The sequence below is a fragment of the Dysidea avara genome, chromosome 2, assembly GCF_963678975.1.
Source record: "Dysidea avara chromosome 2, odDysAvar1.4, whole genome shotgun sequence".
In the NCBI taxonomy this organism is placed as follows: Eukaryota; Metazoa; Porifera; class Demospongiae; order Dictyoceratida; family Dysideidae; genus Dysidea; species Dysidea avara.
Window position 1 is genome coordinate 2,508,288 of NC_089273.1, and position 56,623 is coordinate 2,564,910.

Here is a 56,623-nt window from a genome sequence, read left to right on the forward strand (position 1 = left end):
GGATATGTGTGGAAGACCCCTTTTTGCAAATCTGGTCACTTATTATGTCACTATGTAGCACTTACTCTTACTCTCACATGGCCAGACCTCTATTTTAGTGCAGTGGATATCAATTAAAAGTGCCCACACTGAAATGTTGCACTTTATATCAAAATTACCATGTTTGCATCAGTGACCAAATAAATGTTTTGTTTTGTTTATCCTATAGGTACTTCATTTATATTGTTATTGTGAATATCACATGTGTACACATTGATTATGTCTATGTGTGTGATGTGTTCTTTGAACTACTTTTGTTACTTTATATATACTTCTTTATTTCATGTTCACTTCATCAAATTTTATGGATGCATAGGTGGTAAGTTATCATAAGTAACCTTGATTCAATTAATAATGTTATTACTGTATGTGCATAACATGTGTACGCATTGATTATGTCTATGTGTGTGATGTGTTCTTTGAACTACTTTTGTTACTTTATATATACTTCTTTATTTCATGTTGATTTCATCAAATTTGATGGATGCATAGCTTGTAAGTTATCACAAGTAATCTTGATTCAATTAATAATGTTATTACTGTATGTGCATAACATGTGTACACATTGATTATGTCTATGTGTGTGATGTGTTCTTTGAGCTACTTTTGTTACTTTATATATACTTCTTTATTTCATGTTCATTTCATCAAATTTGATGGATGCATAGCGTGTAAGTTATCATAAGTAATCTTGATACAATTAACAATGTTATTACTGTATGTGCATAACATGTGTACACATTGATGATGATGTGTTTATTGTACAGCTTTGTGAAATGTGTGACTTGTAATCGTGTCAGTTGTATTATGTACTTAATACAGTACATGACTATTTACTGGTGATAAATTTAAAAGATCATAATGTTTCTGACTGTAAGTGTTGCCTGTTTTACGGCATAAACCACATGCACACACACATCAGATTCTTTCTGGTGTCAAACTGTATTTTTAGTGTAAACATGATCCTCATGCTGTAAGTAAGTTCATTCTTGAAACAACACTCATAAGACTTATTTTATTATCAATTGTGTAACTTGTATAAATTGTGTTGTTGTGAGCCTTAAGTTTAGCGTAATATTGATTTGGAAAGCATTCTTTTGAGTATAATAAGGTTGATTTTTGAGCATTACTCAAAATTATAACTTAAGCATAATTGGCTCAAGCCTGCTGGTGATTCCCAGGAGGCTCAAGTTTCCACCTTGCAGGACTCAGATAAGTGATAGCCTGGATACGTTTTCATGCCAGGTGGTTTGTATAAACTACAGGTACACAAAAAAATGTTAGAATTTTCAACTAGAGTAGGGACCATAGCACATCAATAAAGAGTACCGAATCAAGCTGGAGTAGTGCACAATATTAAATCACAGTAAAACAATAAGAAGTGCTATATCCCTACTGTGCATTTCCACTGTGAAATCTTGAGCACAGTAGGGATATAACACTTTTTAATGTTTTACTGTGATTTAATATCATGCACTACTCCAGCTTGTTTCAGTACTTTATCAATGTGCCTGACTGACTGATGTCTTCAGACAAGAATAACTTAAGGCTACGGGCTTGATTTTTCACTGCTCGATGTTGCTTTGGCCTGAGAGATTCCGTTTGACATACCACAGTACAGGGTGTATGTACTATGCATTCTTCATTGACTTACCAGTGTTCTCCTTTGTGTCCCATTTATCTTTGCTGACAGCAAAAGGCTAGGCAAAAGGTGTCGATTTAGCAGTAACGCATGATGGCTTCCATTCGTAACAGAAATCATTCGTATTTTTCATAGTGGCTACTTTGATTGCAGAGGTGCTTTTTGAACTGTTCTTGATTCGTAATGCTGTGTAACAGGTTGAACATAGCTGACTATGAAGCATAAAGGTTTCAGACGATATATAATTGGTAGCTGGGACATGCAGTGCCATTTCTGTATTTTGATGCAGCATGCATGGGTTCACCAGTTATAATAATATTATGTTACAAAAAAGAGTACACAAAAAATTGAAATTTTAAACTAGAGCAGGGACCATAGTAGTGATGTGCTATAATATCGATAGTGTAATAATCGTATCACAGAGGTTCATTATCGTGATATGATAATAGCTTGTGGTTATCGTGATCACCAATATTAGACATTCTTACCTCGCTGGAATTACTCTAACTATTAAAGCATTCGTTGATTACTCAATTATGTATGTATTCTCTGAGATTGCACTTTGCTGTATTTTGGTATGACATATATGCATAGAAAATAATTATTGGATCTTCTATCGTGATAATTATTGTATCGTGATGCAATTATCATGATTAGTTGATATAGTTGTACTCAGTCAGTCAGTAGAAAATTCTGTTTATAATTTTTTTACAAAAATTCCGTAGCAACTTGTTGAAAGTGTTTGGGTCGATCTGAAGGCTTGCTTGGGCTTAGTTTTACCTAACCAATACTGCCCCATCATCATCAGGGAAATGTAAAGCTGGTTTTTGGGTGATGTTTTTTCATGGCCCATGCCCACACCTACTGTACTATACAGTATTATTGTAGTTCCCTTTTTACACAAAACCTGAAGAGTATATGCAGTGGAGTATTGGTCATGTTTATTACAATCTAAACCAAAACAACTAAGCTGTAAAAAAACAGTGTGGCCCCAAGGTGAAAAAAGATGTGAAATCCAAGGTGGTGGCCAAGAAATGGCTATGATGGTAGGTTAATGGCAAAAATTTTAATTACGGCAATTCAGGTGAATCTGTTCTTGTACAATTGCTGTTGCTCAGCATTAAAATCACTAGGTTCTGCATCTGTGTCCACAGGCACATCATTGTATGTGCTAGAAATCTTAGTAGCAGGTGATCCTTCATCATTGCTGCAGGTGGCTTGCCTTCCACTGCTGTATTACTACTTCCTGATTGTAAGGATGGAACTTTTATAGCTGAAGAATTGAAAGGATATACTCCAGAAGACCATAAACCCACCATGATAATAGCAGGTATAACAGACTGCAACCAAGCCTTTGAAAAAAGTGAATTAAAATTAAACTTGGTAATTACTCTTCCGGGATTACATTGGAGAAACTCATGGCATACTGTTCTCCATTGTGACTTTAATGGTGCAAATACTGTGCAATCCAAAGGCTGTGCCTTGTGTGTAGTGTGCAGTGGCAAGCACAACATTATTTTCTGTTTAGATCTTGCGAGACGGACAACTTCAGGTTGGTGATGGGTGTTACACCAATCTAATAGCAACAATATTGTTGGGCACCTACTGCATGCTTGATAAAGTGGTCACTCACCTTAGACTCTAAAAAATCTGTATTTATCCACTCCTTATCACTGCAAGGCTGCAACCATAGCTGGTGCCTGGAATTTCCACACTTGTCGAAGCATGGGATACTTTCTTTGCATCAAGCAACACTGTTGGTGGTAACACTTGTCCTGCATCACTCGCACATGCAACAACTGTGATTTGACCTTTTCTCCCTGTAGATCTATATCGCACCTTCTTAGTCCCTGTCTTTGTAACAACATTTGGTGCCTTTGGGTCTATAGGGATGCCAGTTTCATCAACGTTGTAGATCTGAGCAGATGAATTTAACAATAATTTTCTCTTAAAGTGGTTTCCAACAAATGGTAATAATGATTTATAAACGTTGACTATATCCATTTGTGTATTGGCTGTATTGTCCCCTCGCCTTAGTGACAAGTCGCCTTACCTTTTACTGAATTTTGCCCACCATCCTGGACTGATCTTATCTTTCCTGAGTGTACCTTTTTCCTAGGAACAGATTCTACTATGTAAGTTCATAATTTCAATCCTATAACCAACAGCAGCAGAATCTTTCAGAAACTCTGCCAACTCCTTCTCTTCCCCATTATTTAATTACTGTTTTAGCCCTGACTTAGTACCATGTGTGACTCCATCTCTAAGTCTGTCTTTCAGTGTTTTTTTTAGGAACCACAAATTGAAGAGTGTTGCCACAAGAAGCACTCTAGTGAAGGTATTTCAGTATCTTTTCCATTCCACATGCTCAAAATTATTGTTTGTTTACTTTTTTGTAATGTTATTATAACAGGTGAACCTGCGTATATAGCATCATAAGAAAGAATGGTGCCTGAGTTAATGTCTTCCACTGAATGTGTCCCAACTATCAAGTACTGACCAGAAAGTGAAGTGGCCATTACACTGCTTTCAGCTATGCTCAGCCTGTTATACAGTGTAGGAGTGCCTCTGCAATCAATCCAGTCAACACAAAAAATATAAATGATTCATACACCACAATTACCAATTAACTGATGTGGCCATTATGCTTTTCTTTCAGCTATGCTCAGCTCATTACACAATGTTACAAGCAAAGAACAGTAGGAGAAGTGCCTCTGCAATCAATCCAGTCTGTATGGAAATATGGATGATTCCTGTTACAAACATAGGAAAACCATTGTCCAATACCTTGGGCTGTAATGGTACACAAAGGAGGACAAAGTATAAAGTCCATGATGTGTGCATTGTATGTACTGCAGTATTCCAAATGACACCTGTAAGGCTGAAGAGTAGTGCTGTGCGATTTGCCTGAAATGGTGTATCTGTATCTAACAGCTGTGTAGTCACGATACGATATCGACATGCGATACAGTGCATCCTTTGTACAAAGAAGCCAAGTTTAATTATGTGTGTGGGCGGCCGATAAATTTTTATTGTTTAGTAACAACCATTACACCATTGCACAATATAACAAGCTTACGGAGACTAGGAAACAAGTAAATAACCCAGCTACACTCTTAAATTAGGCATTCCAGTATCCGAGATTTTTAAATAAAAAAATTCTCCGTATATTCCCCAATAGAACCCTGGCACAAAATAACAACTTGTAAGATTGCTCTGTAGTCCAAGCTCCAATGAGGATGAAAATCGCTGTGGGGTTTGTCCACACGCTGATCATCAAAAAAAAATCTTAGTTTTATCGTGCGCGTCACATATAAGTAAGTTTTGTGCTGTTTTGTAATCTTTTCAAGCCATTCAATGTATGTAGAATACTTTAAATTTTTTAAAAACCTACTGTTGGGTGGAAGGTAGTCACTGGTGCTTACTTTAAAGTGCGTAGTTACTTCACTCGGGTTAGCAATTTTCAGCTCCAGAGCAATTTTCTGGTGGCTGTGCCATCAGCTCGAAAGTATAAACCACTTCAAAGTCGGCATAAAAATGCCATAATTGAAACCACAACTCCACCTTAGGTATTGTTGCATCATTGCGGCACCTCCACTTTAGTTGTTTACCTTTATAAGTTATTAACTTGATATTTTTACTTACTTGACATAGCCACTTGCCTATGGGTATACATTAGTGGTGTGCGATATCAGGATTTTCATTTCGATACGATATCGATACGATAATAGGGTAAATATCGAATTTCGATTCGATTTTCGATAATTTTTAATTGTGGGTGGAGTAGTTGCGTGGGCGACCGATATTTATAAATATGCTTCAAATACATTTTACACTCTAAAGCTATTGCATAGAACTAATAATAAGCCTATAAAACTGGTAGACAAGCTTTTAAAGTGGCTAGATTGTACAGAACCAACCTTCATTTCAAGCGTGATTGCACAATCACACACTAAATCCTGTTAATTTATGGAAATATTCGATATTTCGATAATTATCGAAACATTCTTCGATATTTTGATAATATAGAAATCTGCTAAAGTGGTATAGAAATCGAGACGATAACAATATTAGCAAATTATCGCGATATTGATATTTATTCGATATATCGCACGCCACTAGTATACATCATTGTATTGAGAAGTGTGCAGTAGGTGAAACATATTTGCTCACCACTAGATACGAAGATCGCTGGGATCCGATATGATCTGAAGTTACTCTCATGACATGTACAAACTTGCAGCTAGAAGCAACTGCAATTTCAATGTAGTCTAGATTGCTAGATGGCTTACTGATTCAATTGTACCATTTTCCCCTTTAAAATGTATGGGGAGCCCTGGAGAAAAAGAATGTACCTTTTTTCAGTTTTTAAGCACTGTGCATGCCAAAATAGCTAATTCCAACCCAACAAACTATATATTTCTGAGATCAACAATCAATACTCTATCTATTGAGTATATAAAAAGCCCATTTATCCAAAATTTAAAAATCGGGCTGGAATGCCTACTTTAAATTGAAGAAAGCCAGACCTTCATATTTCCGTAATTGCGCAATCAAAATATCGATACGTGTACGTGTGTATCGGTATCGTGATACAGCTGGAGCATCGCGATATTCCAATATATCGATAAGTAGCGCACATCAGTACTGAAGAGATGTCAAACAATGAAAGTCAAGCCTGTATATATCCTTAGCCTTTATCGAGTTATGCTTTTCTGAAGGAATTAGTTAATCAGTCAGTCAGTCAGGTAGTAGAAAATTTCATTAAATATTAAAATTCATAGCAACATTTTTGAAGCACTTCAGGTCATACTGAGGGTACTTTTGGACTTGGTTATACCTAACCAATACTTCCAAAGTGTCATGAAGGTATTGTGAGGCTGGTTTTAGGGTGATATATTTGGCTAAAAAAGCCCAAACATTCATGATCCATAATATATAATACTACTGTACTCTATGATATACCATTGTAGCCAAATAGCATTTTAATAATTGCACATATAGACCATGACACACCACTTGATATATTGTATATATAACAATTAAGGGTACACATAAAATATGACATTGTTACAACATTGTAGTTTAAGGAGAAGGTGTTGAGTAAAATATTGCATGCTCAACTATACTGGCTGTTTTATATCTCATAGACATTAGCACTATTTTAGCCATGTTGTCTATCTATTTAGACAAGTGGTGTGTTTTACTGTATCATGTATGTACAAACTATGTGGAAAGTATCATGCTTTTATCCCACAGCACACAAAAGGCCTTACAACCCTTAGCTATTATGACAATTTTTGGAAAATTGTGTTGTGATGAAAGCTTAAAATTTGACACAGTATTAAGAAACGCTCTCTGAAAGATTTGGGCCAATTTTTATATCTACGTATAAGGCTACTTCTCTACTAAAAATTGTCCTTTTCTGTTTTATTTCTCTTTAATTTCAATTAAATGGTTGATGTCTGCCACAGAATTGAAGAGAAACAAAATGGTTTTTGTTTGAAGTCAATAGTATATTTTATTCTAAAAGGCTTTGCATGCTACAGTGGAACCTCAAACCTCTTGGGACCAGGGGTGATCCATAGGCCTGAAAAGTCCACATCTGTGAAATTGTGTGTAAATAACCATAAACAACATTGGTAACTATATCAAATAGTTTAGTGTTGTGAACTGGTAGAAAAATTAAAGCATTGCTTTACCCCAGATACCCTGCATCTCATACGTGTTAAGCAATGTTTGCATCATAAAATGAAACGTAAAATGAAAGGAAACAACTCTGAAACAAATAGATGTAAATTAGTAAATTGATTCATTCAAACTCTAAACAGGACACCGTGGACTACAATTCTGCACTTTCTAATACATATTCAGCAAATTCTAGGAAGGTCTGGGATTTTGTGAATTCAGTCAAATGATGTTGTCAATCTTCTCCCCCACTTAACTCCTCAGGGAACTGTATTTCAAATGATATTGAGAAGGCAACAATTTTTAATGAGTACTTTAACTCTGTGTTTAAAACTGTACCAGCTTGCAATTTCTGCATGAGTCTGTACAGTGTAATGAAATGCTTATTGATTAATAAATCTATACAATTCACATCAGAGAATGTTTTTGAAGAACTTAGCAATCTACAACATGATAAACCCTGTGGTCCAGATAATCTACTGGTTAAATTGTTAATAGTCACAACTAAATTCATCTCCTTACCTATATCTCATCTATTGCAATGGTCACTGTCCTCTGGTACCCTGCGTAGGGACTGGGTGGCTGCCAACATTGTGCCTGTTCACGAAAAGGGGGATAAACACCTTCCATCAAACTATCACCCAATCAGTCTTACTTCAATTGTTGTGAAAGTTATGGAAATAATTATTCATTGTCAACTTATATGTGCTTTAGAATCTAAACATCTTATTAGTGATTCCCAACATGGCTTTCGCCATAAATGCTCAACTGTCACTCTTTTGTTTTCAGTAATTAATGACTGGGAATTTTTGCCTTGAAGGATGGAACTCAGTTCACTGTGTATTGTTAGATCTAGTGGAGGTATTTGACTCATTGTCGCCTATTGTTTAAGCTTGAATGTCTTGGGAAATCTATTCTTTATTTAACTCATTTCTAACTAATCGCTATCAAAGAGCTGTTGTTAATAGTAGCTTCTCATATGGCTTCCTGTTTGTTCAGGTGTCCCTCAAGGCTCTGTTCTTGGGCCCCTGTTATTTTTACTTTATATTGTCGAAATCCATCATAATATGTGACTGTCTCTGGGAAAACCGGTCTTATCGCCCATTTAAAAGTATCGAGAAACGTCGGTTTTAAATATTCTGTGTGTTGTAGCTGGCCAATGGTGGTAGCTACGCATACCAAATTTTCACACGTTTCACAACAATTTCTTACCTTCCTGATCATCCACTGAAGAATTAGTCAACAGCTAAGTTTCCCGCCATTTTAGATAGTTTTTAAACCGAGGTTGTCTGTATCAGGCGAGCTCCAGAAGGGTGGGAGGCGAGCTCCAGAAGGGTGGGAGGCGAGCTCCAGAAGGGTGGGAGGCGAGCTCCAGAAGGGTGGGAGGCGGGGGCCCTGGAAGGCAGGCAAGATGGTGTTCACAAATTGAAAAGGGACGTGCTGGGATGAATTAGGCCAAGTTATAGGCCATTCAGGGCTCAGAACTGGCTAAAATGAAAGGAAATTTACAGCACAGGTCATTGTCCAACACCACAGAGCTGTACAGCCACACACAGCCATCTCCTGGTTGGCCAGGGCTCCATCAAGACCCCAGACCACTCGTACGGCTCGCCACTGTGCTCTAGAAAAGCAGCCAGCAAAAGCAGACCACTTTACTCTGGTTGACTGTGGCAGTGAAACTTGATAGTGCATTCATTAAGCTTTGTGTTTGTGTGAAAAAATCAAACTTCCTGTCTTAGGCGATAAGAACGGTTTTCGTAGATCCAGTCACATATTATTTCTAATAGTACTGTTAAGTTATTTGCTAATGACATCACCCTATACAAGCAAATTGTTACAACTCATGATGAAGCCTTACATCAAGGAGACTTGACCAAAATGGGCCTGTGAAAACAGGGCATGTGGGCACATGATTTTTTCCTAATTTTTCACACTTCCTTGACTCATAACGTTTTACACCATTATGCTATGGCAATGAAATTTTTAGCCATTAGTAAGCATTTAATTGGCTTTATGATGCAAGTTTCAGAATGCAAATATTCTGTTACAATACTGAGATATGACCTGTAGTGTGACAAGTTGTAGTTTGTGCCCACATGCACTGTATTTGCAGGCCCGATCACATATTAATATATCAGTGGTCATGTTGTGGCAACTCAAGTTGAATTCACAGAAATGTGAGAGTATTTGTATATCTTTTAAGTTATCCCCACCGACTTGTTAATACCATCTTAATGACCAACCGATTCCATCTAAATCAGCAGCATGGTACTTCGGGATTAAGTCTCATTAATGGAGTGATCATGTTAAACACATATCAGCAGGCTTGAGTAAAGTGTGCTCAAAAGTTTGCCCAAAATGCTTTCAGGAATTTCCCAATTTTCACTCATTATGCTATTTCAGTGTTCCTATTATGCTTGCATTAGTTAGCCACATTTGTTACAATTATCTTGGAACATTTTAATCAGTGAATGCTCTAAGAGTATTTCACTATAAAGTTACTGTTCTATTAGAGAGTATCAATCTAAGGAGCTATGTACAATGCATTTGAGTGCTCTATTGTAGTTTGCAGTTTCCACGGACTGCTCTATTAGGGAGTATCAATCTATTTTCATGAAATTAAGCTCCATAGTTTGAAATATTCGCCTAATATTCCAGCATTATGCTAGCATAGCACTCCAGCCTATCATGCTGGCATATTTTATGCAGGCCTACATATCAGTAATAGCCTCCCATTCAATCAACATTTTAAGACGCACTCTTTTTGCAAGTCCATCTACTGTTAACGCTGCTGCCTACAATTGCCTTGTTAGGCCCTTATTGGAATACGCTGCACATGTGTGGTATTTATATTCTGCTGGAGACACTGCTCAACTGGAAGAAATTCAGCAAAGACCTGCATGCTGGTTGTGTGGTAGCAAATGGAATCCTCATACCCGTAATTGGTCCAAATCTTCCACTTCTTGTCTACAGGACTTAATATGATGGTCTTCACTACATACCCATCGGTCATACCTTGCTATAGCTCAAGTACATGACATTCTACATAACAGGGTCTCCATCCCATTTAATTCACCTTTTAAGTTCTCTATCAATTGTACTATATAGATTTTATTCATTGTCACTTGCCATATCATCTTCCACCATCAATGCATATCGTTATTCATTTTTTAATAAATTCTCCATTCCTTTGGAACTTAGCATATATAGGGACCCGCCGATTATGCTGGCGTAATTTTGAGCATAATAGGTACCTAAAAGCATTGAGCATAATGCCAGCATAATAGGTTAAATATTTGTATGATAGTATAAATTCTTGCTGGAAAAATGACAATTGCAAAATAAGATCGATATACTCTAATAGAGCAATCAGTAACTCTAATAGAACAATCATCAAACTGACTGTTCTATTAGAGTATATCGATCTTTTCTCTTACATGCAGCAAGAATTTATTATTTGTGTTCCAGCCACTCATTTTTTTCTTTCAATGCAGTGTTAAACTAATAGCAAAGCATATGAACTAAGGCATGAACATTGAGTGAGCATAAAAATATTGAGCATAATCGAGCATAATAGGTAAATATTGAACATTAATTTAAGCATAATAGGTGAATTTTTTAGCAGTGCAGCATAGCATAATAAGTAAAATTATGAGCATAATCGGTGGGTCCCTAAGCATATACCTGCAGAAAATTTTCAAACCAGTCCCTTTCTGGTTCCTACTTCATCGTTTTCTGTTTAACTAACTGACCTCGTATATTTTGTCTTGTTCTTGTATAGATATTTTTGTGTGTCATGTTCTGCTGTTGTAAGTTTATTTATGGTTGTTTTTGTACTTGTACTTTTATGTATGTCTCTGTAAGGAGAGCATGTTTGTAGACTTTGCCTTTTGTGAGTGTTAAGTTTCCATATTCAACAAACCCTGCATACGATATGATAACAAATTGTGCCCCAGTCAGACAACAATTATTGTGGTACCCCAAACATGGGTACTATCTCTTGAGTAGGAAGCTTAGCAATCCTCTGATCTGGAGTGGTAAAGACTATTGGCCACTTTTTAAAAAATTCTGGAACACAATAGCATATCTATTGCCATTAGCTGTTAGTGGCAATTCATCAATATCTGCTCCAATAATTTGGAAAGGATGGTCCATAGGTATAGACTACATTTTGAGATTTTGGTCCATCACTTTGCATGTTGCCCAGGCAGGTTTGGTATGCCTAATATAGCTTTAGTAATAGCATGGTGTGTTATCTGGCCACAGTATGTCAGAGTAATTTCCCATAGCACTGCTAGCATCTCCAAGTTTGTTATAGAATAATTGAATTCAGCTGCATGCAGAGACAGAGCAGGCAACTGGTTGTATTTTCTTATCTTCTTGATACAGTGATAGTATTGCTCCAAAACCCTGCTTGCTAGTGTCAGTTTCTAATGTAAAATCCTTGTTTAAATCAGGACAAACTAGTACAGGTGCTGTTAATGACTTACTTCACAAACATTCAAATACTATACTTCACAATCAGCAGTCCAATTAATCAATGCTCGTTTTATAGTGGATAAGCAATCTTAGCGTAATCCTTGATATAACACTGATAGTGAGATGTAAGTTTCAAGAACTGTCATAAATGCCTAACATTATCAGGTGTAGGGAAAGAACTTTACAGCATCCAGGTTCCAGTAGTTTAATCCAGCTTGTGTAACCAGATGACCCAAATGATTATTCTACTTCTTCACAAACAAAGTTGCGTTTGTGTGTACTGAGCTTCAAGCCTGCATCCTTAATCAAACAAACACAGTTCTCAAGTGAACAACATTGAAATGACTCTGAAAATATTATCACAACATCCAAATAATCAGATCCAATTTTTTTTACTATAACCAGACTGTAATCCATATAATACTCTCAGCATACAATGTTGGAACACTGCAAGTCCATTCATCACCCCATAATATATCACATTTGAACCGGTAAAATCATTGGGTGATGAATTCAGTCTTCTCCTGGCTGTATTTGTGACCCTTAATCTGCTAATAACCAGTGGCGAGATGTAAAGTTGTAAAATACTTGGATCTTAAGAGATCATTAATCTTTGGTAAAGGGAATACATCGGGCTTGGTTATAAAATTTGGTAAACACAAAATTGAAGTGTTTCATCCCTTTTTTAACAGGACTCTAAGATGGTTTTGTCACCCTAATTCTTAGCATCTTTTCCAATTTGTCAGCCACTTTCTTCCTAACGGTGAAGGGTACTCTCCTAGCAAGTTGCTTCCTTGGGGCTCAGGGGAAATGGAAAACTCAACTGCCACTGTGGATCATAATCTAACAGAAAAAACAAGACAACCCACCTTTTCTTCTGTTGAAAGACAAACTGCAAAGGAACTACAGAAGAATCTGCTGTGGAGGAAGATCCTCCTTGTGAAGAAACTTACAATGGAAAGGATAACATCTCACAAGTGTGTCTAATCAAAACTGTATGCATACCAGCTAATACTAGTGCCTGTACAAACTTCACATGCACAGGGAACAGTGCTTTTATAGCATTATATTTATTTGACCTTATTCTAGAGTCTCTTGCTAGGACCAATCCCACCTCTGTATTCTTGCTTCCTGCCAGTGGGAAAATGTTTCCTCCACTTGAATCAAAAGCTGAAGCAGTACAACTTCTGTGTGCAGCTTGCATATCAAGGTGATAGTCAACTATACCCAAACTATGAAATACTGCATCAGATAACAGCAGTTGGTCAGGTGCTACTAACTTAATGTACATAGTACCACACAATATTTTCTTACCAAAAGTAATATTCACATCTATGGCCTGGACCATTCTTGGTACCCCTGACAATTCTGTCTGCTGGTTATTAAGAAAAAGGCTGATATCAGGGGCGGATCCAGACTTATGGAAAGGGGGGTCAAAAATGAACTGAGGCACTATATTGTCTCTGATTTGATAGTGTGAGACCAAAAAAAAATGGTCACAGCCAGCTGACAATAGTTGCCCACCTCACCAACCACGCATTTATAGCTAATAAAGTACATAAAAATCCTTAAATAGCTCACTACACACTGTTCTAATACTCTGACTGCTTTATTAGAGTGACTGCTCTATTAGAATATGTGACTGGATTTTGGAAAAACGATCCAAATCGCACATTAGAAGTTTCGAGATAAACGGTTTTAAAGAATTCAAGCCAGCATAACTCTCCAAGGATAGCAAGCACGCGTATGAAATTTACACAAAAGATGCATCAATCGGTTACCTTTCAAGCCAGTTCCAGTACTTGTAGCTGCTTGTACAGTTTCCCGCCAAATAAGATAGAAAATCTGAGCAGTTGGACGAGCGAAGTAGTATCACGAGTGCTCACAAAGGGGTGGAGGCTGGGGGGTGGCGGGGAGGGCAAAAGTTAGACCTCAAAATGGAGGCAGACCACGATTGGAGTCCAGACACCAGATTACAGGGCTGTGCTGGCTCCTTAGTGGCTGATATGTAGCAAAATCAGCAGAGAACACGTCTGGTCAACATTATAAGGCTGTCCACCAGTAAACCACTGACTCTTGCCAAGCCAGGTCCTTCACAAGGCCTGAAACCGCCATTTGAGCACTCCACACCACCCAGAAAAGGCGTGTGTAATAACCAGCCTCGTGTAGTTTGAGTAGTGCTGAGGGTCAAAACTTGTAGTACGATAGTGTAGCTATCCACTGGTGGTGTTAGTTTGATTTTGCCTGATGTGCGATTTGGATCGGTTCTGTAAAATCTGGTCACATATTTCGATCTTGGTTTACTAAAATTTTTTGGAGGGGGGGTCGAGAGCCCCCTTTAACCCCCCCCCCCCCCTGTATCCGCCCCTGGCTGATATAGTGTCAGAATGACTCGATATAATTATTTACTGGCTTTCTTGGTAGATAATTGGCAAAAGCCAGTGCAACAGCCAAAAGCTAGTGCAGTACTAATGTGTACTGTTCTTGGTAAGATCACAGACACTTGGCCTTATTCAAGAACTTAACCTAGCTACATATAGCTAGAAAGGTATAATGTGGATTGCCATAGCAGGTGTTTATATTATTTGTTCTATGGTGAGTGCTGTACATGAACACTTGCTTGAAGATCTTGGAAACAACACTGCAAAAAAGTCATATGATTGTGATCTGATCTACACAATTATAGTAAAACTAGATATAGTAGATGCATAGAAAGTTGATGTAGCTATGTTAATTTTGTTGTAAAACAGATGGACCAGTCCGCACTATAATTTGTAACATTTGTTCAGTCTTGTCTACAATTTGGATAAACCATGCATGCATCATGAAATTCACTGGACAATTCTAAATGGTTAGTATAGTAGCTAGCTCAACGAATTATTATACTGGACTCAATATTTATCAGAACCAGTGTTTTTTTAAACAGCACACATGCATGCACATCAGTGGCATCAATCACTTCTGATCTGTTAACAGTTGTCATGTCCATGCGTCCCACTGTCATTACATGATTGCGTTAACCACTTCTACATACACTCAGGACTGGACAAACCAGCAATAGCTATAATAGCTACATGTAAGATGTTTATTCCATTTAGTGATTTAGCCACTAAAAAAAATCTGACAGTGGCGGAATGGATCATCCAGTATTAACTTCACCAAATTATGGCCATGGTGATTTGTGTGTGTGAGTGCGTGCGTGCGTGCGTGCGTGTCTGTGTATGTGATTATTGCAATCATGTCTTACATGGTTGCTATTATATATGTACGTGTGTTGTAGCTGTATGTGTACAGTTATTAAGTTAACTTGCCTATAAAGCATTGCCAGTGTTCATTGTAATATCTGTATACAGAAGTGTCATTTGTGACTAGATTTACCTTTTTCACACACAACATTTAATCCATTTTTGGAACTTTGAAGCTTTGTAACTTTTTGATCATTTCATATAAATGCGTGAAATTTTCCATGACTGTGGCTACAGTATCTGTGATAAAAAAAGTAAGTTAATCAGTATAAGGAGTCAAGTGTTACATCATTTTGTTTTCTGGAGTGTAAAATGTGTGGAAAAGGTAATCTGGACACATTTCTAAGGTGTCATTTTCCCAGATAGCTGATCTGCAAGAGCTGGCCACAATAGACCAAAGATTCATATAACACTATATGTGACTGGGCCTGTGAAAATAGGGTATGTGGGCACATGATTTTTGCCTACTTTTTCAAACTTTCATCACTCATAACTTTAATACCATTATGCTATGGCAATGAAATTATCAGCTCTTAGTGAGCATTTAATTGGCTTTATGATGCAAGTTACAGAATGCAAATATTCTGTTCCAGTACTAAGATGTGACTTGTAGTGTGACAGGGTGTAGTCTGTGCCCACATGCCCTGTTTTCGCAGGCCTGGTCACATATGCATTGTAGTAAGCAATTCATACCAGAACTCTTTTTCTCACTACAAATTTGAGCATATGTAGGTGAGCCATTCACATTGGTTAGCCTAGTAGTCTAGCATATCCAGAGTGAAATCATGGACAGTACTTCGACCAGCAGCCGATACCTTCCATGTGTAACAACACACAGAGTAACAAAATTTCTCAGGAGCATCAGGCATCGTGGGCTCATGGTAACATGAGAAATTCCCTGTTAAACGTCTCCATTTTCAGCCCACCCTTCGTGCAGTTGTTAATCAAGCTTCTATAGAACACTGAAAGATATAATTCTCTTCCACTTGGACCATGACTTCTCTGTTGATCGCCAGAAGAATACTTTAAATATGATAAACTGAGCAAACTATTACATGGTGCACCAGTGCAATGGTTCACCAAAATAATGGATGCATAGGCAAAACTTAAAATTATGTAATCTGGATCACATGTTGAAAATGCTTTATACCCATGGCTGAACATATGTATCATACTATGTGGCTTAATATAAGGTATTATTCTTGTTCAGAAATTCTGAAAACAACCTTTGTAATTGGTTACAAGGTTACACGTGCTCATACACCCTGTAATTATTTTTTGTTCGCATTTTTGTAACGTTATTATGACTGATGAACCCATGAATACTGCATCTTAAGAAAGAATGGTGCCTGAGCTTGAACATGCTCCAACTACCAATTTCTGACCAGAAAGTGAAGTGGCCATTATACTTCATTTTCAGCTATGCTCAACCTGTTACACTGTACTACTAATAAAAAACAGTAGAAGTGCCTCTGCAATCAATCCAGTCTGCATGGAAAATATGGATGATTCCTATTACAAATATTGGGAAGCCATCATCCTACCGTTAATTGATGCCTTGCACTGTCAGTGAAAAGAAATGGGACACAAAGGAGGATAACAGTAAGTCCATGATAATATTATGTGCATTGTATGTACTGCAGTATACCAAAAGGCATATGTTAAGCTGAAGAGAAACTGATCAATGAAAAATCAATCCATTATCAAGGTACGCTTGTATCAAGGCATTAATTAGTCAGGAAGGCAGGCAGGTAGGCAGGCAGCATATAGAGAATTCCACTATATATATATTATAATATTAAATGTAGCAACATTTTAAAAGCACATCAGTAGTACTGAAGGCACTTTTGGTTTGCTATACCTAGCCAATACTGCCAAAGCACCATGAATGTATTGTGAGGCTGGTTATAGGGTGATGTTTTTGGCCAGAATAGCCCTAATACAGTACTACCGTACTCTATGATACCATTATTGCCAAAGAGCCTTTTAATATCTGCACGTATCGATCACCAGTAAGCACGGTTGAATGCCAGTTCCTTGTACTACCAAACCATGACACACGAACATAATCCTTAATATAATAATTATTGTCAGTGGCGTAGCTACCATTGAGGTAACTGAGGCAGCTGCCTCGGTAAAATGCTCAACAGTTCAGGATGAGCAGGCCTGAGTTTTGGCACCCTGAATTTTCTACTCAAACATTATAAAACAACATAACTGTACCACACTTAATAGAATCTATGGCTGTAGTACTAAGCAGGGCTGGAGCCCACCGTGACAAGGTCTGGCATTGGTTGGACCACTTTTCAGCTACTCGAATTTGTATGAAAAGATTGAGATACTCTAATACAGCAAGTCATCGTAATATACTCTAATAGAGCATTCAGTACAGATTATAGCCACTGTTCTCATTACACTGCTTGGGCTATATCATCTACATTTATGTTAAATGTCTTTAATTACTTTTCAAAAGTTCTAATGAGTCAACTGTAGGGCATTACATTGAGCTAATTGATCATGCATATCATGCATTAGTAGTTACAATCAAAACATAGCCTCCACATGCCAAGTCAAAGCATATTATTTAAAAATTTTCTTTAAGGGAGCATACACCCAGACTCCTTAGCTTGAAATGCTTAGCACATGCAATTGAAAGCAATAATCTCTGATTTAAATATCACATCAGATCAATAAAAGTATCTGACCACTCAAAATATCTAGTCAGTTATTTTTTTTGTGTGTTGAGTACAATTAAACTAGTCTAATAATTGAAGCATGGTAGCATTAACCATTACTTATATAACATGTAGTCTTCTGAAACAGTTTCTTCCATCCAACCAGAGAGTCAACCTGCAAATGCTGTACCACACATGCTTGAAAGTGTTTGTGAAGCAGTCGAGTCAGAAGCAGACCTTCTCAATTAGGGTAATGCATAAACTTTGCCTCGGTAAATTTTTTTCCTGGCTACGCCACTGATTGTATATATAGCAATTAAGGGAAAACATAAAATGTTGCATTGTTACAACATTATAGTTTAAGATAAGAAAAATATTACATGCTTGACTATACTGACTATTTTATATCTCATAGGCAGTAGCACTATTTTAGCCATGTGGTCTATCTTATTTAGACAAGTAGTGTGTTTTACTGTATAATGTACGTACTACTTACATCTCTAGAAGTTTATTTGTATAGAGAGGTGGTATCTTATCATAGGTGGCCAGTATAAAACAGGTTCCACTGTTCAATTGTGAATGGTATCAAATATCTTACTCAGCATCTAATAATTATACAATCTGTAGTGTGTATAAAAATATCAATCTGGGAAGCATCTAATAATTATGTTGGAAATACAATCTGTAATATGTATAAGTACTAAAGTATGTACATGTGTAGGCAAGTGAAAATAGGGCTATTTTTGCTCTAACAAATGTCTATGTCAAACTTTACCCATGTATGTTTAGATGAGAGAGATGAAAAAATGACTGTTTTAAAACAGTAAACTTGGTTGAAAGTTCACCAAAGGTCAACCCTGAGGTGGCTCCCTATCATAAATTAACCTTTATTTTGCATACAAACTGCGGTACTGCTCAAATGCAACATCGTCTCCCAAGAGTGTGACTGTGTGAGTGATTAAAAAGTTCGAGTAATTAGCATGGCCCCCGTTTTGCTTGTGAGTACTCATCCTGTTTTATTTGGGATGATAACTCACCAGTGAATTCAACACAGGTGCCACTCCCTTTAATTACCAATTTTTTAGCACTAAAATGAGCTGATTGAGAAACTAATGTGTTCAATTAATGGCCTGCCTCTTGTAATGTCATCTCTAACACTACAATGGATGGAGTTTTGTTCCCAGTCAACCCAGTGTGTTGTGTTGCATACTATAATCCCCATGACATGAAACCATTAGAGGATGTAGAATGCATGCAGCAACTTTGTCATGTAATTATGATGGAAGATAAGTCATTTTACATAATTCCATTAGTCATTATGCTTATATGTCAGTGCTTTTATGGTTTTCTGATTGTAGAGGCAAGAGATGCATGGAGCATTTAAACTGTGTTATGTTGATGTCATGTTGTCTGCAGTAACATTACTAATGTAACAAGGTGTAGGAAACTAATTGTATTTGCATGTATCTGGCTCAGCTCTGACTGTGTACGGTGCTGAGATCTAAGAAGGGATACACTGCTAGTAATCCCATTCAAAACTCCAAGCGTGAGCTTCTAGCAATCTGGGGGACAGAGATGTGAGATAATTAGGAGAATCTTTAAGACCAGACATTAAAATTAATAATTGCAACGACCAACCTATGTATATTATGTTAGAATAGCTGACTGCTGTATTAGAGTTATTCCATTGACTGTTGTACCAATCAACACTATCTTCAGTCAAATTTAATACTTGTAATTTGTCATTCTTTCATGAGTACTAGTGCCTGCCTTCAGCATATACAGCAATTGATTTTGATCAACATGTTGTAAAGCTACAAACAGACTATCACACTGACTGGGCAAAACTCAAGGTGTTAAAAAGTGGTCCATAACAGAATAATCATAGAAAAAAGATAATAATGAAAGTGTGACATGAAACTTGGTACTTGTATGGAATAGTGTGGGAATGTGGTATGGACTTTGGAAATCCTATAGAAATAGCATGGAAATGTGGCTTGGATTGTGTGGTAATGGTGTGGAAACTGAAAAGTTTGTAGAAATAGTACTATGGAAAGTTTATGGATTTTTATGGAAGTCAGAAATAACTTGAAAATACTGTGGAGGTTACACAGAATTAGCATGGAACTTTTCTAGAACTAGCCATAGTAGGAGAGGTGGGAGGGCTATATACGTATAGTAAGTTTAGTTATAATGTACTCTGGTGAAGGTTCTAGAACACATGTGCAAAAAGGGCTGTAGATCAATAGTACGATCATGGGTAAAATCCACAGTTGTTTCTTGGTTGTTTTAAGGCAGAGATTCCAACCTCTCAACAATATTAGGAGTGAGACCTGAAACACTACCAGAAATGTGAACTAGACTCAAGTGCAGCTACAGGATTTTTGGCAGTGAAGACAAAAAAAAGGTCGCTACATGCTCAAAGTACATAAATAAGCACAAGGCTGTCCAATTTTAAGCATAGAACTAATTATGAAGCAGGTCAGGCGTGGGAACTGAGATGAAAGAGTGAGAAACAGAGGGTTAGGCATGAGAGCATGAGATTACTAGCCAAAGAGTGAGACTCATGCCTAATTCGTGAGAGTTGGCAACAAGCTTAAAATCTCGTAGGTCAATTCTGAAAACCTTTACCAAATTTTCCAGAAATTTCAAAATCTGAAATCTTTTATTGCAAATCGGAATCTATTGGACATCTCCAGAAATTACATGCAATTTTCTGTAAAACTCCTTGGAAATCTATGCACCAATTTTCAGAAATCTTGAAATCTTTGCTAATATCTGAAATCTCATAGGTGATTTTTGGTGCTAATTGGTTGGTTGCTGACCCCTTGGTTGCATGTCTGTTTAAGGGGGTATATCCTACCAAATACAATGGATAAGAGAACCTATAATTTTAGAGTACAATATTATAGTCAGCCATCAGCCATTTTCTGACCAAGTAATGTTGTTGACCGATCAATGTAGCCTGTTGGTCGGCCATTTGTGCCAATCAAATTTTTCACAACTGTAATTCTTCTTTATAACATTTATATTATTGTTGTCGTATCGTTACCTTTCCTTACCAAAGCTATTTAATTGCTGCGCGAAGTCGTGATCCTGTTGAAGCATTGACTCGATGCGCATGCATAAGCCAGAGCACTGCAACTCATGTTTACCCCAATTATCGATTGTGGGTTTAAGTCGATATTGTGAAGAAGCGATTACTACTGACTACACAAGTGGCGCTTTCCAGGAGAAGAAAAGAAAGTGATATTTGCGAAGTGGAGGTAAGTATAAGATGGCCATTTCGTGGTTACAATTTGTAGAGAATGCACTGGCTGGCTAAAGAGTGGAATGAAAGTCAGGTGATAAAAAGTGCTCTGAAGTTCAAGAGTAAGTTTGATCTATTGCAATTCACAAGAGAAACTTTAACAATAGTTAGTTGGATAATTATAATACAATCTGTGCTGACTCAACACCATTAATTTTGTAACAAAGCATTTAGCCCAGCTAAGTCTATAAGCTGGCTGTACAATAGATTGATTCATAGTTTTTTTTTGTAAATTATGTATGCAGCTATACAAATTTTGTACATGTATTACTAATTAATAAACACAATTAATTCTCTGTAAAATGTATGTGCATAAAGTTCAGTGATAAGTAGCTGAAAGTGGTCTCATTCAATCTCAGAGCGATCCTTTTTCAAAACTTTTCTTGGGGGAGGGGGGGGGGGGGGGAGAGAATGCTCTCAGACCCCCTACAAGGCTTGTGCTTTGCATTGCGGGGATAGTACACCTCTATCTTATGGCCATACAATTTCAGAAATGTCCAATCAAATTTGGCCATTCTGTCCGAGCAATAATTTCCCCTTAATAATAATAATTGTATATTTATTGTATTGTACAGTGTGACATTATCACAAGATTTTAGGTCATATGCAAAAGGGTATTGTCCCTGAGAAGCAAATCAAGTAAAGTGTATGTCTAACTATGGTACCATCATTTCTATCCTGGTACTGCACACCCAACTTTGTAAGCAAACTAGCCTGAGAAGCAGCAAGGAGACAGCAGAAACAGCTTGACTATTCTTTACCAGCAGAATCTCAAGCTGAACTCTTCAGTACTAAATGTTGGAATGCTATGATGTTGAAAAGAAGAGCTTGGTATCACCACCCACACTGTGCAGCTAAAGATTTTCATGCTTTGTCAGCCTTTCCCATTGTAAAGTATGTAACAAGAGTATCTCCCATTCTTGGTGTTACTTCACAATGTGCTTGATCATACATACATCACAAGTAAATTTTGTTTCTTGATATCTCAGTACAGCAACATATTCAGAGTCAGAGAAGTGTTTTTGAAAATTGCTTGATACAACTACCTGATTCTATAGTATGGAAATCTATTTCAGTAGAAATTTAAAAATATTTATCTACTCTAATAGAATGGCCACAAATAAGAAGAGTACCAATAACAAAAGGATTAAATGAGGGTATAAGCATAAGAAATAATACTGTATGTAAAAACCCTTGATTTAATTTAGATCTTCCATTATCCATCTTCAATTGGAGGGTCAGAGGAATTAGAATTTTTGTGCACTTAGTTTTGAATTAGAAATCACAGACACAGATATCTATATCTTGTGCATGTCTTGAATGAGCATCCAGAAGCAAAGTGTAAAGTGCATACAGTACACTGAAAAGCCTAACACTGAGTGTGCATGATGTGATCAGCTACAGTCATTTTCACACATACCTAGAGATCAATTTTCTGTTGTCTCCAGTAACAAAGCAGTAGACTGCCAAAGTTTCAGCCTTTCATGTTGAATGGTCTTGGAATTATGGCATTACATATTTGGAACACAATTTGCACAGCAACTATAATGCCAAAGAATACAAGGTACTTGGTTAATCGATCATTGTACTCATGAAGCTGTGAAGGCAGTACTTTGCTAAATTTCTTCACTACTACCTAGTAAATCCATTAAGGTATACTGCATTCCCTATATTCCTCATTTGTGCACAAAGAAGAAGGTAATTGCAATAAAGAAATGACTATACTAAACTTATCATAAATAACTCAGGTACCCTTCACTGTACAGAAATATAACAAAGATTTCTAGCTCCCATGAATAACAAATCTGATGGTGTATAAGTTTTATTAATTTGAGACTAGTTTCACTGCATTCTGAAACAATTATAATTTTTATGTTACATGCATAGTTTTACTTGGTTTAAAAATAAAATTTTGCAAAAACATACTCCAGTCACAGTAATGATTTTTAAATGCAGATCACTCGTTTATACCATTTCAGTATAAAGTAATACACTGGTAAGATACCTACAATCTACTATTGATGTAAACCAGAAAGTACATTTTCAATTAAGTAGCTTGCTACAGCTGTATATAACTGTTTCCAGAACATCAATGTGTTATTTAGTACATTTACCATTAATTTTAGTGTATCCTGTATAGTTTAGTGTATAAAGTCTGTCAGTGTACCCATATATCCATTAAGGCATCTTTTATTACCCTTTGAAATATCTCGGCTTTGTCACTTAACTGTATGCTTAATTGTTCAAATAAAGTGACCACAAGGTATTCATATTGTTCATCATTTTAAGATGGTTGTTACGTTGTAGCTCCGTGATTGGATAACCTTGACAATTTTAACAAGCTACAGTAACTCATGTTTTTACTTCCGCTTCTCATTTAACCTACTAGCAATGTTAACTTGCTATCCCTTAATTCATAACACATTACCTGCTACCTACATATAACCTAATCATATAGTATGGAAACACTAAATAGTAAGAATCATGAATATTTCTGTTTACTAGCTCAGAAATTATAATATAGCTTCAATGCATCTTGGCAGTGCAGTATGTGTAGTCAAAGTTGCTCTGATCATATTGTCAATGAAATTTTCTGCTGACTAACTAACTAACCAACTAACTGTTGCCTTCAGACAAGTGTTACACTATGGATTGGATGTTAAATATATTAAGTATCTAAAAGATGCATTGTTGTTGCCATTAATAGTATTTTGCAAGGGAACAGTCACTACAAGTGATACCATAAACAAGCATGATAACTAGTCAGCCTCAACTATATACTTGTGCCTTTGTTTACGATTTTACAATTTTCTGTGATTTGAAGTATCTGATTAACTAATAAGTTATAATTATATTTGCTGAGGACAATTGTTTAGGCCTGTGTCAGATATGCCAGCATAATAAAAAGCATAATAGGCGAGAGAGCTATGCTAGCATAATGCTAGATACAGGGGCGGATCCAGAGTTTGGAAAGAGGGGGGGCACCTTTCTGAAAAACAGTTGAAGACCAAAAAAACTTGCTGAAAACTAGTTGAAGACCAAAAAAAAAAAAAAAAAAAAAAGGTCACGACAATAATAGCTAGTTATCCTTACCAACTATATCACGTCTGTTATGTAAAATAAAATCCTATTTATAGCTTCATAGGTAAGCTACACTGCCTCATGAACATTGTGACTGCTTTATTAGAGTAATTGACTGCTCTATTAGAGTATCTCGATCTTGTATGCAATTTCTTGAAGGGGGGGGGCATTTGCCCCAAATGCCCCATCCTGGATCCGCCACTGAGATATGCTAACATAATGCTAGCATACGCCGTACTAGGTAGGTATTTCAAACTGTGGAACTTAATTAGATTGATACTCCCTAAAAGAGCAAGCAGTCAGTGGAAACTGCAAACTGCAATAGAGCACTCAAATACATTGTACATAGTTCCTTAGATCAATACTCTCTAATAGAACAGTCACTTTGCAGTGAAATACTCTACTAAGAGCATTCACTGATTAAAATGTTCCAATATGATTGTATTAACCTAGGAGCATAATGCAAGCATAATGGGAACACTGAAGAGCATAATATAATTATTATGTAAAAATTTTGGGAAATTCCTGAAAGTATTTTGGGCAGCATATTTGACTCTGCCTACAAGTGTTAATAGCTACACTATGACTGCTGTGATATTACTGGCTTATATCAAGTAAAAGACTGTCAGTGCTTTGATGTATATATATATGGCTTCACACAGAACCAAGGACAACTGCTAATATCTACAACTGCTATGATATAACTGGCTTATATTCAAGTGAAAGACTGTGGGCACTTTAATGGATATGACTTCATATTCACTTACATGAACACATTTTACTGACACTGCATTCTGATTGCCAACATTTTAACACCTTACTGGACAATATATTAGTTATTGCACAGGCTTTACAGTTTCAGTATAGTGTGGCTTCGAATAGGTCTATATAAAAGGGTAACATGTTATTTGAATGTATATCTGTTTTGCATAATCGTGTGTTTGAAGTGACAAATTTAACTGATTATTTTTACTCTAATTGGTAGAATCTAAATTCAGCATGTACTTGATTGTAAAATAACAGTTAAATGGTTAATTTTATAACTGCATGCATACCTGAGTGAGTAGCAAGTATCTTAAAGCTAATTCTTATGGAATATACAGTGTAAACACACATTAACAAATGGATAACATTTAATTAACAACTTGTAATATTTTATTTTAGTCAAACATAGTGATAATATTCTCCATCACATGCTGTATAGGAGTATACTGGACTACACTATTCAGTGCAGCAGAACAAAATAGACTGTGTCAGGCTATATTTACAACTAGGAGCTGATATTACCATAAAGGATTACGTAAGTAATTGTTGTAAATGTTTATGAATGCACTAAACTATTACTTATTAGTCATGAGCCTTATGTACCAATTTGGTATTGGCTAAAATAAACTTTACTATAGTGTGTTTTACTGGTTATAGTAGTAGTAGTAGTAGTAGTCTTTCCTACACACATTAAATAATTGACTAAAGTATTATAAAGTAAGGAGGTGTTCAGTAAGATAATGTACATATTTGGAATACTCAAAGGCATAACATTTTTATAAACCAACTGGTACTATACATTCATCTCCATTGTCTGTTGTGTATTTTTAACTAAAAGCATGTTTTAAAGACTGTATCATTTTGTGGTATAGTAAAATTGCACTTGTAGTAGAGAACTGCTGACCTTGCTAATCATATTAAATATTCTATTTATGTACAAGTAATACACATGTACATTGTAGTACAGCACAGATTTAATGTTTAGGCATGTTGCTCTATTCTTATGCTCTGGTTCCAAAATATGCTTTTAAAGTATTATGCTCTTAAAATTGAGCATTATACTTTTGGGGAGTGCTCAAAATGTGCTTTGGAAAAATTAAATTATGCCCATTTTTTGCCTGTTAAATGGTGTATATTAGACCATTTACTTTGATTTCATTCTTAAATATTGCTCTATTCTTATAGCCGGTTAATATATTAGAGAATTTCATTATTCCAAGTGACTGCTTTAATAGAGTAGTGAAATTGTGTGACTGCTCTATTGCAATTGTTGACTGTTCTATTATAGTATATCATGTAATTGTACAATTTGCAGATTTTCTCATTGTTAAAGCTTTACAATTGCTTTAAAATGCTGGTATAATGTCTGGTTCCAAACATACCTATTCCCAAAATTATGCCTTCAACCCTTGCGATGTTCCCAGTCACAAGGGTACTACTCTGTCTTCAACTGTGAGTGATTTTTGACCTAAACCCTCGATGCATTAAAACAACAGCTGAATGATTTCCACAGGTAAATTTTGCCAGAACTGTGGATAAGGAAGCCTAAGGTGAGGCCAAAACTGTAGCACAACATCAACTTGTTTGATTTATGTTTAAGAGTCCAGTACAGCAGGTAGAGGCAGAGAAACACAAGGAGAAATGATTGTGATGGCACCACTGGCAAGATATGCATAAGATAATTATTTTCCCTGCCAGGTAGATAAATGACTCAGGAAAAGTCTAACAGTGATGCTATTGTTTGTTTCCTAGTACTGCTAACCAAGCGTTGTAAAAAACTAAACCAATCTTGCTTCAGAGGAGCATAATGAAGTGTGGGTTTCGATAGCATGAAGCACTACAGCCAACAACTCCATGCTTTTTTGAGTACAAAGTTTTAGTATTCTTGGAATGCTACAAAGTTGATAAGGAGAGCTTGGTCTTACCACCTGCACAATAGACTTTCACTTTTTTTTGTCTACCTTTAAAGTAACAGTTCTTGCGATTCTTTGTTTTATGTCACAATGTGACATATGCAACTAAAGATTGTGGCTTAATATATGCATTTCACTGTAATTATAACAATGTATTTGATTTATTTAAAGGTGTTTTTGAACATTGCATGATCCAAGCCCTTTATATATTCAAGCAAGTGAACACCTGGTATAATCTTTTGCATACTACAGTAGGTGACTGATACATCAGGCATAATGGCACTGTAGTATAGTGGACACAATACTTATTCCTTACTTTAAGTTATAGTCCTACTTACATGCTCTAATAGAACAGTCAGTGACTACTTTGTAAAGCTGCCAAATGTCAAATTTATATCATGGACAACAATTCTTTTCTTCTAATCATGAGGTAAAGTTAATAATGGCTAAGGTGTATTTACTGTGAACATAACAAGTTTATACTTTGAACAGCAAATATTTGAAAGCATAATAGGTTGGTACCTAGTTAAACAATGTACATTAATACAGTCACTCTCACTGTATCCCAGGGGCAAAACCAGCAGCTGGCAAGGAGGGGGACACAAACAGGCTAAGTTGTAAGTGGTTGGGGAGACCCAGATTATCTTGTTAGTTGCTGTATTTTTGAATTTTGAAGCAGCAAAAAATTACCTCTTATTAGTATCTCAGTGTTGATTTTGTCATTTTGGCCTTTGCAGATGGTTGTGAAGTCTTAAAAGCTGTTTAAAAGGCTATTAATGTCTTTAAAAGCAGTGCAACACATTAATTATTTTAGAGGTGTTAGTATGCACGAAGGTGTTGAGTGACAATTTTACAGCTAGTTTGACTGATTTGCTTTGATTACTGGTGAATTTGTAACAATAAATGCTAGTAAAAATGTGCATATTTTCATGTGTTATAAATTGATCTTGGCCTGACATAAAGTTCAGCAAAAATATAGCTAGCTATATGGCTACTCCACAAGGTAAGGAGCGAGATTAGGCATGAGGGTAGGTGGGGGGTCATTTGCCCCAAACGTTCCATCGTGAATCTGCCATTGTATCATGTTTTGTACAACTTGGCAGATGCATCTCTAGCAACACAAATATATTATGGATAATGCAGCAATGAAAAAATTGAAATATAGGTTCAAAATGCAGTTATTGCACTATTGAATCTAGCCTGATGGTGTGGATTTGGTGATGAAGTTACTGTATATACCTGAAGGCTGCTATAGTTTATGCATGTATGAATATTAGTTATAGTAGTCACATTATTCTTAATATGTAAGCTATGCAGATGCTGTAGAAGAAAAGTCATTCACAATTCCTAAATAAACAAATACTCAACTACACTAGACTCTTATTGGAGACTCATAGAATATGCCATTATAATTTTGGGTAAAAATAAGTAGTAATAGGCTTCTGTCATTTGCCAGGATAATTAAGAACATAATAGGGTGCTATTCCAGCATAATTCTAGCATATAAGGTAGGGATATTAGGTGGATATTTCAAATTCTGGAGGTTAACTTCTGGAAATGGATTGATACTACCTAATAGAGCAGTCAGTGAAATTGCAATAGAGCGCTTAAATGCATGATAAATAGCTCTTTAGATAGATAATCTCTAATAGAACAGTCACTTTGTAATACTGTAGAATACTCTAATGGAGCATTTACTGATTGTAATATTCCAAGATGGTTGTAAGCAATGTTGTTAACCCACAGTAGAAGTATAATGCAAGTATAATGGAAGCATTGAAGAGCATAATTAAGGCCTGAGTCAAATATACATTTACCTAAACCAATGTTGAAACCGGGTCACTACTGCTGACCCGGATGACCCACTGACCCGGATAGCACAGACCCGGATGTGACCCGGATGTGACTCGGATGCGACCGGATTAATTAAAGCCGAGACGTCTTTCAGCTAGTCTCGGGTGAGCGAACGAGTCTACATTTTGAGCGTTCGATTCGTGTTGAGTAAATATTGCAACTTCAGCCTAGCTGTAGGTTGAAGACCAAAAAACAAAAAAAAATGTCTTCACCTACTGACAATAGCTACCCCTCACCATAGATACCCTCAGTTTCGTGCTACATACTGCACTTACTAACAAATAGGCGTGGCTGAGTATATGTCGGTAATGCAATAAGTGGGCGTGGCTCACGAAAGAGCTACACGATAACGTTTATAAGTTCCACGTCGTCAAACGAACAATTTCGTTTCTCACGTGATCCAATCCGGGTCAGACCCGGATAAATTGTAAACCGGGTCAGACCCGGATGACCCGGAGAAAATGTGACCCGGATGACCCGACCCGGTTTCAACGCTGACCTAAACTGCTTTCTGGAATTTTCCAAAATTTTCACCTATTACAGGGTGCTCCCTAAAGAGTGGTAGAGTAGTGCTGCGCCACTATACCTTGTAAAATACCTTTGATGTGGTTAAAGGAATGTATATAATAAACAAAATCTAATGGCTTTGATGTTGTTAGCAAATCGACACTTTCTGGGGAAGGCTCTGTAGGTAGTATAGGAGAGTGGCTAAGCAAAATAAGTTGGTGTTGTGCTGCTTCTAAAAATCAGGTGCCATGTATCTAGTTAACTCATCTGGAAATAACCAACTAACCAAGAAGTTAAGAATGCATAAATATTTAGTAACATTGGATTAAGAACAAGTTGATGTAATGCTACTTCTAAAAACCAGGTGCCGATGCAGTTAATATTATCCCATTCTAACCATATAGTAATCAACCATGTATATATTTGTACCATAAATTCATCCTATTGTTATTATTAATTCAGCTAGACAATTAGATTTGTAATTACTATCACAGTAATTTAGCATATTTCATAATTCATGAATTATTTTGTAATGCGGTAATTATGTTGCTCTACACTGCTAAGGAAGCGTAACTATAACAAACCACTTTAAACAGCAAATTACGTACAAAAGTATCTTCTCAACTGTTTTATAGTGTGTCTATCATGTTTTCTCACACGAATTGCTTAGAGAAAGCCTCGAGGATTCCTATCATTTTTGTTCTCATAAGTATGGGTGACGCCCCCATTTCTACCCAAAGGATACACTATCTCTGGTATCCTAACGAGTAAGAGGCCTTTAATGTTGTTTTAAATATGTTAAACGTCTATAAAACTGAAAGGGAAGACTGTTCATGAAGTATATGAATAGTCGCCATACTTATTTTTCAGACCACCGAGAAGAAACCAACTCAGAGCAAAGCTTACCTGTGCAGAAATTTAATCAGACTTTATTTCGCCTTTACTTCTTATGTGCAAGCTGCTATTACCATTTATGACTTTGCTCTCGTTGGTGCATACAGACAAACATAGGCAGATAGGTACATACACACATGCATGCACGCCCACACACACACACTTTTCTGAAAACAATTTCAGTAAACCAGGTGTGCGCCCAACCTGGTTTAAAAATCAAAACCCCAAATCATGAAAAAATGATATATAGTGTACACATGGGTTTACGGTATCCTGTGAACTTAAACAATAGGTTTTTGGTTGTGCAATAATACCTAATTAAATTATTGTAATTCTTGGATTTAGTAATTCATGAAATTTTCATAATTTTTTGATTGTGCCTTGTTAAACAAACCACTCATCATGCACACTAGTATCTTCTATAGTTTAACTATGTTGTTTTTTCTCACAAATAAAAGCCCCAAAGCTGTTCTTAATTTTTTATGTGCACATAGAGATACAAGGCCGGAGGAGACGGTCCGGTTGGTCAGGCCTGAGCCGGACCAATAATCTGGAGTTGAACCAACTAGCTGACCAGTTCAAACTAAATTACTCTCATGCAATCTTTGGACGATCACATCTACATGTAGCTACGTACATTTTACAGATGTTATTGAAAATGCATGGCACTAGTTACCTAGTTTCTCAGCCTAACTAAAGCACAGAATTACACGTATAGTACCTCCAATTACCTTACAGTACAGCATGGCATTCTTATCGTTTTGTACAAAAATGATTGTGGGTTCTACGTACAGTATCACGTGTGCTGACAGTTGGCATTTATCACGTGTAAGGCAGGTGCCTTCTTTGATTCTAAACCAGCACACTTATATCACAATTCAATCTTCATAAAATAATCATTAGCATTCCTTGGCTTGTCTCTCTTGGCTTCTTTTACTGGGCGAAGGGCTGGCAGTGACAAACCAGATGACTCATTCTGCGGCAAGACGCTGTACACCCATACATTACATGGTGGCCATCTGGATGAGATGTTGAGTAGAAATCACTCCTCTTCAACTACCCACTCGTCCTGTCGAGATACTGAACAAACTCTCAGTCTCACCCACATCGTGCCATTTTCGAATACTGATTGGTCTCGTGACGGTCCACCAGTATATTTACGTGATGATCCGTTCACTTCATACAAACCAGTATAGTAGTATACTGTATTTTTGTAGCTGTGTAGCTTTTTATTGTAGCTGTGTGAATTCACTGTATAGTAATTATATCCTAGCTAAAGGGGGCCATGCTGCTGTGAAATTTGGGGGGGAAGTTGCAAGTTGCAAGCTAGTTTTACTTTAAAATTTAGCATCAATTTTAAATTTTAAGGCATTTTCAAGCCTTTAAATTGCAAAAATTCTGCAGCTCCTGGGGGTTGCATCCCCAGACCCCCCTTGAACTTCTAATTGCTAGCTATAACTAAATGAACCATACAGCAAGTTTCATGCTGTGTCCCCTATGTCAGGTCTACAATTATACATAGTATAGAAAGTCTGAAGAACAACAGATAGGCTTGAGCATATTTATATAGCTAGCTACCAGTGAAATATCACTAAAATTGCATATATCTGAGTGTCTAATTTTCAAAAATTTCCTGTGGAAGCATGCCCCCAGACCCCCTTAGGATGCTCGTGCTTCGCACTTCGCACACTGCGTAACAGCTCCTCTCTCATTGGCATGTATATAGTAGCAATTTCAACATTATAGTCAATGGCCTGACCAACTCAATTTTCCCTCCTCCGGCCCTGAGATATGCCCCCTTTTAGCCACTGGAAGGGATAGGGTAGTTTACAACCTGCACCATTGTTTTTCAGTTGATAAATGCCTGTAAAACCTGATTTCAGACTGCCAAAAAAAAGTCACCTCAGAGCAAAGTTTACCTGTGCGGAAGTTTAATACAGACTTCATTTTGCTTTTACCTCTTATGTAAAATTTGTTTTTATCATTTAATGATTTTGCTCTCGCTGGTGCATACGTACAAACATCTGTAGATAGATACGTAGATAGATAGGTACACATGCACACTGTTTAGAAAACAATTTTACTAAACCAGGCATGCATCCACAGCCAGAATTCAGCTGGCTGTGGATGTGTTCCTGGTTTAATAAATCATTAACTTTGATAAAAGCACCAAATATGGTACTGTAACAGTGTTTGTGATTCATACCAACAGTTAAAAGTACCATATTACACACAAACAACTCAGCAGATAAAACCAATAGAGAATATGGAAGACATAAAGTGCTCAAATATGCACATATAAAATATTACATCTTTATTGCCAAGCAACAGATAATCAGCTCTAAAAGCTGATCAAGGAAGGTGTCCATCCGTGCAGGTCAGTAGGACATATTCTTATGAGGCACTTTTGTAAAGCCTTGGTTATGCAGCATGCTATTTCTATTGAATTGTGTTTGTACTTTTACAATGAAATATTGGCACCTTCAGAAGAGCAACTAAAACATTTTGATTTATCATAATTCAGTGGCAGGTCTAGGATTTTTTAAAGGGGGTTTCTGAAAGTTTGTATAGCTGAATAAGGCACTTGATGACATTTCTCCAGAAAATTTTGCAATTTAGCTTTAAGATCAGATTTTAGGCTACTTTTAGTTAGCAATTACAATAAATCCAATGCTTTAAACTGTAAGTACTATAGCTAACTATAGGCAATTGGTGACTATATGCTTTAGCTTGGATTACTCTATTAGAGTTGTTACTTGACTGCTCCATTAGAGTATCTCGATCATTTTTAATGCAGTGGGAAATGAAAAGTGAAGTGTTGCTAAGGGTTTAATAGCTATAAATGGTGTCAGTTAAGTGCAGCTGCATGCATGCTACTGAAATACAGTGGTATATAGCTGTTTGATATGACAAATTGTCAGTACAGCAATGTGTATGTATTTAGACTGCCACTGAGCTAAATTTAAAAGCGGATTTTAGATTCGAAAGATATTCTGACTGCACCTGTAATATTGAAATAAGTTCATGTTATGTAAGACCAAAAGACCAAGTTTGTGATTATTATCATGGCTTCTAGATCAGCTAGAAATGGTTTAATGGTTTAAAAGATTTCAAATATTGACCTCCTTTGTATAGGCTGTTTTCACTTTAAATTTTTCTCAATCACTATTGGTTCATAGTGTGTGTATTTGCTACGGTTTGGTTGCAAGACCACAGAATTATTCTTTTTAGAAAAAAAGTTAATATAAATCAATAAGTTGTGATAGGCAGTGGAATTTGTGGTCTGTTACTGTTGTATGTGGTGTAAACCTCCAATACTCACTCTTGACCAGCCCATGCAAAGGATTGTACAACTAAAATGTAACCACCTGTACAAAATTACTGCAGTTATTGTTTATTGGACTCATTGGTAATAGTCCGATAACCCAATAGGTGGCATGGCTACTATACAAAGTACAGTAGAACCTTGATTATCCAAATCTCGATTATCCGAACAGTGTAAGTCATTTACACCACCCATGTAGTGCTATTCCATGCAACTTTGCAGGGTGGTGTACTGGAGACTTTCACATTAATGTTAAGGTGGTCTTTAATACAGGTACAGTGTAGTTGTTAAGACACATTTCACTACGCTTGTATACCTTAATTGTGTGACATGAATTTGGCACCAGCTTGTTAGGGGCAAGTATTGCAGGTGTACACCTGCTGCTGTACAACAGTAACATCATAAATTCCACTGCATACCATTTTTTATTTAGATGTCTTGAACATATTGCAGTCCTGCAATCAAAATTTCAGCAAACACAGACCATGACTTAGCCATTGGTGCGAAAATATTGAAGATACATCTTTTGAATCACCTTAAGGTTTAAGACTGCACCAAAGGGAGTTTGAAACTAAATTAGTTACATTGTTATTAATCACTTTAAGGTGTTAATCAACAGTCGTCAATTTGTGAAAGTTTTATTGAATTATTATAGCGCATTATAAAGTTACAGTAGAATCAGTAAATATAGACAGACCAATATTATAATTATTTGTTGAGAGGCTATGTAGTGCAGTACAATAATGTTGGGTTGTTGTACATACACTCCATATATGGGTAATACTAAAAATACATCAGTGTTTGCTGAAATCTAAACGATGACCCTAAATCCTTGTTGATTTGACATGTAGTATTAAGATAATTGCAAATAAATGTTTCCCTGGCAGCAGGTTTTAATACATGTCTGTAAAATGTAGAATAACTACACTGTAACAATAATTTCTTAGCATAACCAGAAGAAAAGCAATACAGGAGGCATATCTAAAGTATAGTGGTGTATGATACCAGTACTTGTACTGAAATCATCTGCTGATACTGATACTGATACTAAGCATTGAAGCCTACACAAGTTTAATACTGAGTGATATAGAAATTTCACTGTCATGATACATAGCTAGCTATAGCTGTTAAAATATCACAGTAATTGTGAACTTTGATTGAGAAGTGATGTTCATCAAATTAAGCAATTAGTAATCCACAATGGTTTCCATCAAGTTTAGCATATTTGTTCATACAGTGAATATGAAAGTTATTGAACTCATTTATTAGGTAATTAATTGCATGGGCAGCCAATAATTCTACAATGTTTGTTACAGCCTTGCAACCAAACCTTTACACGAAAAAGCAAGCCAAATAGTTATAAACTTACTTCTTTTTGAGGAACAGCTGTACTATCATTTATTCGCAAAAATTCACATGCTTTAATATAATAGAACATACGGAGCAAGTGTAGCAATAATTAGAATAGAGTAACAAAGGCTTTGTATTCACTACTTTGTTACCCCTACTAACTTATTTGCTCTGGAACTTTAGTAGAGATTGTTGAAGATTAATAAACATGGTAAGTGTCTACTGGTGGTACCTGCAGCTTTTTACTACCGATACCAATCCAATACCGATACCACTAGTATCGGCATCAATACCGATATTGGTAAGCCTCTACTAAAGTGTGGCTCATCTATTAGCGTATTACAATGTTTGCAGTAATGCTACAAAGGATAGTTATGACACTTTCTTATATACTTGTTGTTGCATAACTAAGAGGTAACACTGTAGCCAAAGTATTAAAGGCCATCAGCAACATGGTTGATTCTTGGAAGCTATGAACTTCAAATTAGTCAATAGCTGTATACTGTAGTTCATCTGTATGAAATGTTTTGTACAATTTTAAATACGAAATTAATATATTTTACAATCAGATAGATCCCACACAACTCCCACTGGGCTTCAAAAAGCAGCTAGCAACAGCAAACAACTTAACATGGTGACAGTGAAATTTGATCTTGCATATATTCATGTGCAGTAGTTTTGTAAAAGTCAAACCTGATGTCATGAGCAATAAGAAAGATTTTCCTAGACCTAATGACATTTGTGTACTGCATGTACATTGAAACCGAATTTCTGCATTAAATAACTTGCTTAGGTAGCAAAACAATGAATTACTGTAGCAGGTCATTATGAAGAACAAGTAATCTATCAGTCTCTATTGGAATATGTAGGTGCTTAGAGTTACAGCAATGAATGATGACCTACGTACATAGTAAAATGAGTCCACACAGCTAACTATACCAGCAATAATTTAAGAGGTGGCCACATAACATGGCATATGAAACCCTCTGTCAAGTGTGGGCAAACACTTACCTGCAATTCATTTACACTATGATTGTAGTGTGAACAATGGTGACCAACAGTATACTACATTCTACACCAGTCAACCCTCTAATCTGCCAGTTCACACCATTAATTTTTAGAATAGGTGCTTATTAGTGTCATGGATGTGAAATCAAGGTCTGCAGAGTTAGCTAGCATGTAGCTACAAGGTAGTGAATGTACCATATAGAAGAGTCTAAAGAGAAGGCTTGGCACTATATAATACATCATTTTTGCATACTGCAATCCGGATTTATGTAGGGAAAAAGGGGGGTGGTGACCAGGTAAAAGTGTACATATAGTTGGTCATTTAAGGCTGTGTCATGAGTGTTGATTTTGATTTTTGTGTATGGTTGGTAGAGCTTGATGTATGAGCGTAGTAGTGATGTCATAATGATGTAATATCTAGGACAATCATGTGACCTCATGTCCACAATCATTCTATTAGTATAGTACACTGCATATCAGTTGAATAAACAATTTGTGTGAGATCACTGAGATAGCTATGTATGTATTCACCACAAAGTACTAGCAAATTGATCTACATGAGTGCATGGATATCTTCCAAGAAACCTAGGCTATTTGAATTAAATATTACTCAGGATATTAGGGTATTTTCATTATTATGGAAGTAAAATCAGGCTTTCTGAGATTAAGTTTTGCTTGTTGTGCATGCCATTTTGAAGATAAACTGGCTTAGAATGTTTTACAAAAGTACACTTTCTGAGATTGAATTTAAGGACTTTTTTGAGAGTTAAGCACAGGGGCGGTGGAGAAGGCCAAAGAGTGAGGGGGCCAGGCCAGCTGTAAGGTAAAGACCAAAAAAAGGTCACTGCCTGGTGACAATAGCTGCTCTACACCAATTATATCTCCTTATTTATAACTACACATACATAACTAAGTAGCTTGTTACACTGCTTCTCTGGATACTGTGACTGCTCTATTAGAATATCCAGATCCTGACTGTTTTATTAGAGTTTCTCGATCTTTTCTTGCAAACAGTGTCCCATAAAAGGTGGAGGAGGGCATGGCCCCCCTGGCCCTCCCATCTCCATCACCTATGGTTAAGCATACTTTAGGGAAAACAGTATAGTACTCTGTCCTTTACACGTGCACTTAAACACTATATAAAGTTGATGTTTGGGTATGGAAGTGAAGACTACTAAACTGAACAACATTGATATGAAAATTAACTGTTTTATATAATTGTGACCGGTCTGACAAAATGGTGCATATAGCCTGTCAATTCTTTTACCTAAATTTCAAAGTTTGAAATTTTATAACTTTTCTGTGGATATGATAACTATTTAAAATTTTCATCACTTATATAGAGTGTAACTACAGAATTGTTATAGTTTACACAGAAATGGAGATGTACATAATTAAGCAAACATATATATTTTCCAGCTATAAGCTGTATTTTGTCAGACTCAGTCACAATTAATGTTTTGAAGATGTCCAGTCCACTTCCATGTCCGTGTCCAACAAAGTCTGGGATTGGGTGGGTAACATTGAGAAATGGCTTCTTCTTCATGATTACCTGCCAGTGCAAGTTGTTTGATACAGAAATTGTGTTTCAACAACTACACCTGCAGTAGTTTCTGAAGAGGTGGCCACATAGATAACATGTAAAATGACCCTTTCTCAATTATGGACAAACACTTGCTGCTATTCGTTTACACCATCTATGCTACATGTAGTGTGTAAAATGATGGCCAACGGTAGACTGCATTTCTACCCCAGTCAACCCTCCAGTCTGCCAGTTCACACCATTTATTTTTAGAATAGGTGCTTTTAAGTGTCTTGTAAGTGAAATGGGGATCTGCAGAGTTAGCTAGTATGCAAAGAATGTACTGTATATGCATGTACAATTTTTTATAATTTACCCACCCATATACATGCCTGATAACCAGGCCATGTGGGTATGCTTTACAATATCAAGATCTATACACAGTATACCTATTATGCCAGATTAACTATTTTAAGATAATCATATGTTTGTGAGAATACTGCAATAAGCCATTTACAGACATAGTTTTGGAATTATTGATCATCCAAGAGAATAATCAGTGGAATTTGATGGCTATCTCTTCTTAATATGATTAAACTGAAAGCTGAGCCAAAATTACTAGCTACAAGTATAGGCTGAAAATTTTCTAAAAGATCATATACACTAAAAGAACATTCAAATACTTTAATACAGTAGTCATGCCATGTCATGTTAAAAATCTGCTACCATTATCTGAGATTGAACACATAATTACCTCCCATTCTGAACCTTGTATATCTTATGCTACTGCAAGTCACTGAACACATTATTGTCTAAGTCTCTATTATGTACATAGATGTTCTAGTCTGCTGTAATATATAGGAACTTACCTAAATGCTAAATATTTGACCTCTTTAGTTTTTCATTACAAACTTGCAAGTGTGCAGTGAGAGCAGGAAGGTCATTACCATTATCTGTTATCTCTACTACTCTCAACAGTACAGCTAGCTATAATAGTCCAGATTAATGTAGCTACGTATAGTCACACTTTAGTTCAACTTCTTTAATATCTTGTGAAGACCAATATCAAATAGTCCACTATGCATTTCTTCCAATTCAATGAGAATATCTTGGTTACAATACACAAGGTGGCTACTGCATGAATGCAGCAATCTTGAAAACTGAAATATACATGCTCAAGAATTCATTGTTTAGTAGAGCAGCATAGTGTAATAGTTGTGCACTTTTTGATACAATTATGAAATTTTCCATATAAGGTGTACTCCTTGTGACACATATTTTTGATATAGAGCCATCGCATATTTGACCTTCGGTGATCTTCACAGCCATTTTTGTATAGAAGATTCACCATTATTTTTTTGTCTTTATCTCTGTGAGGCATCATTATGCATAGTTTCGAATTAAAGATGTTGCTAAAATGGACTACTAAGCTATATTTGAAGCCAACAGGTGCTTGCATTCAGAAGTTATGATCATTAGTAATAGCCACCATGAAATTCTATGAACTACTTGCTCATCAGTAATTTACACCCCAAGGGCAAAGAATTTTAAAAATGATCATAATTTATAGTGGAATGAAATGCTAACTTCAAACCAAAGTCAATAACAGTTCTTAAGTTAACACCTTTAACTTCATACCGTGTTTTAACGGTGTAAAATAATGCCTCATGGAGATAACAATAAGCATAGTAATATTATTACTTTTCAATGAAAAATGGCTGTAAAGGTAACCAAAGGTCAAATCCATGATGGCTCTATATCAAAATAAAATGTCATGAAGAGTACAATTTGTGTGGAAAGTTTCACAATATTATTAATATTGTATCACAAAGAGCACAAAATGCTTGTTTTTTGATGCTGTGCACTCTACTAAATTTAATGGTTCAATCTTAAATAATGGTGAAATACAAGCAGCAGTGACATGTAGGTTCTGATGAAATAACAGAAAATCATTGAAATAATGTGACCAGGCCTGCAAAAAATAGGGAATGTGAACACATACAGGTAGGCCTGCATAATTTATGCCAGCATTATAAAAAGCATAATAGACTGAAGTATTATACTAGCACAATGCTGGAATATTAGGTTGATGTTTCAAGCTATGGAGCTTAATTCCATGAAAATAGATCGATATGCCCTAATAGTGTAGTCAGTGAAACTGCAAACTGCAACAGAGCACTCAAATGCATTGTACATAACACCTTAGATAGATACTCTCTAATAGAACAGCCGCTTCACTTACTCTAATAGAGCATTCACTAATTAAAATGTTCATAACTAATGTTGCTAACCTAGGAGCATAATGCAAGCATAATGGAAATAGGCTTGAGCCAATTATGCTTTGAAAATAGCCTATTTAACTTTCGATCAGTACTCAAAATCCAGCCTATTATGCTCAAAATTACGCTTTTAAAATCAAGATTGTGCTCGAGAACTGACTGTTTTATTAGAATATATCTTCATTTCCTGACTGCAAGTGACTGTTCTATTAGAGTATTTTGATCTTATTATCATAAAGTGTGAATAATCAGTCAAAAATAGTAAAACGTATAGCAATGCAAGGTTTTTTGATATGAAATGCAATAGTAGTGTGCAGTGTGTTCATGTTGTGCAGTATTTTTGGTGCGCGCATTGCGCATTTTAATTAAAATTCTTGAAAATCGTCCTATTATGCTGGCATAATGCTTGATACTTTTTCCAACCTATTATGCCGGCATAATTTGCGCAAGCCTGAATTGGAACACCTGGAAATCATAATGGAGAAAATTTTTGGGAAATTCCTGAAAGCGTTTTGAGTAAAATTTTGAGCATATTTTAATCAGGCCTACATAAAGGGAAAATCTTGATGGTAGCACAGATTACTTGTATTACGTACCTTGCAGTATAATAGCCAATTTAATATTGAACTGACATTGAAATTTGTGTGGCTATAGCTTAGTGACAAATGTTAAAACATAGGAATGTTTATGCATCCACAAGCCGTATTTTTGCAATACTTATCACAAATCAAGACACACGGTAGTGTGTTGTGCGGCCCAAGAAGCCGGCGCGCAACACCCGTGAGTATATTGACAGGAAGAACAAAAACGCAATTTTTGAACTTCCGTAGCTCTGTGCTGCCTTGATGAAACAAGACGGTTTTTGCTGTGGACACTCCCTCCAACTTCAGCACTCCACATTCCAAATCTGAGCGAGATCGCTTCACGTGTTCCCGAGATATGCGACTTCAAAAAAATTGGCTTAGTTTCTTCGTTTTTTCTCTTATTTTTCTTCCTCTTTTCGCATACTTATAAAAACTGCTATAAAACGCGAACGCTATATCCGATTGCCTTGAAATTTGGCACACAGAAGGGGCGTATAAAGGCGCATTTCGGTACCAACTTTGGCTGGAATATGATAAATAGGCAAAGAGTTATGAGCGATTATTCACGAAAAATAACACCAATATGTTGTCACGCCTACAGGGTAAACCGCGTATGAGAAGAAGCTGAAAATCGGTGGGTGAATAGGTTAACTATTGAACCTCAAATCTTTTGTGGTTAGAAAAAAATCGAGATTAAAACCAGGAAGATACAACGAAAAAACCAACAGTGTGTAACAATTATGCAATCCAGATTAGCTAATAAAAAACGACTTCTTGCCACGCCTACCAGATAAACCGCCTGGGGTTGAAAATCGTTGTACAGATGGAGTAATCATCTTACAAAGGCTTATCAATGGTGTAGAAGAATCAGACTTAAAGCCACGGAGGTATAACACGAAATCCAACTCGGTGCAGCGAGTGCGAGATCGAGATACTCTAATAGAGCTGTCAACCTAATAGAGCAGTCATCCTGAAGAGAATTCAAGAGATCAGCTAGAAACAAGTAACCTGTGTAGAAATCAGCTACAAACAATTCACCCTTTAGAGAGATCAGCTAGAAGAAGTTACCTTGTAGGGAGTTCATGCAACTATGGAAAGAGATGGTTCAGCTAGAAGAAATCACCTTGTAGAGTTCAGCTACAAAGAAACCACCATGTAGAGAGTTCAGCTACAAACAAATTGCCCTGTAGAGAGATCAATAGAAGAAGTTACCTTGCAGAGAGTTCAGCTACAAAGAAGCCATCATGTAGAGAGTTCAGCTACAAACAAATCTCCCTGTAGAGAGATCAGCTAGAAGAAGTTACCTTGTAGAGAGTTCAGCTACAAAGAAACCATCATGTAGAGTGTTCAGCAACAAACAAATCACCTGTAGAGAGTTCAGCTACAAACAAATCTCCCTGTAGGGAAATCAGCTAGAAGAAGTTTCCTTGTAAGAGAGTTCAGCTTCAAACAAATCACCCTGTAGAAACATCAGCTAGAAGAAATCACCTTGTAGAGAGTTCAGTTACAAAGAAACCACCATGTAGAGAGCTCAGCTACAAACTAGTGACCTTGTAGAGACATCAACTAGAAGAAGTTACCTTGTAGAGAGTTCAGCTACAAAGAAACCATCATTTAGAGAGTTCAGCTTCAAACATCACCTGTAGAGAGTTCAGCTACAGACAAATCTCCCTTTATAGAGATCAGCTAGAAGAAATTACCTTGTAGAGAGTTCAGTTACAAAGAAACCATTCTGTAAAGAGCCCAGATGCAAACAAATCACCTATACAGAATTCAGCTGCAAACAAATCACCCTGTAGAAAGATCAGCTAGAAGAATTCACCTTGTAGAAAGTTCAGTTACAAAGAAACCACCATGTAGAGAGTTCAGCTACAAACTAGTGACCTTGTAGAGACATCAGCTAGAAGAAGTTACCTTGTAGAGAGTTCAGCTACAAAGAAACCATTCTGTAAAGAGCTCAGCTGCAAACAAATCACCTGTACAGAATTCAGCTACAAACAAATTACCCTGTAGAGAGATCAGCTAGAAGAAGTTACCTTGTAGATAGTTCAGCTACAAACAAATCTCCCTGTAGAGACATCAGCTAGAAGAAGTTACCTTGTAGAGAGTTCAGCTACAAAGAAACCATCATTTAGAGAGTTCAGCTTCAAACATCACCTGTAGAGAGTACAGCTACAAACAAATCTCCCTTTAGAGAGATCAGCTAGAAGAAGTTACCTTGTAGAGAGTTCGGCTACAAAGAAACCATTATTTAGAGAGTTCAGCTTCAAACATCACCTGTAGAGAGTTCAGCTACAAACATATCTCCCTGTAGAAAGATTAGCTAGCAGAAGTCACCTTGTAGAAAGTTCAGTTACAAAGAAACCACCATGTAAAGAGTTCAGCTACAAACTAGTGACCTTGTAGAGACATCAGCTAGAAGAAGTTACCTTGTAGAGAGTTCAGCTACAAAGAAACCATTCTGTAAAGAGCTCAGTTGCAAACAAATCAGTGTACAGAATTCATCTACAAACAAATCATTCTGTAGAGAGATCGTCTAGAAGAAATTACCTTGTAGATAGTTCAGCTACAAACAAATCTCCCTGTAGAAAGATCAGTTAGAAGAAGTTACCTTTTAGAGAGTTCAGCTACAAAGAAACCATTTTGTAAAGAGCTCAGCTGCAAACAAATCACCTGTACAGAATTCAGCTACAAACAAATCACCCTGTAGAGAGATCAGCTAGAAGAAGTTACCTTGTAGATAGTTCAGCTACAAACAAATCTCCCTGTAGAGAGATCAGCTAGAAGAAATTACCTTGTAGAGAGTTCAGCTACAAAGAAACCACCATGTAGAAAATTCAGCCACAAACAAATTGCCCTGTAGAAAGATCAGTTAGAAGAAATTACCTTGTAGAAAGTTCAGCTACAAAGAAACCATTCTGTAAAGAGCTCAGCTGCAAGCAAATCACCTGGACAGAATTCAGCTACCTGTAGAGAGATCAGCTAGAAAAAGTTACCTTGTAGATCATTCATCTACAAACAATTCACCCTGTAGAGAGAGTAACTAGAAAAAGTCACCTTGTAGAGTGTTCAGTTAAAAAGAAACCACCATGGAGATTTCTATAATAAAAATATGTATTATATATATAATTTATACATTTGCAGATAAAATATTTAAAGCACATCTCCTTCATCTTTTCTTCTTCCTGTGGTAAAGAAAAAAGATAGGTTAAAAAGCCCTAAAGCCAGCCATAGGCCAGCTTTGGGGTATACAAATACAAAAAGAAATGAAATCTAATCCAAAACAGCCAAGCTGTAAAAAAAGTGTGCGGCCCTCAAAAAGGCTATGGTGAAAAAAGATGTGAAATCCAAGGTGGCGGCCAAGAAATGGCTGTGATGGTAGGTTAATGGTAAAAATTTTAATAACGACAATTCAGATGAATTTGGTGCCGCTTGGTCTTGGCACAAAATTCACCTGAATTGTCATTATTAAAATTTTTACCATTAACCTACCATCACAGCCATTTCTTGGCCGCCACCTTGGATTTCACATCTTTTTTCACCATAGTCTTTTTGAGGGCCGCACACTTTTTTTACAGCTTGGCTGTTTTGGATTTGATAATACTTTGCTTGAGAGTGTTTCACTGCATGAAGGTAGTCTAGCTAACTTTGTTTCAACTACTTGTGGCTGGAAAACTAATTAGCTGATGTGTATGATGAAATATGCTTCTTATATGCCTATAAATTACTTCTGGAGAAGTTTATCAGCATGGAGTCTTGAGAAATGAAACAACTAGCTCCAGTATTGATGGGTATTAAAAGCAAAAGAAGAATGTGGAAATAGTACTGTGGGTTAGATACTGTATGAAAATATAAGGGAGACATTTTTCAGAAGTAACGGAAGGAGTTATCATTAGATGTGACCAGATTTGTGACCGCATTTTGGAAATCACCCATAGGGGTGCATTTGGCACCTAAAATATGAGACTGGATTTTGGAAAATCAGTCTCAATGTCACATTTTACAACTGGAATATTAATAATAAAAAATGACATTACAAACATCTACTCAGCCTTGCAGTGATTAGATCAGTAGTGAACACCATAAATTACACGAAATCCTGTAAAATATTCTACTAGGTGCATAAGTGCTTTAGTGGTGACTCATATAAGTGTGGATTTCTGTGTATGTAAAATGTGACATTAAGACTGATTTTCCAAAATCAGGTCACATTTAATGATCAAATCACAAACTTTATAATGCAAATCTACCTGTTAATGGTTGTAAGTCATTCTCGGTACATTAAAGTAGAAGAAAAATCTTAAAATTGTTTAAAACTGTGCTCTGCTCTTATTATATAGTAACCCACTAAACATGAAAATTCTAATTATTTCACGAGCACCCATATGGGTGATATTGCAAAAATTCAGTCACACTTGTGGCTACACATTTTACATGTGAGTAAACAAAATGTTGTAACAGTTTTCTCCTTACACTGATTAAGCTGTTGTTTTTATCAAACTGTAGCCAGTTACTGAAGTTACACTCATGAAAATTTCAGGCAGTTATATGCTGTGATACAAAAATTATGAAGTTTCAAAGTTTAAAATATGGGTCAAATTTTGTGCATGAAAAGGTAAATTTTGTAAATCCGGTTACAAATTTCAAGCATAGTAGGCCCAAGCCTATGTAACAGTAAGGATAGATTTTCAAATGGATTATACATTTAGTACATATGTACGCATCGTGCACTCGGTGTGATCCAGTACTGTTGGATTATAATGGAAACAGAGAAATGTTGGTAGCATTTTTTATCAAGAATGTATGCTTGCCATACCATTACCATGTCTACTGCAAGCACAAAATTAACAAGGCTTGAGATTTTCACCGTAAGACATTACTTCATCCCGACTAATACCTTTTGACATATGTATGATGCACTCATCACGGATTTGCCTTTGTCTTCCTTTGTGTTCCATATCTTTTCGCTGATAATGAAAGTTATGGTAGTGTACCAATTTTTTGTGCTCCTATTTCAAAATAATAAAATAAATATTGTCCATGATTTTTGCATCACTCCTCCAGCAGTTGAAGGAAACAGATTGGTTGTAGAGTAGCTTCATGTATTGTTAGTGTGTAGGTCAGTGTAAAGGGCAGACTATAGTCAAAACCTATATGTATTTCTTATTAATAACTAGACAGTATAGAAGTGTATATGTTGTATGGTGTAGTCTCTCATACATCTGGCACTATTCTATCCTTTGATGTAGTGTTATCAATGGTGGATCCAGGATGGGGAATTTGGGGCAAACGCCGTCCCACTTTCCTCACCTTATGGAGGAGCCAGCAAAACTTCTGATTAAAATACTGAACTTTCTGTCAGGCCAAGATCAGTTTAAACAACTCATGAAAATATGTACATTTACCAGTATTGAATACAAATTTGCCTGAAACCAAAGCAAACCAAAGTCAAACTAGCTGTGAAATAGTCACCCAGAACCTTTGTGCGTGCTAAGCACCTCTAAAAATAATTATTGTGTTGCTGTTGTTTAAGACATTCACAGTCTTTAAACAGCTTTTAAGACTTCACAACCATCTGCAAAGGCCAAAATGGCAAAAATCAACAGTGAGACACTACTAAGAGGTGATTATTTGTTGCGTCAAAAGTGCAGCAACTAACAATCTGGCTCTCCCCAACCAGTTACAACTTAGTCTTTTTGTGTCCGTCCCCTTGCCAGCTCCTGGATCCGCGCCTAGTTATAGTAGTTCATTAGAGATGAATAAAGTCTACAAAAAGTATAACAAATACTTAGAAATTTTACAAGCTAGAAGAAATCACTACAATAATAAAATACTTAAACAAGGGGAATCATAAACTAAAGTACAAATATAATCCTTACATTAGTCATGCTTATCATATGGGCTAATCCAGGAATTACAGTTGTACCTCAGCTGATGACTCACCTCAGAGGTGGATCCAGAGTTTGACAAGGGGGATGCACCATAATCAGGGTAGTTGGTACAGTAGCTTTATAAGCTGCCCCTAGAAGAGTTAAGTGTTTCACATAATTATTTCAGGACTGAAATTTTTAATGCAGCGTAGATTTATGTGGCAATATCTAATCAGAATAATAAATCATACTTTGTAAGTGTTTATCAAGAGCTGCATGTAGGGATCAGTGTCAGTCACAAGTTCCACTATAGAACCTAATGTAAATTGTCATATTACATGGAAAGGACTAAGCTACAAAATTCCTTGTACGTTACACCACTAAGTGTGCCCATGGGTTGGTATTACAGTGTTCATACTCAGTGGAGGATTCTTAATAGTGTTACACACAGTAAGTCTGACTATTCTATTGAAGTATTTTACTGACTGCTCTATTGGAGTATCTCTATCTTGTGTATAAATTTGAGTGAGGGGGACACATGCCTCTCTTCTGGATCTGCCAGTGCACCTAGTTTAAGCACTTTTCATTGCAATAAACCATTGATAATAAACTGCTTGTAAAATTTCTAATGTTTCCTTAATATCGTCACACAGTGCAATAGTACTGGTACATGAACAAAAATAGATTTCAATATATAAATCAAATGTTTCTCATAAATAACAGCGAAAGTTTATTTCTTTAATAAAGACCTGTAGTTGTGTGTATTCTTAGCATACTTGTTGAAATATAATTTTGTTGCAGGCAACAAACTGAATTTATGTACTGTAAATACCAAGTATTTTCACTGTAGCCAAGACATTCTATGCACCTGGTGCATGTTAAACTGTACAGTACTTCTGCCTTAACATATACTGTACCTAATTGTAGACATCATGCTTTAATATAATAGCTAAACCACAATGTAATAAAGATTTAATGCTATGAACTAGTTACATTTTGTGGTGCTTCCAGCTGGTGTGTGTGCTGTGCATCTGATTATGGAAATTATTTCTCCACCACCCCCACATGATTAGAATTATTTTTATTAAGTAGTAGCAGCTACATACTGTCACAACTACTCTCAATGATCAATGATAACAGGAGCGGATCCAGGAGCTGGCAAGGGGAGGGGCACAAACAGGCTAAGTTGTAGATGGTTGGAGAAAGCCATATTCTCATTAGTTGCTGCGTTTTTTAATCAGCAAATAATCACCACTTAGTAGTGTCTCACTATTGATTTTTGACATTTTGGCTTCTGTAGATGGTTGTAGAGTCCTAAATACTGTGTAAAAGGCTATGAACCTCTTAAACGACAGTAATACGATAATTATTTTTAGAGGCGCTTAATACGCACGAAGGTGATGGGGGCAATTTCACAGCTAGTTTGCTTTGATTTCAGATAATTTTTTGTAATAAATGCAACTGAAATGCGCATATCGTTGTCATGAGTTAATGGATCTGGCCCTGACATAAAGTTTAGTATTTTAATCAGAAGTACCGTACGCAAGGAAATTTTGACGTCAAAAAAATTTGACAAATTCAGACTTCAGCAGATTTGATGAATAAAATGTTAATGAAAATGAAGAAATTGTAGGCAAAACCTGTACTTTTTAGGGTGCTTATAAACATTTGACGAATTTAAATTTGACAAAATTTTCTTGCATACGGTATATGGTTCCTCCAAAAAGGTTGGGGGGGGGAGCATTTACCCCAAATGCCCCGGATCCGTCATTGGATAATAGTTATAGTTATATTGATCAGTAGTAGCTACATACTATCACAACTATTCTCAATGATCAATGATAATATAGTTATATTGATCAGTAATAGCTACATACTATCACAACTACTCTCAATGATCAATGATAATCTAGTTATATTGACCAGTAGTAGCTACATACTATCACAACTACTCTCAATGATCAATGATAATATAGTTATATTTACCAGTAGTAGCTACATACTATCACAACTACTCTCAATGATCGATGATAATATAGTTATATTGACCAGTAGTAGCTACATACTATCACAACTACTCTCAATGATCGATGATAATATAGTTATATTGACCAGTAGTAGCTACATACTATCACAACTACTCTCAATGATCAATGATAATATAGTTATATTGACCAGTAGTAGCTACATACTATCACAACTACTCTCAATGATCGATGATAATATAGTTATATTGACCAGTAGTAGCTACATACTATCACAACTACTCTCAATGATCGATGATAATATAGTTATATTGACCAGTAGTAGCTACATACTATCACAACTACTCTCAATGATCGATGATAATATAGTTATATTGACCAGTAGTAGCTACATACTATCACAACTATTCTCAATGATCGATGATAATATAGTTATATTGACCAGAAGTAGCTACATACTATCACAACTACTCTCAATGATCAATGATAATATAGTTATATTGACCAGTAGTAGCTACATACTATCACAACTATTCTCAATGATCGATGATAATATAGTTATATTGACCAGTAGTAGCTATATACTATCACAACTACTCTCAATGATCAATGATAATATAGTTATATTGACCAGTAGTAGCTACATACTATCACAACTACTCTCAATGATCAATGATAATATAGTTATATTGACCAGTAGTAGCTACATACTATCACAACTACCCTCAATGATCAATGATAATATAGTTATATTGACCAGTAGTAGCTACATACTATCACTCAATGATCAATGATAGTACCAGTCTGCATTAATTGCCACTGTGATCAGTAAAAAAAATGTTTTTGATATGATAACTATAAATTTTGTAAGATAAAATTTATGTACAGATGTTATACTTCTAGACTAATAAACTTACTGTTATCCAATGAAAAACTTACTGTTATCCAATGGAGAATTATTGCAATAAAATTTCGTGTATTAAAGGTGATGTTCCTTAGTACTAATATAATAGTAAACAATCTTAAATGGAAAGCTTTGTTGACTGTAGCAATCCACAATGTCTCTGTTTTATTGATTAACTTTAGTGGGCCCTATATAATTGTTCTGTTATGGTTACAATACTACTGTAGGTGACTTATAAAAATCAAGCCCTTATAATTACAGTTGTTCATTTGTCACATCAACCATTTGACCACACAACACACCTTTGTGTGTCCTGATATGTGACTGAATTCTATATTAAAATTAATTATATTGTGTTTACTATGTATAGTAATAATCTTGCCATTTTACTAATGTAGAGAGATGGCTTTTTTCTTACTTCTAAAAAGACACCACTGGAAAGAGCAATTGATGACAAGAAGATGGACATCGTCTATTGTATAGTCAAAGAATTCAATAAAGATATTTCCTGTGTTGATCAGGTATAGTCCATATTATAGCTACATACTTATGTTGAAAATTTGTGGTATGCCCTGTGTGAATACCTGTGGTTCCTTAACTATTTTATGTTTCATATATTATTTTCTTATTTTCTTACAATTATTGTCAGAAGAGATGTATGATGTATGAAAGCTATACATAGCAGGGGTAGATCCAAGAGGGTTTTCTGAGATTTCCAGAAACTGGTCAAGTGTATCCAGATTGACTTTCCATTGATCTTGCAAAGGTTTATCAAATTCTCTAATAGAGCAATCAACTATTTTAATAGAAAGGTAGCATTTTGCATTAAAAAAACTAGTTTGTACCAATGTAGTAAAATAGCTAAGTCATATTTCAGAGTATTAATCAATGCCTGAAATTTTCCATCCCCTCAAACCTTCAGAATATCTTCGCTTCACATATGTCCACTCTTAATTCTTTAGCCTGCACCTAATATGCCAGCAGATGAAGTCTACATCAATTATTAACAATATAGATTATGTTTGACATGTCACTAGGGTTACCAAGCAAAGATTAACAAAATGATTCAAGATTATGAAAGATCTCATCCATCATTGATGATTCCACCCCAAGGTATTACAATAGTTGAAAGTATCTGACTTGTTTGTACATTTCTATTACATTCCTTGAACTATACAATCCATGCAAGAGATGCTTGGATGAGGCACTTAAAAGGCAAAATAATTATTTTTATAAGCCTCAGCAGAAAACGGAAAGACTGAACTATGGGTAGCCACAAGACAACGTATTAGTCTTTCAAAGAAAATGGGACCTTAACAATTACATGTTCATGATTGTTGACAGAGTAGCATGTTCTGTATTGATTGGATGCATTATTATTAGTCCATAAGTGACAGTTTAGAAATGCTTCCCTACCCATTGAGCTGTTTATTTACTACATAATATGTGACCAGATTTGAGAAAAGATACCTTTTCCACACATTTTACATAGCAGGAAACAAAATGTCATAACAGTTGACTCCTTATACTGATTAAGTTGCTTTTTACATCAAACTGCAGCCAGACACTGTAGCTTCATTCATGGAAACTTCAGATGATTATATGTAATGATTAAAAGGGTATGAAGTTGAAAAGGTTGAAAACGTGGTCACAATTTGTGTGTGAAAAGGTACCTTTTTACAAATCTGGTCCCATATATTTAAAAACTCATGTCAAGTCAACACCTGGCTACTCTAGAAAAGTTATTTAATTGTTTTTACAGTATTCCAATAATTTGTCATGCATGACACATTCTGTATATAGAAAATTTTAAACATGCATTAACGATATCAAATTTTGAATTCTACAAAATGTACATTTCCATCATCAGGTAAAGTTTACCATACACTTTCAAAACTCAATGAGTTTCCCTCTATGTAGTTACAGTATATGTCCAAAACAAAACTGTGAGAGAACAGTGTAACTTTACAAGTCCACATTTTGTCCATCAGTGGTTTTCTGCATTGTAAACCATTTCTCAAATAAATATACAGAAAAATTTTACATTATACAAACAAGTCAGATTCCAGTAAAGCTGATTGCATAATTATGTATATTTTGTAAAACTGCACAGTCATGTATATCATCATACAATCATAATATGGAGTCCAGAAAATGGATCTATGGCTTATGTCAGTGACTCGTAATATGACTTGGATTATTTACATGTAAACAAAATGACACCTGTATAAAATGGTCACTGTATAATACATAAGATCGCATGAGCATTGAAATATTTCTAGAAGACGTATTCATTATGTACAAAGCAATTTGCTTAATCTAACCACCTGCTAATTAGTATCTGTTTTCACAAACTAGCCAATTTGTAAGACATCAACATACAAAAGTGTTCTATCATGTAGTTACCGTGATAGAGCACTTTTGTATGTTGATGTCTACTGTGATAGAACACTTTTGTATGTTGATGTCTTACAGATTGGCTGGTTTGTGAAAACAGATACTAATTAGAATGTCAAAAATATCCTGCATTTTCAAATAGCATGTGTTCACCAGTTAACTTCTCCCTGATCAACCAAGCCACAAGTTTACTTCCCTGATCAACAAGCCATTAGCTTCCGTGTATGGTACTGTATTCACAAGTTAAGCTATTTGTTGCAATTGAAAAGGCTATATCAGACTAAGCTGGTCACATATACAAATGACAAACAGATTAATGCTAGTGGAGTGATGTTTATCATTCCACAAGCATCACAATTTCTGTTGACATGTATATTATTACCTCTTAGCTTTATGATGTAATTTTATTTAGCAACCTAGGTACAGTATTCAGACAAACTTATTGTAATCTATTCTTGGTAACATTTAGCCACACCACAAAATATGATTGCTGGCGTACAACAGCTTAAAGTGGTGGATAACTATCAAAAGAAACGGAGCCAGCCACGACATCAACCTCTAGATCAGCATCAAGTACAGCATCAAAAGAGCCGGTATCCACAATGTCAACCACAAACCCAGCACCAAGAACAACAGCAAAGGAGCCATCATCAACAGGAACAGCAACCAGACAAGCATCAAGTACTACAACAGCAACAAGAACAAACTCAGCCACTACAACTGCAGATAAGCAATTTGGTGATACAATTCCAACAACTCCAAACAACAGTTATAACAGAGCAACAAAAGTCACAATTGTTATCATCTACGTTAGCTGCTGAACAAGAAAGGTTAAAATCTCTAGAGAGAAGATGTCAATTGATAGAATCTTCCCTAGCTGCTGAACAGAAAAGGTCTCAATCTCTAGAAGCAGCTCTGGCTTCTGAACAGGAGAAGTCTCAGTCAATAGAATCAGCTCTAGCTTCTGAACAGGAGAAGTCTCAGTCAATAGAAGCAGCTCTAGCTTCTGAACAGGAGAAGTCTCAGTCAATAGAATCAGCTCTAGCTTCCGAACAGGAGAAATCTCAGATACTAGAAGCAAGATGTCAAACTTTGGAATCTAGCTTGGCAGCTGAACAGCAGAGGTCCCAGTCAAGATATCAGAATCATGAGGAGAGGCTGAAAGAAGTTGAGGACACAGTTGAACAATTGTGGTCAATCTCAAGGGATGAAGTCAACCTTACTAATAAGATTATAGGCACAGGAGGATGGGGATATGTCACTGAAGCTAATTTCAGAGGAAGGAGAGTGGCAGCTAAATGTCTTCATATGGCCATCACATCTCAACATAACCAGCAGCTGTTTGCTAAAGAAATGAAAATGTTTGCTCGTTGCAGGCATCGCAATCTCCTAGAATTCATTGGAGCTGTTCCAGACCACCCAGCTATCATTGTCACAGAGTTGATGGACACCAACCTCAGAGAAGCCTTGAGTGATGGAAGTGCTACTCCAAACCATATCCATCCCATCTGCATGCATGTAGCTCAGGCACTATTGTATTTGCATGGCATCCAGCCTCACCCCTTAATCCATCGTGATGTCAGTGCTCCCAATGTCCTACTGAAGGCTGTTAATATGGGATGGATAGCCAAGTTGTCTGATCTTGGCTCAGCACAATTTGCTAATATTGCACAGACCCTTGCTCCTGGATGTGTGGTGTATGCTGCTCCTGAAGTTCGTCAAGAAAGTTCTGCTCGTAATCAGACCACTAAGATGGATGTCTACAGTTATGGAGTGCTCTTGATCGAGATCCTTACCAGACGTATGCCTCTTGGTAATGTTGCAGATCTGATCGCTGCTATCCAACCAACATGGCCAAAGTTTGTTCCACTGATCAGGCAGTGCACTACTAATGAGCCATCCAGGAGACCAACAATGACAGAGATAATTGACACACTAAATACCATAACTATATGAAATGAACATCTTGCTGAACTGGTATAGCTAATTTTAGGATGCTTCAATAAAAAATAAGCAGTTTGATATTTTTGTACTAATTACTTTTTGAACTTTTGTTTTTTGTTAGGAATTTTTAATGCTATAATTAATATAGTTGCTAATCAGTTACAGAGTGTGTATTTTGATTTTAAAGTACTGCACCTCAAATGATTTCATAAGAACTGATTATCATCTAAAATAATATCTGTGTATATGATGTAAGCTATAAGAGGGGAAGTATAAATAATTGAGAGAGCTTAACTTTGAATATTTTAAAATTATATTGTATTATGACAAGGTAGGAAATGTTGTGAAATATACAGTGAGATATCAATTACCATCAATTGGTTGAGAAGCAAGATTCAGGAGCTTAGTATGCTTAGTAAGTGCATATGTGACCAAATTTTGGAAAATCATCCATATGGATGCATTTGACACTTAAAATATTTAATGACCAAATAAAAAGCCTTATAGTGCAAATCTACCTATTGATGGTTGTATATGCCATTCTCAATACCTTAAAGTACTAGAAAATTCTAGAAATATGTATGTAACTCTCCTCTGCTCATAATAGAAGCCCACTAAACATGGAATTCTAATTATTTCATGCATGCTCATATGAGTAATTTTCCAAAATTCAGTCACATATTACCCTAAAATCTCTCCTATTATGACTACTATATAGTATACAATGCCTTAGTCTACATTTGTTTTTTTTAATTTAAAATAATTATTCATTTTAGCCCTATAACAACCCTTACCTTAATCTCCCAAGTATTGCACAATTAATTTACATAGCTATTGCTTTAAATCTCCTATGAAATACATTAAGCAATCATGATAACACTTTTAGGACTAGTTCTCTACTGTTCGGTGGGCTGAGAGCATTGTTGCAATCAAGAATAATCCACTTAGGATTGTGTTAGATTTAATGTAAAATAATATTTTCAATCATTTTAATTTTACCAGAAATATGGTAGATTTATTGACAACGTTTGGTGTTTCATTGGATAGCAAGACACAACAGTGTTCAGCTACAAGCAGAAAAAAAATTGGAGTAGAGAAGGTAGTCTATAATGATTCTATGACAGGAATAAGATTACTCATTGGTGCTAGGCTTGAGCCAATCATGCTTTGAAAATTGCCTATTATGCTTTTGAGCAGTCCTCAAAAATCCAGCCTATTATGCTCATAATCACATAGTGATTTAGTTTGCCATACATTAGTCTCAATAGTAGGAGTGCAATTAATCCCAAATCACATGGCCTTGTTTCTGTAATTGCACTGTAAAGTAGCCAATAAAATAGCAGAATAACAGAAGCCTTTTAAGTGCAACAAGAAAGTGATATAATGAATAGCCAATGAAATAAGCTGACAATAGAAGCATTTTAAGTGCAACACATGTAGCCAATCAGAATTGCAGATATATGAAGCCTTTTAAGTGCAACAACAAATGATGTAATATATAATTTATGATGATTGTAAGTGTCTGAAACAGTTAGCTAGTTACCATATAATTATGTGATCAAATTTGTAAAATCAGCCATATGGTCGCACATGAAACAATTTGAATTTTATTATTTTAAGGTGATGCTGTTTAGTGCAGGGTCCAGTTTTAAAAGTATTTCAAAAACTTCATTGTAATTCAAGGGATTGAGAATTGATTAACAACTGAATTTACACCATAAACCTTATTATTTTTAATCACTACTTTAAGCATCAAATGTACCCATATATATGAGTAAGTTTCCAAAAGTCAGTCACATAATTATTATCTTGAAATATGTTTGTGTAATGGCCAAGTAAGTAATTTTTTTGCTGTGCTAGGCTGACTTAACATGTAGTGTTGGGAGCTTTAAAATTGGCTCCCTTTGGTACCAGTATTGCCAGGAGATCATTAAGTCCTTCACACTCATTATACTATTAGTAGGGCTGCCCAGAGAAATTAAGGGGCTCAGGGCAAAGAGTTAAAGTGGGACCCCAGGGTCAAGGAGGGTTCCACTCTGAATCACAACTTCAGCCTAGAAGTCAAATCTATTAGAGTATAATTATCAATCTTTTAAACAGGTATTCAAGGGGCTCTTGATGGGCCCCCTTTCAGGCTGGGACCCAAGGAAAAATGGCCCAGTCCCCCCTCCCCCTGTGGGCAGCCCTGACTCTTGGTATAACAAAGCGACTACTAAGAGAAGTTCCACTACATATAATTTTATCACACATGTATAACTTGAGTTGTGTGTTAGAGCTCTCTATTCAAACCCAAACTGTAGGATAACTACACAAGTATGTATTGTGTATAGTGTAGGTGGATTAACTCTTATGTAGTATGTGATCATACAGTGTTTAAGAGCATAGTCAGGATTTTTCAAGGAGGGTTTCCAAAAGCACAGCAATGTTGTCCATGCAGCAGCAGCAGCTGGAGAAGACACCTTTAATGTTACTTTACTTGAACTCAACAGACTGCTATATTGTGTGAATGGAGTAATGTTATACATAGTAAATAACCATAATTTGTAACCAGGCCTGTGATAACAAGCATGTGGACACATAAAATTGGTCTTGTTTTCCAACATTTCATGACTCATAACTTTTATGTCACAGTCCTATGGCCATGCAATTGTTATCCCTTATGGCCCATTTAATTAGCTATACAATTGTAAATATATAGTCTATTTGATTGCAAATAGTTTCAGAATGTAAACAATCTATTCCATTACTGAGATATGACATTTTATGTGATGGGGTGTAGTTTGTGCCCACACCCTATTTTCACTAGCTCAATCACATTGTATAACTCCCTAGGAGACATCTATTTAGCTAATACATTGGCTTATACCAGATTTGAGAAAAGGTACCTTTTTCACACACAAAAGTTGACCCATTTTTTGGACTTTACGCTTCATAATGTTTTGATCATGGCATATAATTGCTTGAACTTTTCAATGAATGTAGCTACAATATCTGGCTACATTGTGATACTAAGAGCACGTTAATCAATATAAGGAGTCAAGTGTTACATCATTTAGTTTGCTGATATGTCAAATTTGTGGAAAAGGTACCTTTCCACGAATCCGGTCACATATAATACAGACACTAATCTACTGACAATACCAGTGATTTGTAAGCAATCAACAAATAGTATAGCGGCATAACCCCCTAAATTGGCAATATTGTGCACTTTTTCATAAAGCCATGAAACTTTCCACATAAATAGTACTCCTCATGACATGTAATTTTAGTTATAGTGCCATCGCTGAGTTGACCTTTGGTGAACTTTATGGCCATTTTTGTACAGAAAATTGATCATTTTTGTCTTTAACTCCCTGAGGCAGT

At 36.1% G+C, this 56,623-nt stretch overlaps 1 protein-coding gene across 1 annotated transcript; it reads left to right on the plus strand.

Annotated features, from left to right (window-relative positions):
* Window positions 1-25,369: 25,369 nt before the first annotated feature.
* On the plus strand, window positions 25,370-53,495 carry LOC136246427 (probable serine/threonine-protein kinase DDB_G0271682). The gene is made up of 4 exons (XM_066037852.1): window positions 25,370-25,459; window positions 49,318-49,440; window positions 49,957-50,032; window positions 51,786-53,495. The coding sequence occupies exons 2-4, from the start codon at window positions 49,381-49,383 to the stop codon at window positions 53,270-53,272; spliced, it is 1,623 nt and encodes a 540-aa protein (XP_065893924.1). The 5' UTR covers window positions 25,370-25,459; window positions 49,318-49,380; the 3' UTR covers window positions 53,273-53,495.
* The last annotated feature ends 3,128 nt before the right edge of the window (window positions 53,496-56,623 follow it).

What these genes read in the sequence shown, in the direction of transcription:
- LOC136246427 (XM_066037852.1), top strand. Translation starts at nt 49,381, where the DNA reads ATGGACATCGTCTATTGTATAGTCAAAGAATTCAATAAAGATATTTCC. An exon ending in ATATTTCCTGTGTTGATCAG is followed by an intron (nt 49,441 to 49,956) that starts GTATAGTCCATA and finishes ACATGTCACTAG; the next exon opens with GGTTACCAAGCAAAGATTAA. An exon ending in ATTGATGATTCCACCCCAAG is followed by an intron (nt 50,033 to 51,785) that starts GTATTACAATAG and finishes GGTAACATTTAG; the next exon opens with CCACACCACAAAATATGATT.